The 72,089-nt window shown below is 38.2% G+C and overlaps 1 protein-coding gene across 1 annotated transcript; it reads left to right on the top strand.

The window, feature by feature from the left end:
* The first annotated feature begins 21,283 nt into the window (after positions 1–21,283).
* On the top strand, positions 21,284–49,026 carry LYPLAL1 (lysophospholipase like 1). The gene is made up of 5 exons (XM_030946426.1): positions 21,284–21,562; positions 25,770–25,869; positions 36,721–36,890; positions 47,117–47,232; positions 47,854–49,026. The coding sequence occupies exons 1-5, from the start codon at positions 21,478–21,480 to the stop codon at positions 48,091–48,093; spliced, it is 711 nt and encodes a 236-aa protein (XP_030802286.1). The 5' UTR covers positions 21,284–21,477; the 3' UTR covers positions 48,094–49,026.
* Positions 49,027–72,089: the final 23,063 nt, after the last annotated feature.

The following is a 72,089-nucleotide window of genomic DNA, read 5'->3' as shown; positions in this document are numbered from 1 at the left end:
GCATCAGAAACACCGAATACAAACAGAATGGAAAAATACATCTAATGGTGTTAGAAGCAATCATTTTCTCGAGTGCCACAATCCCTATGCTTTAACATTCAGCACTTTTCTAGCTTGCTTCTCTGCTGAAACACTGAAATACTTCACAAACATAAAATGTAATTGTGTATGAGCAACACTTGTCTGTGTTCACAATAGAATTTGCATTGATGTGGCAACTGGGAGTGCCCATCAAAGCCAGGCCCCATACAAGGCACTATTCAAAGGAGAGAGAAAAATCTAAGACAAGTTGCCATAATAGCATGAAGAGAATGGTGCAGCAAAGATTAGAGAAGCATTATGAGAATCTGATTTTAAGAAATCACTGAGTGTCTACAGTTAAAGAGGGACAATCTATACCATCCTCTCTTACTCCAGCTTCATACTGGAGCCTGATGTCCAGATAGGGAGATAGACCTTTTCTTGAGGCAACTGCCTTTCTTTAGGGGAAAAGCAGTGACTTGTATATTCCATTATATCAATTCTTTGTCTCTGAAAAAATAAGGTATATTGATGATGCAAACATTATGTGAGCATTTATACTGTGAACCAGAATGGTAAAGTACGCTCCGACAAAGTCTAAGGAGAGAATATCGCCCTGCAGTCCATTAAGAAATAAATATTGAACCTAAGACCCTGATTATCTCTTGCATAACTTATCTCTTCCAAAGAATTTGAATTATCCCATAACCTACACCTTGCAACCGCCATGAGAAGTCATGCAAATTTTATTCAAGTACTTCCAAAGTTACAAGAGTTCTTTAGCTTCTGTTGGACTCTTCAGCCTTCTTTAATGTGAAAGCATTACGGTCTATTATCTTTCTAATATCTTAATATCACTAATGGCTACTCCATCACTGAAATGGTTATTTTATGTAATTGAGCATAACTGACCTGGATCATATTATTCAGAGTTCATGCAAACTTCCTCTTTGAGGTCACTTCCCAGTTCATATCTGGTCTAGATAGATCCTGACTGATATATGAAAGCATAATGACAAGAGGGTCTGACAAAGGATGGCCAAAGGACTGATCATAGCAATACTGCTCACAAATGTAACATTGACTACAAGGCAGTTCTGTTACTTCAGGATCTCTGTTTCCATGGATCATCTCCAACTTACTCAAATACAAGACACACTATTTACCAGTCATGCTAAAATGTCCATCCCTCCTATGTTCCCCTGCATCCAGTGGGGATATCTAGAGTGGCTTGAGAGCATCATCTGAATATCCCATTGTACGAAACACAGAGGGATTTTGTAAGTATCATAACACAAAATAAATATCGTTTTGGTAATTATGCACCTGGCATTCTTGAGGGTGCATTTGGAGTACTCTTTTTGTCCCTTACTCCATTCAAGAAAGACATCAACAAACCGGAGTGAATGCCATGGAGAGACACCATAGCCTGGAGCATGAAAGTAAGAGAAGAAATCAAGAGGGTCAGGAGAAAGGAGTCTAAAATTGGAATTTAACTCCTGTCTGCCACTCCTTACGAAAGGCTGATCATAGAAAATACAGACCCAGACTCTTCTCAAGCCACACAGCCAAAAGAAAAAGCAGCAATACAGATCATAGGGAAAAAAAATTGTACTTGAATATTAGTAAAATAAAAATCACAGAGAAGGTAGTGCAGCACTGGAAGAGCCCACAGGTATAAAATTAGACATCTTCACTATTGTGAGAGGAGCCCAGTCACAGTTCACCAGCAGATTCTGGTCTGCAGGGTCTGATTTTCTCAGAGGGAATAAACATCAGCTGTTTCCACTGAAGTCTGTAATATATGTCAACCATTATTACTTTGAGGAAATTAAAGGTAGATCACCCAAAATTCAAGGACTAAATATTTAAAACTCCTATATGGAGCATACGGGACATTGAGCACAATTGCAGACACATCCCTGAGTTTAGGTACTCTAAAACTGTTGCTAAAAGCACCACGGAAAATCAGCCCCTCATTGTTTGATGTATCTCTTTTGTTAGTTAGGTCAGATTTCTTTTGCTATCCCACAGTGCTATATGTAGTGCTGTGTTTATTTTCCAGGTCAAGGAGTTTCATGTGCTGGAAACTTAACTTTGAAGAAATAATATGACGGGGAAAAAAGATAATCTTAAATCTACCAAGTTTAAAGGGAAGAGAAAAAAAGTTCAGTTCACATGATTAACTGTCATAAGCACAGTACATACCATCAGAGGTGCCAAAGCCTGACTTGAAAGGTTTTAAATGTTTCAAGCTGTGCAAGCATGCGTTTCTTCAAACAGGCAGAACTGATTATGATGATCACAGGCAAAACCTTAGTTAAACAGAGGATGTGCAATTTTTGTAAATCGTTATACAGCAATTACTAACTATTGAAATAAATGGCTTGCGTGTTTATTAGCATTACAGACTTTCTTTCTTCCCTCTGTATCCCTAGAATAGGGAATGCTGCAGGTGATGAATACAATTTTCGTCATCAATACAGGACAAGGCAACAAGTCTGGAGAAAATCAAACTTCACCAAGTAGTGGTATTTAGATTTCAAAAAGCTTAGTAAACTTTGGGATAGTTTCAAATAACTCTTTTCTAACAGTTAAGGTCAAATTTTCTTTTCATCCCTTTATTACCAAAAATATATATACATTCTGGTCATACCAAAAAGCTAAATGAACATCTGTTCATTAATGTGTCAGGAGCTGTACACACTCCAGTACACACAACATTTTAGAAGAATGAATGGAAAGAAGCACAAAAATTATGAAAGTAGGCATAAGGTCATGCAATCCTTATTATATTTTACTATTTGTGTTCCCAACTCTGAACAAAATCTTACTCAGCTGAGCTTTATATACTTTTAAAAAGCTTATTTAACCTGGCACGGACAGTTGTTTGGACACTCCTAAATTTTATTTAACTTGCACAAGAGACTGATTCGACAAAAAGGCATGAAGCAAGATATGAGTTGAAACAGAGCTTTGTAAGGGGTCAATTTTGTCAATTTAAAGCTTAAGTTAAACTGGCATTGCTTTAAAACTGTAGAGGCACATTATTCTAGACATGTTGTACCTTTAGAACAGATAAACACTCCAAAACACCATCCAAAACACCTACCATTACCAAAACACCATATTCCCCAATCACCAGCAGATAAGAGAGATGGAAGCATCTGGAGGCAGAAAAGGAAAACACTTGAAGATGGAACATCTCTTTTCCTAGAAGATGACGGGAGTTTACATCTTCAGTTTAGGTGAAGGCTTGTTCTCCTCTTTGCTGGCAGTCTCCATCCTATTACATGGCCAAACAAATCAGTAGTTCCCAGGAACAGAATGTCTGCCTGGGCAGATCAGGTTGCAAACTGAGTCTTAAAACATGTGCTTTGTGTGTTGTGCATGTCAGAGACAGAAAATTTGGGAAGAATATTCTTAACTTGAACCTATGAAAACAAAAAAGAATCAAACTTGCTTTCCATGGAAAGACAAGGCTTTTTTCTCCAAAGAATCTTGCTTAATTGTCTTATGATTTACCCTCCCAGCTGGAGACAACTGAAAGAGGACTGATTTTTAATAAATTATAAGTTTCCTTTCCATCTGCCCTGGCTATAGCCAGATTACAACGCAGGCCTCAGGTTGTGGTTCACAGAGCTGTGCCTTGTTAGGCTGGTCCATGGTTAAATCCACAGAAATAAGGAGGTGTTCAAATACTATACTCATTAAGACATGATTAATGCTTTCCTGGGGGAAATCCTGACCAGTTAGTGTCAGAGCACCTTAAATAAGCTGAGATATTTGCTCCACTTTTTTTGGAAAATGAGCAAATTTTATTTGTTCAGGGTGACAAAACAACCTGGCTCAAATGCCTGGCTCTTCATCACAGTTTCTCCTTTCTTCTATTCCATTATTTACTTCATGAAGTAGGATCTGTAACTGTCCACAAAAAGTGGTCTGGATTTGTTTTTTTCTTCCTGTAGGCAGAGCATCTCATAATGAACTAATCCATCAGTTCGCCAGTATCTGATCTACTCTCTACGCACAGTATTTGACCTACTCTTTAAATATAGACATACACTCTCATCTATCTATACTCAGCTCTTTACCCATATGTATCAACCTCTGCATGTGTTATTAGAAGAATAATATGCAAGCTATGGTATATTGAAGTTGTCATTCCACAGTATCCTTAGATTTGTAATGGAAAAAGCCAGATCCGAAGGGAAATCTAAGAGGTTGATTAATACCAGAAAAGGAATAAATAAGATTGGAAACAGAGTGGATGCTTGAAAACCTTACTTGCTTCTACCTAGGGTCACTAATTTAATTTTCTCCTACCATCCATGTGGTTTTTGTTTTTTAATTTCCAGGAATTCCTGACTGTTTATTCTATAGTGAACCAATGGGATTTTGAGGCCATGCTATGTTGTGGGAAATGTCTCAGTAGTATGTGTTCTTTGTTAGAGTTGCAGAGGAGCTGCGTTGGTGTAATTGAACAAACACTAACTATCTCACTTTTAAAAGGGAGCATAATCTGCGCATCAATTAAAGCCAAATGTCTACTTAATGGTTAAGACACTGCTATGTGTTATCCTCCCAGTATTCATCAAAGAAGTGTTCTGTAAATACTTTGAAACCTAATTGCCAGAAAAAAAAAATCTTCAAATAGATTTGTGAAGGCAGATGGCTTGTTTATATACAATATTAATATGAACAGCATTTTTCTAATAAAATGGTGTATGATTTATCCAACATGTACAGCACAACAAAGGCAAACAAGCAGTGGGCTATGCACACACACATCACTGGGTTCTGGTTACACAAAATGCTGCACTGCCCACTTGGAACCTGACCAGGGCTGTGCTCCCTCCTTCCCATCCCAACACCTCCACTGGATGAGGAGGGAAGCTGAGGCTTCAGCCTTGCACCTGGTAAGATGATGGCCACCCTGTTCCGTTTTGCCCTTGCCACATCCCTCCCCGCTTCTAACAAAATCAGAACATTACACGTAGATGAAGTCATGCAAGAAGTAACAGAGGCGCTGCCAGTTGGTAAATGTCTGTCCCTGATCTAGGTCCAATCTCACTTGTCCTTCCTTGCCTCCTCCCATTGCTAATATTCCTCCCAGTGCTTCACAGATGTTTTCTTATCATGCTACTGAGTGGTTATTTTTCAAGTGGCTTCTCAGAGCAGATGTTCTACAGACACGTGCTGTTTAGCTTTCTGTTGATATTATTTCTCTTATAAAAGAAGTATTACTGCCACATTGCCTTTAAGAAAAAAAAAAATAAAAGAAAAATAAACCCCAGAACGCCAAATAAAGAAACAAATCATTGGGATTTTTAAACACCTGCTGATAATATTCTGAGAGAACCCTGGATGCCACAGTTATTACTGTACATTTCACAACGCAGCTCTTTCAAAATGTCTCTTGCTCAGAAACATCTAGTCCTTATCCAGTTGCAGGACAACATATTCAATACTTAGCAATAAAGGTTGCATAAGAAACAAAATGTAGTACAGGTATGCTTAGAGATACCCTATTTCACAACTATATTTTGTTTATTTGTTTTAACACATCCACACACCCACACACCACAAAAAAAGGGTCCCAAAATAAACTATGCATCATTTGGTTTTATGACAGCTGGTGAACCCATCCACATTCTGTGAATCTTATCTCTACCCCTTCCATCAAGTTCTTACACTGGGGCATGTTCTTCTGTTTACTTGGTCCTAGCATCTTTCTATTCCCCTTTTTATAATGTGTTTCCTTCCCTTTACTATTACAGATATATTTACTTGCTGCAGTTCTGCTCAGGTTTTCAAAGGGTATTTCGAAGTGCTGCACTTGCAACCCACTAGTTCTCAGGTCACCACCTGCAAATTAGCAAGGAACAACTCATTGCAGAGAAATATTGTTGGAGGCTGATTTTCAAACAGAAATGTGCAGCACAGCAGTCATGTGGAAAAAAGCTACATTGGAGACACTATCTGGGTGGAGAAAATAAACAATTATATGAGTTTGGGAACTACAACCAGTGGCCAGATTTCCTCCAACAAGTATAAAACTGGAATTGCTCCATGAATTAAAACTTGGTTTCATGGGAACTGTGCCAGTTCAAACCAGCTGAAGAGCTAGCCCACGGCCCACAGCCCACAGCTTTTGGCTTTGACCAAACTGCACATCCTGTCCACTACACACCCTTGATGTGGAAGCACAGCCTTGAAGAATGAGCACAAGAGCAGAAAATCTTTACTCAGGCCACCTTGTGCTCCTGCTCCAGTTGGCCTTTCTATGAACAATCAGTTCATTAAACAATACTGCAAGTGCCTGATTCATCCTCATTTTGTAGGTGAAACTGCTGGATCCAAGCCAGCATAAAACTGGAGCCACACAGAGCTCAATTAAGCCCCAGGATTTTGAAAGGGTTGATCAGCTAAAGCTTTTACAGTTCCTGTTAATACTAAGTACCAAATGTGTTTATCTTGCAGAGACTTTGACTTCCAGAAATTTGGGACATGAAGCTGTGGGATAGTGGCAGTGTGACAGTGACAGGTAAATCAGTGAACGGGTTTTGAGACAGTCTATCCAGCAGGCAGCCTTCTGTAACTCTCTGACTTATGCTTTTAAAAGGCAGCTTCAGTTCTGCACTCATCTGCTTAGGAAAAACAAATCCAATGTTTTCTGTTTATAGTCTCTCCCTCCTTAGCTCAACATCACTCCTTTCTCACTGTCCTACATACCACCAAAACATCTGGGGTGGTGGCCTGTGCCAGAACTCACACCAAGTTGTCCAATTAGTCAGATATCCCCAGGGATTGGACAAATGCTTTGTATCAGATATCTCTCCTTCCCACTAATAGTTCTTGCTATACAAAAAAATAGCGCAGTGGTTATAAAAAAAAAACCCACCCCAAAACACAACAGTGGGATATGAGAAGTTTGGAAGCTGAGGTGAGGAAAGAAAGAAAAAAAAAGGTTAAATATAGTTGCCAGTGTGCATACATGCGCATATTTACTCACACATATACACACAATATAACATTTTTTTCAAACATTTACGATGACCAAGAAATGTCAAGGGTGGGCACAAAATATTACCAGAAAGCATAAGAGAAATAAAGTAGCTGACTTCAAAAAGAATGGAAAGTACTTTTCATTTGGGTTCTACGACCTGTGGGAAAGCTACTACAGGAAAAGTGGGAACAGTGGGAACTGTTGGAAAGAGTGCAGTTGAAATTCTTCCCACTTCAACTTAAACAGGGAAAGGTGCAACATAGGCCACTGTGGTTAGGTAAGGAATGAAATGCAAAGAGTTTTACAAGCAGAAAGTTGAAAGCTTTTAAAAAATATAAACAAATCTGGTGCAGAGGATTTGGAGGAACTGTATGTAAAAACAAGCAGAAGTAAGTTAAAGGATCAAATTAAAGGAGCAAATGGAATTACTGAATGCTAAACTACATAAATATTTCAACAACAATGAGCTCTTTAGACATACATTAAAGAAAAAAGAAAATATTACAGTGGTCTCCTAAAAAAGCACAAAAATGAGAGAGAGGCACAAAGGAAATGGTTTAATAATCATAAAGAGGAGGAAGGGGGAAAACAAGAATTATATTACTGTTCCTGATTCAGAGCCCAGTCCTACAGGAATTGAAATGCAACTCTTTATTCTTTTATGGGCAGACATTCATCTGCATCAGGCAGACAACAAGACACAAAAGGCAGGACAAAGCACATCAATTTCTCCACCTTTTCTCCCAATTGTGATTATGGGGCAGGCTCAGGCTCCTATGATTGTAAAAGAAAGATGAGAAACTCCTACAAATTTCACCTGGCCACTGTGATCCTAAAGATGCCTTTCTGGTATCTGTGAATCACTCAGACTCACTCTTTTCTGATCACTTACAAGATTCAGCCCACTTGATGCCAAATAGCAGGGTACTCTCTATAAAGCCATTACAACATTATTTAACACCCCATACTCTAGAGAAAACCCAAGGCAGCTCAGGAACACTTAGGTAAGTCCCTACTTACCTTGTTTATACCTTTTGTCTGTGAAAGGAAAAAAATAAACCAAAGCATTAAGAAAATATTAAATATCAGTATGACATAACAGGCTGTGAAGAGTGATAATTGGCAGATAGACAGTCAGTGATTAGAATTTTTGGAGCTGGAAGACTTCCTTATTTTACACTACTCTCTTCTGTCATATGGACATTCAAAGCAAAGCATTTCTGCAGAGGATTTACAGAGGTAGTGGGCTCTGAAGGTGTTGCCCTCCGTTTGCATCAATATATGCTTGTGCTGTTTGATGGAGACAGAGCCTGCACTGAAGTGGATAAACCAGTATTTTTCCTTCACACTTCTCTCCTCATCTGGCTCCACACCTGTTGTGTGTTAAGTATATTTTCCTTGAAGACAAAAAACATTTAGGATGACCTAATAGATATATACAAAACAATGAAGGAAGTGATAATGATGTATATGGTAAAATATCCTCCCATCCAAGAAGCCCAACCACCATGAAATGTGGCAGAAGCATTCTAAACATAAACACAAATAAAATCCAGTAAAAACCTAGTTCACTAAGATAATGAAACACCTGGAATAAATGGTGGCACAGGACAATAAAAAATTGCAACTGTGTTCCTAGTATTTTTGTATTGAAAACAAAAATATAAACCACTGAAAAGCAGAAATCTGATAAATATAACCAGAAAATGAAAACACTTGAGCACATCCATGAGCAGGCTGCATATGTATTAAAAGCAACTGTGAAAAAGCAACTGTTCACTATTATTAATTATTGTTACTTTATTCATTCTTCTGATACAAAAAGTATATGAAATCAAAGCCAGATACTTACAGTGGAATTAAGCACATCCATGCTTACAAGGTCTGCAGGAGCAAGTCCTGATGTCTCACTATGAGCTACCACTGTGGAAGATGTTGGCACATATTATGCCTGACCACTCAGGAAGGAGGATAACCTTTCAGAAATAAGACCACTGTTGTCAAGAATATTTCCTGGTTTGAAAAACCTGCCTGACCTCTCAAAACAGATTTGCTCTACTTAAAGTTAGCTGTGAACCCCAAATCCAAAACCTGAAAGGAATGGTTCTGTCCCTAGTTTTGAAACTTAGCACCTTCTCTGAGCCTGGTTCTCAGTTGCTTTACTGAAGCCACATTGATTTACACTTGCTGAGTGTGTGGTTCTCTAAAGACAAGCTGAAAAAGCCCATGTACCCCATACCCAATACACATACATTTTGACACAGACTTTGAAAAGAGTATTAAATCCTTAATATCATTTAATATGGAAGTTTATTACATTTTTTCCTTCAACAGCTCTAGGCTTCCTCAGTTCTCCTAATTTCTGCCCTGAAGCACAGTGCTCACACGTTCAGATACTGCCCAAGCATGCTGGATGACAGCCCTCTGTTTACACAGAGGACAATCCTCAGCCCAAGCTTTCTTCCCAGTCTTCAGAAGATGTTTTCTCAACAGACTGTGTCTCGGAGCAAGAAGCAACAGAGTTTCATTAGTGCTTTGCTTGGAAGAGTGCTGATTACCGCCCACTGTGGATGTGGGGGTTTGGGCCATGTTTTGGCCCGAGGGTGCTCCAGCTCTGGTCCCATGTCCAGCAGCCAAACCAGTAGAAGATGGTGATGGCTGTCACTCCCCACTGCCCTCTGCCAGCTTGGAAACCATCCACTGAGAAGCTGCCTCTCATTACTGCTGCTGGACAGTGCTGGGCTGCGTTCGCCCACAGTGATTAATTCAGTGAATTTGGCATGCAGAAATGAAATCTCTCAAAATTGCATTATTCCAGTGAAAACACCTGGATACCCTTAGGAAACAAATATAACAACACTAGTATTGAGAAAAAATAATCACTAGGAATTTTAAAAGGGCGAAATGATTTGCAGTCAGAGATTTCATGGATCAGAACCAGCTTGGTAAAACAGATTCCTTTGTAGTGTTATCAAATGTTCTGGTACATGGTGACATGCAAACTGTAGTATTCCTGTTTTGCTAAAATATTAGGGTGTGACTTCATTAATCAAGAGCTTTGCTTTAATATTAAAAATATCAATAGGTGCTTTCTATGCCACTATGAAACAAAACCATATTAAAAATTTATACTTTTATGCCCCATAAAGTAGATCAAAACCTACGGTTTTGACTCACAGCCCATTATGTTTCTTTCCCCCTTCTTCCCCCATCTTTTTAACAGGAGAAGGCAGTAGAGAATTTGAGCATTACTCAACATTGAGCATTACTAAAATTTTCTTGCTTTTCCTCTAATAAAACATAGTAAAAGTGAAAGCTTTAGTAAATCTAAATGCCTGTCTTCATATAGGTGGAAAGATGCTGGCAAAACTTGGAAATCGGGGTGTCTAAAACAGCAATTCTCCCACATTTTTATCAAAAAAGTTCTAATACTGAACACCTCAGCTGATAATAATTTAATTGTGGCCCAGATTTTTGAAGCCTTTTCTAAACTTGAAGTTCAGAACTACAAAGAATCATACAATGTAAGAACCAGCAAAAAACCTTTGCCAAACAGTCCCATTTCGTATTTTGAATATTTCCCATATGGAATGGCAGTGACCAGAACAGAGAGGCGTAGAAGAGAATTTCACTCCAAAATCTATCCAACAGGACTTTATTGTTTCAAATAAAAAGAAAAACACACAATGATTGTGTGTACTCGACATCCCTACTCTGCATCTCTCCGTTACCCATTTGAGGACAATACAATCTAATTTCAGCGTTCTGAGCTAACTGAATCAGGGTCTGAGAGACAAGTGTTTGCAGTATTCTTCTGCAAAAATGTCTCACAGCCCATTCTCTTGAAAAAGAAAGATTACATTTAAATCTTTAATTTCTTTATTCAATTGGTAGAATTAAGTTCACACATGATCTCATGGAACAAAAGTAAGCAAAAGTGATGATGTGAGGAAGGTATTTTTTTCCATGTTCCATTGCTGTGAAATCCTATCTTCTCAAGCTCACTGCCTATAATATCAATTTAAAAGAGACATAACAGGACATTTCATTCTCATCTGCAGCTTTTACCTGGTTTGTAAAATCCTTCCAGTACTTCAAGCTCCTTATTTACTTCTCTGAGATATTTTCTAATTCATCTGTTCAATGAGAAGAGCACTGTCTTCACACCAAAGTTCTCTGGACCACTTCTCTACCCACCAACCAATTACCAACAACCACCTATGATAAGATTACAAAGAGTTCAAAACCTAGTGTTTCTTTAAGTTAAGCACAAGGAAAATTTGCACTAACAGTCACTGTGTTATGTGTACATAATATGTGTACAAAGTACACCAGAATCTGAGTTGCAACAGTCTTGCCTACACAAGGTAAATGCTTGCACCATCTTATGGGCCTCAGGACTTTTTCATTCTTTGTATTTGAATAGCAAAACATGTAATATAAAAGCCACATGATGATTAGTAACCAAAACTAAATTGAAATCCTTACAAATTCAAACCAACATTTGAGTAATTGTAAATTGGGATTTGCTTGTGCAAGATGTTACTGCAATATTTTGGGCAAGACTCTTCACCATAAAATGCTGATTTTGTTCATTATAATACAAGACCATGACAAAAATCTCTTACTTGATCCTGTACTGAACTTTTGCTTAGCTTAAAATATTATAGCAGCAACATCTGCTTCCACAGTATCTCTAATAAATAGATACACTCATGAAAAAATTTCACCCCAAGTTCATCTTGGTCCTCTTTAAAAAAAAAGGGCTTATTTTTCATCCTGACCTTCTTCCTAGAAAAGACACATAGATTGTGTGCAGAGTTTATTACAAGATCGATCAAGATAATTGAGGTATAATTTTCTTAGCTATTTCTGTCATCATTTTTAAAGGCAGAGATGATCATGTTTCTCTCTCACCCATCTGGGAAAGCACACTGTGTTCTCATGTAATTTGAACATTTCAGCAAGGATGTGAGACCATCTTTTTGGATGTAGCTAATAGCTCTGCCATTAGGCCATCCTCTCTTGAGACTTAATTTTTCCTATTAATAATTGTCAACACTATCTCTTTTTCAGAAAAAAAACAGCCACACCTAAGTCTTTGCTTCCTGTCTGGCACAACACCAGCCGATTTGAAGTTCAAAATGTTGTTACAGTTCTGAGGCTCCTTAAAGATTCACTTGCTCCTCAAAGATTTACTTGCTCCTCATGAGAATCTTCACAGATAAAACCTTTCCTACAGCACACTTTTTTCATGAATGATAGCTGAGCATTTATGGGATAAGAAGCATGTTCTTTTTGTAAGGTTACCTAAAAATTAAACTCCAAGTCTCATATTTTTGCAGGAGTGACCATGCATAAATCCTCCTTTCATTTATGTCAATCTTCCAGTGCCATAATTTAAGTGAATTACTTTTAATTGCATCTAACCTTTCAGAGAACAAGATCCTGTCTCTCTGCTATGTTAGTTTTCACTCAATCTTTTTTTCCCCTGTTTGCCATTCCATTACTCCATTTCTGTTAATAGTGATATCAGTTACCACAAGAAACGTTCCTGTTGTGAAATACATTTTTTTGTATCCAATATTACATAATTTTTCCAGTCTGTGATGATAACACAGTTTCACTGTGATCTCTTATATATCACTGTGATCTCTTCTATCTCCTTCAACCACCTGTATTCTACCCTATATTTCTACAGGTATTTTCCAGCAGTCACCTGCAGTCATTAATGCTTGAATAGTTAAGACTTCCAGTCAAAGTTTTTGCTTCTGTTTACCATTAAGGCAAAACCAAGACACTAAATAGGTTAAGGCATGCATGAGTATGCATGTAGTTTGTAGTAGTGGCTTGAACCCTGACTTTGTAAATTTTCTGGAACTGGCAGAGGCAAACTGTTCTTACTGGATCTAAATCCAGTGATTTTTCAAATTTGTTGGTGACATAAAAATATCTATGTCTCAGTGTCCACACCATATCTAAGCATCTGTTCCTACATTAAACATTCTTGTTTATATATATATATATATATATATATATATATGTATACAGAATCTTTGATGTGCCTTTTATACCAAATCTAGTCACTGTATAAACAGAGCTGCCTGCTCTGCATTTGACTTACAGTAATAATATTAATCAATTTATACTGTTCCATCTTACTCTTTCACAAGTTTTTTTCCTCTACCATCAAAAAAGGCACCTTAGTTGAATATTTTTTGTTAAAATAGTTATGAAACTGAAGAATCAAATCAAACTAAATAGTAAGCTTTGAAAATTTGCATCTTAATGGTGGATTTAGTCTAGCAGGACTTTTTCAGGACTATCAAAATCTCTTTGAATAGGAATCATAAATTCATCACTATCTATCTGGGAAGTTCAAAGCATTTTAACATTTTACCCAAGAGTTTGCCTTGCTCTGACTGGCAGCAAAGTAAATATGATGGGTGGTCTGTTTAAGGCACCTGTCCAAGCCCAATCACATTGCATTTTCATAGTATCAACATTTGAAAACATTATAGCTGTTGCATCTACAAAAACGCATGGGAATATCTCCAAAGCAGATGGCAACTAGCACATCACAAAAACATGCAGATTCCTGAGCCAATTTGTATAGCAAAACAGCATCTACCACAGAGCAAAGGGAAGAATAATTAGCATATTCAAATACGCAGAACTTCCCAACATCCCACGGTTTAGGCAAAGGACAATGAAAAGTAATTGCTCTCACATAATACTGGCTTTCACTTGGACAGGACCTACTTACAGCAGGATTTATTCAACTGAGTAATTCCCTTGAATCTGAAAGAGTACACAATTAATTTTAAAATATTGTCTAAATTTTGCATAATGGAAAACACAGGAATCCAAACAAGGAACTTCTTAATGAGAACATTTCATTATTTCTGAGTCAGTTCTTATAAACCAATGTGGTTCTAATGTCATGAATATATCAAATTTTATTGTAACTCACAGGTATCTAATACAGTCCACATTTCAAGACAACATTTAGCAATCTGCACTCATATAACACAGAACACTTTGTGCCAGATTTGTTCATATAATGCATGCCTAGGTCTCTTTGCAATTGTTTCTAAAAACACTGATAATGTTATGCAAACATAACCCACAACATTTCTCATTGTCTGAATATAGAATTCTTTAATTTTCTACATAATCCTCTCTGTTAATCAGCTCAGAATGGAATTATCCAGAGGTGGCTGATTTTGCAGATTTCATGTGTGAGAATTCATTCAGATATGTAACGGAAAATCTGCCCTACAGCTACGTGTGCTTAGTGCAGATCCAACACCCCATGGATAACCTTTCTACAGTGACCCGTTCATATTTTTCATACTCCAATTCCGTAGTTCTCTGCTGCAGGAAACAAAACAAAACCTTGTTATTGCTAGCTTGACGGTGCTGATTTAAAAAATGTAGGTACATTTCAGATATGACATAACTGGCTCTTAACTATTTTATGGCCACTCAGCCACCACACTCCAACCAAGAGTGTTTGCAGATCCAAACTGGGACCCAATTGAATTTCCGAGAGACATAATTTTCAGTGGCCTGCTAATAATACTATGCCCATGACATGGAATCCAACAATACAAAACCAAAGCCGAAATTTAGGATGTGTTTAATCTCACCTAACTTAAGATGTCCATATTTCAGGTGGATATAGCTGAGCTCATGGCCATAGCTAAAACCAGGATTCTTTACAGACAACAGAAAAGATTCACTGCCTCTACTGACTACAGAAAAGGGACAATGTTACACATTCAGAAAAAGATATGTGAAGTCCAACTAAACAAAAGAGTAAGGACCAGCCACAGATTTTATCCTCAGCACACAGAAAAAAACTGTAGATACAGAACTTGTTAATAGAGGTTACAGAACTCCTCTTTTGGGACATTTAATTTTACAAAATTAAATACAATATATAAAAATCTATATATCATAGTCATTCTGCATCCTGCTTTATATTCAAGCATAAAACCATCTATAGGAAAAATGCACTGATGCATAGTGCATACCCTTCTGTAACCTCTGGTCTGTGACAAAACAGATTCACCAGAGTGTTTTACTCCAAAGCACCATAAACATTACCTCAAAAACCTGAAGAACAATATTGCACTTTTCATCCTACCTTAGTATTACATACATATTTTTGTATGAACAAGCTGCACACTGTTTTGGAAGAACTTGATGCAGCGACACAAAAGTAATTTAAAATTGAGCACATTCAACTTAAAGAAATGGGGGTTCCATTAATGCACTGTCTGAAAGTGGAACTGTATCTTTATCCTCTGATTTGCAGTCTTCCAAAGGTCTTGGCGGTTAAGCTTGTCAAATAGTCACAACACTGTACTGGAAATATGAACAAAATGTAAATTTTCCCAAATGAAATGGTACAAACTTAAGCCAACGTAAACCTGTCAGAATTATCCCCCTATAAGTTTGACCCCAGGGTGTGGTGCTGCACAGCTGAGGAGCTGAGCTAACAAGGGTTGAAAAAAAGGAAAACGCTGCTTTATGGCATCATGTAAATTGGCACAAAAAATTGGTCACACCTACGCCCCAATCTTTACAAATAACAGCCAAAATGTGGTAGCCATATAAAGTCCCACTGGTATGAAAGTAAGAAGAAAGCAACAAACAGTTCTGTCAGGGAGTTCTGTATAATATGTTTCCAGTGTTGATATAAATTTCTAGATTTCACCTGCTCAGGCTCAGAAAAGGTAAATTAACCAAAACCAATGTGAACACAATTACTTTCTACTCGCATATTAAAAAAGCACCTTCTGCCATTTCCATGTTCAGTGGCATCACAAGACTGTGAGTCGAAAAGACTCTTCTGTTGTATTCAACTTACCTTTGGATCAACTAGAGAGTTACTCTAGACTGACAGTAAGGTAACCAAAACCAGATTTTACCAGTAAGAAAGCAAATGTAGATTTTCTCGTGACTGTATTAAGCCTTGCCAATATATTTATATGAGCAAAGCTCTCTTTCAGACTTCCAATTTATATTGGCAAAAGCATTCCGCATTGGCACAAGAGGCTTCAGTTGGATAGACTGAATTTCTATGGAGAAATCGAGAGAGCTTTCTAGCATAGCTGTGTTATTTGAGAGTGTGGCATGTTCAATATGCTCGATTCATCTGCACATGAAAGCAAAATGGGGCAGCAGTGCTCTGGGCACATTCATTTATGAACTGCAGTGCAGAAACCTCACTAGAATATTCCTATTAATTTCAAGAATTTCTGTTTTGCAAATCCGAACTTAAAAAATAGAATCCAAATTTTAAGGGTTTTAAAATAGCAGTCTTGGGAGTATATTTTCATGCATGTCTGGATTTTAAGGTTCATGTTTTCACAGCTTCTTTCTCCACTTATAGTGCCTATGTCCTTTTAAGGCAACAAGAACCTGAGGTTTATCTTCAGTAACATATATGCAAGAACACTGGTCCTTGAGAGAAATACCAAAACACAACAAAATTATGAGGTGTAACCAACTTGCCACATAAACAGGTTAAACTGATGAAGGATCTTTCATTCCCCATGGAGCCAAATCCTCCCACAGCACTTCAATCTTCTGCAGAAGATATCCCACGTTCAGGTGTGTTCACAATCCAGGAGGAGAGTGTTTGAAATGCGGTCCGATACATACAGCAGCTCTGCTAGCAACTTTCAAATCCATGTAAAACCATTCACAACAATATATTAAATAAATGGCAGACACCACTAGTCCACATATTAATAGAAAGTAGCTTCACTATTTGCTGAGAACACTGTTAATATGATTTTGGTAAGCCTTGAGCATGTCAGTGAAATTCTTTGGAGAGGTTGGGTCAAGGAACATCCCTCCAGGCTCCAGCAGGCTCTGAGCTAAACGAGATGGGCCAAGGAGCTTGCCTGGATGGTGCCTGAAGATGCTGCAGCTGAGTGGACTTCCATATGAATCAGAAATAGCAAACCTGCTGCAAAAAGCAAGCAGAAGAAACACACAGGCACCACAAACATAGCCAAGCCTGGGTTTGTTTTGGCAGCCTGTTGGCTAGGTGCAGGTTCAGATTCCTGAAGAAGGGAACAGCCTCCTGCTGTCCCTACGACAGAGCCCTTGTTTGTTTTTAAATAAATTGGATGGCACACAGTAAATATCTGGATCCTGCTAGCAAAATTATCTCTCAAGACCCTAAATACTGATTGTATTGGGCCAAGAACATGATCTGTTTATTTATTACTTGTTTACCTTGTTCTGGTAACTAGAAACATTGGGTCAAGATCTCATGCTGTCAGACAGTATTCATACTTGCTTTTCTCTTGTGGACTGAAAACCCTTACCCAGCTCCACACTAAATCCTATCTATGATGCACAATATTATTGATGCAGCCCAGCCATGGGTCTTTTTTTTCTAACAAACAGGAGAATGCAGCCCCAAAACATACTCCTGACTGGACAGAAAACAACTTTTCAAAATCTATGTATTTTGAAAGTTGATAATTTGCTAAAGAGTCAACTATTTAAAAAGTATGAATGGAAATACATTTTTGTTTGTTTTGGTTTGAGTATGACCAGTTTTGCATGATAAATGGACCACTAGGTTGTGTGCCTGAATAGTAATTTATGTGGCATTTCCTACCTCTACTGTGGCAGTTGAGCAAAGAGCTCTTGACAAGAACTTTTCAGAATAAACTATGCCAAGATGTACAGAAAGCAGAAAAATAAAAATATAAATTCTATGTCAAAGCACTGCCATTGGGTTCCAATACATTAAACCACCTGCAAATTAGAGGACAGTTTCTTGTTTCTATCAGATCACAGTAAGTGGCATGAAGTTCTAAAAAATAGGGGACAGACCCTTAAGCCCTGGAAGAAGGGTAGGAGAGGGAAGAAATGTACAAAGGAGTCAAGTTCAACGTTTAATTTTAATGCTCAATAATGAAGAATACAAGTAGCTTCACTCAATTATGCCATCTCCTGATATGGTGATGATGACAATCCCACACTACTGAGAAAGAAAATAAAGAGGGGATTTGAAAAGCTTCAAACATTTGATACTTTTATTTCCACACCACAATCCCTGCTTCTGTCAAAATCACCTAGATATATAATTATAAAATATTAATATAATCATAAGTATTATATAATAATACAACCAATTAGGAATCAGATATAATTCTTTGTAACAGTGGAGCATCTATGGATTAACTCACCTACTAAAAAGACCCAACAGTAACTGTACAATACCTGAAAACTATTTTTCAATATTGAGTGCAGGAACCTTAGCTCTGCATATACAGCTGTAGCAGTTTTTCTGGATGTTATATATGTACACATGCTGAACATAAAAATTACTCTGCAACATACTGCTTTCAGCGAAAGTAAATTCTAAAGTGCAAAGCCATTTTAAATGAGAAAAAGTATCAAAATGGTTTCAAGTAAATTAAAGTCTTCTGTTTTTTTCTGAGCAGAGTCAGTGAGAGAGAACAGAACCTAATCAGTGAGCAGTTAGAGCAAGGGCCTATCCTAAGGAACAAAACAAAGCTCACACTTAACATTTACTTTCTTGGAAAACTTAAATAAGGCCACATATTTACATTTCCATATTTATTTCACATTTAAGTCACAATGTAACCCATTTATTTCATAAAGACCAGAAAAAAATAAAAAGAGAAGCAATTGCAACAGAATATGTTTTTTAAGGGTGTGGAATCACATTTTATTAACGCTGTGAAATGTAATAAATTCCTTTTGGAGATGTTTCATGTCAGCAGTGAAAGACTTGTAAAACACCACAAGCATTAGAACTTAAGCATATGTTAGTTTAACAAAATTTGCAAGGTATTTCCATATTGCCTACAATCTTCTACAGTTATTAACATACTATTAATTCATTCAGGAGAGTCCTTTCAGTTAGTAAGGCTAGTTTTTAGGAGCCATGATTTCTATGGGCTACATCTTTCTGCTTCATTAGCTTTACAGCTCTGGTCCAGGAAAAGAGTTATAAGCCTTTTCTACTTCTTACTCCAGGCATGTTTCCTCCTTCCTGCTCCTTTACGTGGAAGGCAAAACGGGCAGGGAAAGGGGCTCTTATTCCTCTAACAACAGAAAACTCCCAGAAACAATAGAATCATCTACTGGCCAAGTCTGAGAACTTGATTTAGACCCATTACTGTATGAAGGGTGGGTTTGGGAGCTTTTTAAAAATTTAATTAAATTTCATAAATCATTAAATGTCATCTAAAATTTTTAATATTCAATATAATTTATACACTTCAAGAGAAACCCAAGAAAACATTTTCCTCAGGTATAAATAAGAAGTTATTACAATATATTTGTTGTCATTCAAATTGTAACACACCACTTTTCCATTTATGTTTGTTCAGACGTCTTACTCTCTCACAAGTTTCTATGAAGATCTCTGCTTTGTCCTTTAAAAAAAAAAAAATTAGTCTTTTCCCTGGAGCCTGCCCTGTAGCCCCCTCTATTCAGGGAAAAATTAAGTTAGCTTTTTCTTTGTTTTCTGACAGGAAAAAAAAGGATAAATCTTATGTCTGGATTGTTTCTCTTTAAAAACAAACAAACAAACAAACAAAAACAACAAACAAAAACCAATACACAAAATCCTCCAAACCTTGAGTACTCTTTTTGCATAGTGTGATATTTTATTCTTTATTTTGTTCCTGGCATCAAGCCTTATTTGTTGGCACAAAGAAATCTTGTACCTCCAAGCTTGTAACTCAGAGGCAGGGAATGAATTTATAAGCTTTAAAAAAACTTGATCACAGTTTGTTCCCATAACTGTGCAGAAGAGTGTTTCCAAAGCCACACATCACTGATGTACCTTTGTTTAGTAACTCTTCACAAATAATAGTCTTCAAAAAATTACATTGCTCATGGAAGATGGTAAGACAAATTAATTAAAAAATTGCAAATAAGCATAATTAAATGAGTGACTCTGTCCTATAATAATAACAGCTAAATTTCCTTCTAAGCTAATAAAATAAATGAGCCTTAATGTCTCAAATACCAAAATCAGTTTAGGGTACTGGAAGTCAAAGGAAAAGAAAGGTGTGCCTTAGCTACTAAACACCATCAATACTGACTTGTTCATTTTGGCACAACACTGCTGAGATTTTGTATTCATCAACTGGACAACTGACACTATAGAAAATTTTAGATATACCTTTCATTTCTTCCCACCGTGCAATTTATTCATTTCCCCAACTATCAGATTTTTTTCCTTCTCTTTATTTCTTGGCCTCACTGCAGAACACTTTCAATATATTAAAAATACAGCTGCATAGTTGTATTTTGCTAGAGGGGCAAAATAACCAGTGCCCCAAGATTTCATGGCCTAAATAAACAGGAATAGAGTAGTCAGGACAGTAATTTGAACTTAGAAATACAAGCACAGCATGCTCCTCTTACTACACACAGACACACACTGATGTTTCATCTACTTAACCCACAGGCCATTCTATAGGTAATAACGTGCTACCTCAAGAGGCTAGGGTTTCATTACATTTTTAAGAACTAGCAGGTGTGCCCCTATGCCTTGCCAAAACGCGTTGTGATGAACTGCAAAACTAATCCGTGCACTTGCCGCTCACCCCGGGTCGCGCTGCACCTGGGCAGTGAAGTGGCAGCAGTGCAGTTTATGGCCGTCCATCCTGGTCCCACTGTCGCAGACCTCAAAGCGCCAAAGCAAGTGGCTAATCTGCACAGCACTAGTGGGGGAAAAAAAAAACCCTATGACCTTGAACGTGTATAGGTTACCTAAAGTGCAAAAGTAAGCTCCTACTCCTTATACTCTTATGGCATTTCAGTAGAGACTAGCGAGAGCACCAGGATACTTGTGCTTAGACGTGGATTAAGGCCGGACAAGCTGTCAAATGTCGGCGGGACCTTTTTCATGGCGCTCCTTGCAGGTCCTTCAGTCTCCGCAGCAGCTCGAAGCAGCCCCCAGTGCCACCCGCCTCCCCTCGGCTCTCCTGCAGCCAGGCCTTGCCCTCGAAGGGCTGCTCCTGGTGAGCTGCAGCCCGACACCTCCCCGCACACGTGTGCCAGGAAAACCCACAAACACCAGAGGTTCATGTCCAAAAAGGAGAGAGAGGAGTCCTGCAACTCAATTCGTATAAAGGCAAAGAGTCCACTGGGGCACACGCCCGCAGGGCTTTCTCTCTCTCACGTGTGACACCAAAGGGGTGGATCGGTCCCTGTCACAGAGCACTGCTAAATACGGCGTCCGGAGCCAGGCCGCGCTGCCTGTAAACAAGCTTTGCTAACCAAGCGCAGCGCCTGGAGTGACAAATCTCCTAGCCCGGCGCCAGGAGAGCCCGGGGTACCTCAGCAGAGGAGCGGGGGGCGGAGACAGGGCGACAGCAGGCCCGGAACCGGCAGGGCTGGCCCGGAGGAGGAGGAGGAGAGCGCTGGGCATGGCGGCGCCCGCAGCGGTGCAGCGGAGCGTGGTGTCCCCCGCGGGCAGGCACACCGCCTCCCTCATCTTCCTGCACGGCTCAGGTGCCTGCTTTCCCTCCCTTCTCTCCCGCTGCCCGTGGGGACGGGGCGCTCCCGGGAGCGGGTGAAGCGGGCAGGGTCGGCCTCTCCGGTGCTGCGGGAGGGGAGCGGCGGGGCGGGGTGGCCGCGGCGGCCGCTGGGACTGGGAAGGGCTTTGAGGTGACCCGGGCCCGCGGCTCTGCCTCGTCGGGCCCGCGGTGGGCGGCAAAGCCGTGTGCGGGCGCCCGGAGCTCTGTGAGAACACACGCGTTCCGGGACATCACAGAACGTGCTCAGTGGGAAGAGGCACATCAGGATCATCACAGGCCAACTCCTGGCCCCGCACAGGACACCCCGAGAGTCACACCGTGTGCCTCAGAGCACTGTCCAAAGGCTTCTTCAGCTCTGTCGGGCTGCCTGGTGCTGTGACCACTGCCCTGGAGAGCGGGTTCCCGTGCCCAACCACCCTCTGGGTGAAGAACCTTTTCCGGACACCCGACCTTACACTTCGTACCGTTTCCTCGAGTCCTGTTGCTCCCTAAATTTCCCTTCTCAGAGAGTAGTGGCATTCGGAGGATCACTTTCACAGTTAAAGTGTTTCTTGCTGGTTTAGAATCGGCATGAGGCACCCTTTTAAAGCCAGTGTTCATTTATCAACTTCTGATTGTTCAGAAGGGCCCTGTCCATGTCCAGATGGGCTTCGTGGCCATGCTCTGCAGAGAGGAGTTACCTACATCAGTGACTGGTCTGAGAGCAGGAGGGGAACATGTGTTTTGTTGGGTTTAATTCCTTAAAAGTTGTTTCTAATGAGCTAAATAACAACAAGGTACACATGACGTGGAGAAAAAAAAAAAGAAAATAAGAAAACCAGCAATCTTGGGTTTACTAGATCAAGGCCTTGAGAATTGATACTACTGAGCTGGCCATGTGCATATGGTAACATGCTCAACACTTTCTCTGTCTTTTGCTTACTTTTGCTTTTAGCTGGTGCTTCTGTTTAGTTTAACAAAGATGTGTGTCCTTACTAAATTAGTTTCTTTTTTATAATCTAGTTTAATTTAGTTTTTTTAAAAATTCTGTGAGTAAAAGAATGAAAGTGAAAGAGTTTATGTGTCCAGCTCTCTTGTTAATGCTAATGCTTTAATGCTTGAGGAAATAATTTTCTGTAATGTTGGAGGAGTAAGGGAAGATTATGGTTAGAGGTTGATTCCACATGTGGTTAAAGTACTCTACAATTTTCTTTTTTTTTAATATATATTATTTTGTTCATAATGTTTGTAATGGGGTGGTTTTATTTGGTTTCTAGCAGTTCCATAATAGAATTTAAAACAGAAGTCGCCACAGTGCTGTTGCTGTGGGCTGGCCTGTAAACCTGAGTTGTAAACCTTTGTACAGCACTTGTGATGGAAAGTGGTGGTCAAATGGCATGAATCCATTTTGTACATAATGCTTGCTCTAGACAAACTATAGCAAGTGCAGAATACAAATGCAAAATGGTATAGAAAACTATTAGAACAACCCTGGTACTATACATCACATTGAGGTAGAGGTTCCGTTTGTAGCTTGGCAGGGAAGGCAACTGGACATAGCAAGTATGTAATAGCTTTTTAGTCTGAGGATTACAACTTTGCAAGTTGTAACAAGCACAGAATCATAGGCCGGAAAAGACCTTTTAGAACATCGAGTCCAACCATTAACCAAACGCTGCCAAGTCCACCACTAAACCATGTCCTTAAGTGCCACATCTGCACATCTTTTAAATACCCCCAGGGATGGTGACTCAGTGACTTTCCTGGGCAGCCTGTTCCAGTGCTTGAAAGCCCTTTTGGTGCATAAGTTTTTCCTAATGTCCAGTCTACATGTTACACGTTAAATTTAAAGTTTGCATAGAAAGAAACTTGGAAGTACAGCCTATATTTGAAAGGAAAGAAAGTAATATTTTACTTAAGGAGGGAGAAGAAGATAATAGAGCTGCCATCAGTCTTTTTCACTTTGTGAACTGTCTCAAAGCAGAATCACCCATCATTTGCTTTTTTTGTTAGTGTTCAGAACATATAATGCTAAAATTTCAAAAGAGCCTGAAAGTCTAGCATTTCAGGAGATTTGTTGGCTTTTGTTTGATGTCACAGTCTCCTCTTCTCCTCCCTCTCCTCCAAGTTCTGTTCCTAGCAAATCAAAATACATTATCTGAGCATAAAAGTGCTCACAGTTGAGTAGCATTTGGACCATGACAGCTCTTGACACAGAAGGTCATAGTTAAGTTTTCTCTGAGTTTTCTGTGACCTTTTCATGGACAAATTGTATTCAATAACAGTAGAGGTTTCTGAAGATCTTTGTGAAGTTTAAGAGGTGGGAATAAATACTAGAATAATGATTTATCCTACATCATTAAGGAATTTGTGAAGATCTGAGTCCCAATTCTGTAATCATTTAGTTTGGTTGAGTTTATAATTTAGATTGTTGGTTGAGTTACCTGAGGGTTCATTCTGTGCAAGTATTTGCAAGGCCTAGACCTTGGCTTTCTAACTGAAAAAAAACCGAAAACAAAAGCAGTGTATAGGGGGGAAGAAAAGTGTTAGTTCAAGCCTCCCTAAGATACATTGTTTATAAGTGAGGGGACAAGAGCCTTGAGGAAACCCTTGTGTGTCAAGAGTGTCTGAGAAGAATCAGAGGTGCTTTTGGACTTAAGATCGCAGTACTTGCGTAAGCAAAGTGCTTGCAGGGGTGTGTTTGGAAGCATCTAGTTAAGGAAATAACTTTGATTTTACTGTTTAACTTAGCATAGGGTAAGATTTGTGTCAGTTTTGCAACCCTGTTTTTTATTTGTCACGTGGAGTATTTAGGTCAGAGAACAGTTAGTTCTAGTTATGCTAATTGTGCTTAACAGGAAGAAAATTGCTGGGTTTTAATCTTTCTTGCCTTCTGTTTTAATTTTGAAGATACATTAATTATATTTGTAAATAAAAATCATCTGAATTTTGTTAGAATGCTTAAGAGCAGGTTTTCTCCATTGGGGAATTATAATAATTTTAACAATGCATTGGTATATTCATGTGGCATTGTTCAGATGAGCCCATGTAATGGGCTCACTGTCCTTAGCCCAATAAGCCTGGCTAAGGACAGTGGTATTTTTTTTCTTTTGGTTTGGCCATTTTATTGAAAAGAGTGGGGCAAGTTCTAAAGTCAAACCAAACAACTTGTGCTAAAATAACAGAGAATTTTAGCATTTTGAGTTGATAATATGTGGAAACCTTAACTTCAAGCAAGACTGAAGTCCTATGTCATGAGTGGCACTAGTGAAATTCCAGTTTGCTGAGCCACCACTCAATTTTTTAGGTTAAACATCCTTGCTACTGTAAAATATATTCCTTGATGGACCGATTGGCTTAAGCTTGAAGTATTGTATACACTGAGGACTTACTAGTGCCTGCTCTTGAGAGGCATGGCAGTGAAATTATGGCTGAAGATACAGTGCAGTGGTACAAAGACAAGCTGTAGACACTGCCTGGTGTATATATGTATATTTATTTAAAAGGGGCAAGTGCTATCTACAGAAGAATTCATCCTGTTTGTAGTACTTCAGTCTTCGGGGGGTTTGGCCATAGGCTGTGTTGGCGAGACTAGGAAAAAAACAGATTGGGAGTGGATCTCAACTAGTTTTCAAACAGAACTGTGTGGTTAAAGTTTCTTTAAGAGTCTGCTAGGTATTTTAGCTGAACCTGTCTCTTTACAAATTGTCTTTTCCCATAAAGCCTAAGTGCAATGTTATCATAATTAAATGTGAAGATCTTTTTTACTGGGTTCTGAAGTGGGTTACATAAAATTCTCTAGTAAGAGTAATTAACTTTTTTAAGGGGAGCAACAGTTACTTTACCTCACTTTTTAAGATGTTCATCAAGATTTTTGTTTATCACTTAAGAGCAAATATGGTCAACTGTAAGTAAGAGAGTAAGACGCAAGTAACCTTGTGTCTGCTTGGGAGATGCTTAAGTCATGGAATGTAGTAAAGTATTGATTAAACTTATGTTGTGGCATCTCTTAAGTAGTCTTTTTCTAGGAAGTTTTGAATCCATTGGATCGGGAACTGAAGTTGTTCTAGAAAGTCCTGTTTTAGCATTTTAGTGTATTAACTTCATAATTTGAAATTCAGTCAATCTGAAGTATATTTGATATTGTATCATTATCTTGCTAAATGCACTGAATAATTCTTGTACTTTTCTGTGTGATACAGGTGATACTGGCCAAGGAGCAAGAGCATGGATAAAACAAATTTTGAATGAAGAAATGGCATTCCAACATATAAAAGTAATTTACCCAACGGCTCCTGCCAGGTACCATTTAATATATTGTAACTGTTGGATTAAGTTCCTCTGTTCCAGTGCTATAAAATACAGTTCTGGATATTAGTACAAATTGTCTTAACAATTCTTTCTTCTTTCTCATGTATATGCTTTCTGACAAAACTGAGACTCAACATGCATTGTTGTCCAGGAACTGTGATTTTAAGTGGTTAAGACTCTAAAGGATTCCCAGAAGTCACAGCCTCTATTTGAAATTTGGATATTGTCCTCATAGTAGCTTTCCATTTCCTTCATATAAGTAGAGGATGATCCTGCAATGTGTGTTGTAGTGGCATTAGAGAGTCATGATCCAGATCACAATCCTACCCATAATAACTCCCACATATTAACTATTAAAATATTGTTTTATATTTAATTCCAGGTTTCAGTACTGAAGGTGGTCAGTCTTTTTGGCAAGTAGGATGTCAAAGATCCTCAGCTCCTTGAGAAAGGACTGGGAATTCGAAAGTGCACATTACTTCTTGTTTGAATCCTGGCCCAACTATTTCAAAGAGAATTGAGTTCAACATTTACTGTGAGCTCAAGTCTTGTTATTAAATGACACTGTGTATTCAGTGGTAGATGGATATATAGATAAATTTTTTTCCTGCAGGAATTTGAAAGTTTATGCGGTCAAACCTAGAGGGTAAAAGTTGGACACTTACCCCCATAGCTATCCAAAGGTAATATTAAATATGGAATCTATAATTAATTACACATATTATGTATGTAACATACATTAAATATATAATACTAAATTTCAAAAGTGTTTAATTTTTCTTAATACAATTTTTTTAAGGTGTCTGTGAGTCTAAATTAAGAAAATGTTTCCTTGAAAGGTAATGGGGTTGAGTTTCTTTCTGAATTTGTGCATAAGTGTGGATGAATGCTGAACAGAAAAGGAAATTGTGACATAGGCTTTTGAGGTACAGAGGTTTCAAAGTCAGGAAAAATTCTTGGAGGGTATAAACAAATAAAATCGCCGATTTTGTCTGGCACTACTATAACATGAAAAAAGACCTTTTTCCTTGACCGTGTATTTTTTATGGTCTACTTGGGCAGGAAAAGCAACTGAGAGATTGCAGTGAATGTACTCGCTGTGTTACAGAAAAATCAAGCCCATGAGTGGAAGCTTTTGAAGCTCTGTGTTCTGGGTTAGCAGGGAGTGAATCCCATTTTCTGTAAAAAATGTGCTTGTTACTTCAGCCTGATGACAGGCTGAAGTGATACTAGAGTTATCAGCGGCACATCGCACACACTGAGTGGCTCTACTGCTTCCCTCCCAGCACAGCAGGTACTGGGGAAATGCAGGAGGAGCTGCTCTCCTGGAAAATTATTTTTTTTCCCTTCTGCTATATGCAGCCAGAGCACCTCAGACCACATCTGGTGGGCCAGTGCTTGACTTTTCCATCCCATGGCACTTCTGAGATCCAGTCCTTTTCTTATTTATTCTTGTTTCTTTGGGTAACTACAGGTGTAAATGATGTATGAATGATTAAGCAGCAACATCTCCTGACTCAAATGAAGGAATTTGTTTTTATCTTATGAGTTCAAATTTCAGTACTTTGCTAAACAGATGGGAAGATACTGTTGTTATTAAAACATGTGAATAAACAGTTTATTTCACTCTCTTTTTTTCTTTTTTAAGTTGAGGTTATTCTTGTTGTTTTCTAGAGCAGGTAGAGTCATGCATGAGCTGACTAAGTGGCTTTTAGCAAAACAGAAAAGTTGTATATTCAAAGAATATAAAGTACCCACACTGTTTGTCTTTAACTGGCAAGGCACTCTTGTGTATAGCCCTTTGTTGCTGATGAACAGCCCTAGCTGACACAGTAAAATAAAACAGATGCTCCTAAGCAGCTTGCCACTGTTTGCAACAGTGCTGAAGTTTGTGATGATACATGTCATTGGTTGAAACCAAAATAGCAAAGCATTTACAGACCTATTTCATATTGTTTTGGTATTCAAGAACAAACCACATTATGCCTTTTTGAAATGGTTTTGTAACAGTTGTCTTCCTTTCTTTCACAGAAAATAAAAGAAAGGCCTAGACTTTCCAAACTTGAATGGCTGACGTTAATTAAACTTGAGTATATATATGTTGGTTTTAATTATGTGTATATTTATATGCATATATATTTTGATAAGAATTCAAAATGTTTCTGGCAGTAGGGGGGAAATTCAGCATCCTTGTTAATAAGACCTATAGCTGGGTGGTTGTGGACATACAGATCTGCTGAGAAGATTCTGAAACCAGGTTCTTTGCCCACCCAGAGGCTGAGGAATGTGCTGGCTGCAAGTCAGGCTGCTGAGAGAGAGCCTCTGTGGGTCTCTAACCTGCCGCTGCACTGTCAGTGCAAAACTTTCCTGCAGGTTCTTGTGCTGATGATGAAATCAAAGAAAAGCTGGAAGCTTGGCAACACCCTCCTAGGATCGGCTGATGTGCTCTTCTGGCAAAATACTGTTAATGTGGATGTGCTTCATACTCTGAGCTCCTGTCTTTTCCGGGATAACTTTGCACATGCACAGTGAAGTTCTCTGTGAAAGTAGCTATGCCAGTAAAAGCATGATGATATAACTGCAAAGCTGGGGGCTTTTGCAGGATAAAGTGCAGGTTGGGAATACCTCTTCACATTTTTGATGGAAATTTATAGATCCATAGATATACATTCTTCACGTCTGTTCAACAGAGTTTTGAAAAGCAGTGGAATTCACATTTTTCAACACAACATTGATTTTTTTTTTTTTTTTTTTTTGAGGATGGATTTGGGTTATACTTATATTTTGTTTAGATTTTATCCCAGGTGCTGAAACATGCATATTTTTCATTTGTACAGCATCAGAGGTTTAGACATGTTTTGATTCAAGAGTCAATGTATTTGAAAATGATTTTGGAAAACCAGTCCAGCATATAATCGGGAAGAATTCTGAAATATGTTCTTTGGCTTCACTAGCATTGATTTCGGCAAACGCTGAAGAAGATTATGGGTAAAAGCAGTGGAATGTTACTGAACTACATTTTATAAAACTGGTTTTTACTCTTCTCTATAGGTATCTGTAAAAAATCACACTTCTTTTTTTAGAGATTTACTTTAATAATTTTTGTGATATTCAAGGTTTGTGCAGAGAACAATCACTTGATGCCCCCTGGACAGGCAGTGTTTACAGCATTTTGTCTCACTTATTCCCCATCCCATTGGAAAGTGCAGTGAGTCTCATATTTGGTTGTTTCTTGAGCAAAAATAACAAAATGTGGATAGTGAAATTTACAGTTAAAAAAGAAAAACTTGCAAAAATACTAAATAAATCGCATATGGTAAAAAGCATGCTTCGATAAAAATGGAAAAAAATATGTGGACTCCAAGACTTGATGTGATGTAGTGAGAGTACTGACACCTGAATTTGAAATATGTTTGGAAATTAGGTGCATTTACCTGGGGTATACAAATTTTGCTTTACAAATTAAAAGTTTTACACATTGCTTGGAGGTTTGGGGTTTTTTTTCTGTAATATACTGAGATACTTAAAAATTAGTAGAGAACTTGTTTTAACTGTGTCTAGCTTTCTGTCAAGATTAGTGCTTCTGTACATAGATTAAACTTGTTAAACACAACAGAATTCTATTTTCTCTCCATTGTAATGCTAATATATATCTTAAAAAAAAAAAAAAACCAAGCTCAAATTGGAGCCCTAGTAGCTGATGCAATCCCTAAAGCCACGTCTACACTAATAGTTTTAAAGGAAAGGGTTTCCTTTCTCCCTTTTTATTTGGGTCAGGATACCTACAACTTTAAATACTGTTTCAGCTGCTACAATTGTGACTTAAACATTAGGTTTCTATTGAGTTTCTAAATCAGAACTGAATACCACCCAATTTAAACTTTTTTTTTTTTAATAGAAAGTGATAGTTTAAATTGGCATTGCAGGAGCTAACGTGGTAAATCTAAAACCATTTAGGCTCTGCTTGTTTTAATACATATACCTTGCCTTCTATAATTCCCTGAAAAAATCTAGGCCAAAGATTCTTTGCATTGTCTTACATTCCATTCTGACAGTCCTTCTCTTTTGCAAGTCAGAAAATCAACTATAAATACTACTTTGGCTATTTTATGGATCTTTTTGACATTCGCTCAACAAACCTTTCTGTGGGATGTAAGTCTCTGTGCAGAACTTGTTGTCTGGAGTGCGGGGGCCCCAATTTATTCTAATTTCCATTATCATTATGTGGCTGGTAAGGACTAAAAGGCCCACTGCTCCATCTTTTCTCCTAAATTCACGTCTTTGCTCAGCTCATGGGTGGAAATGAGCTTCATCTCACCATAGTCCCCATCTGGCTCCATCACAAAACCACCAGACAGTTTGGCACCACTCAGCTCCTCTGGCAGCCTCTGCCTGTGAGAGGCCTTGGATTGGAAAAGCAGCAGGAGTATTGCAGCTCGGACTTGAGATGGATTGGAGGGGAGCGTGCACAGTGCCTATCATACTGTTTTTGGCTCAAGCAAATGTTATTAATCCTTGACTTTTTTAAGCCCTAACCTCATTCATAAATTTAACACAAAGGAGTCTTTTTTTAAAGGTGGAAGCTTGAGGGAGAAATGGGAAAGGTTTGGGTTGGTATCATGGGGTGGTTCTTTCATCTCCTTTAAGTAGAAATTCAACGTGTTCTGCATAATAATGCTTGAAGTATGCTTGGATAAACTTTGTATTTTCCTTTTATTTCTGGTCTGGAATTAGGTGAGGAAAACTGCATATATCTAATACTCGCATCAGATGCTAAATAGCACATGGGACGCACTAAACACTTGTAAGAGATAACTGTAGTCATACTTGGGGAAAACAAGTTAGAACACGATAGAAATAATCTTGGATTTGTAATCCCTTTTACTGCATTGTGCTCTTAGGCATCCTTCAGCTTGTTTTTCTTCTCTCAACCCTTTTCCAGTACAGAAGAATTGGAGACAGTCATTTTTATATCACCCTTCCTGCAAGCAGTTGTGGATTTCTGCGTTATGTGCCATTCTGTGCTCTTGCTTTACAGTCTTTTCAAAGATTTCTGTGCTTAGCTAGTGTCATTCATCCATCCTCAGTGTTGTTTGCCACCAGCTTGTGAAAGATGCCACTTTGAATCCCAGATTGCCTTTCAGACCCTGTAATGGAGAACTGATGCAGATTGGACCCTGGTTTGCCCCTTGCCACTTTGTTTAAGTGAATTTGTAAGGCAGCCACTCTTGGTTGCTGAGGAACTGGCAATGTGTATAAAAGGTCTTTTATGGTCTTTTCAACCATAAAATTATTGCTGTTCTCTGATTAGTGCCGATCCCCAGAATTTACACCATTCTCTCCAAAAAAAAAAAAAAATCCTCCAAACAACAAAACCAACCCAGCAAACCCACAAAAACAAAGAAACAGAAACAAACTTAATTTCTCCCACTGAGTTTTATGCCAGACTCTATTGCAGCTCCCTTTGTCTTGAATGAATAAGATTTGTCTCAAGTAACAAGAGCTGTCAGCATAGTATTTCTTCAGGTGACCGTTCTGTACTGGCTCAGTCAGCTCTCATTTCAGACGATGTGCATCCAGAACAACTCTATCAAAAGCATTTGCATGTGGTTGTGTGAACAGGCACAGCCTTTTCTGGAGAACAGCCAAAATTGCTCCTCGTGGAGATGACTCTTGCCTTCCTTTTGGTAATTTTTTTTTTTAAAGTATAGTTCTAAGTTAAAGCTGCTTGAATTTTGGACACATCATGTGCTCTGTTACCATACCACAAAGCTTCATTTTTAAGATATGCTGACCCTCAGTTTTAACACAAGATGTACCTTGGACTAGAGTTTCTGATTTATACTTCTTATTTGACTCGCTGGATTCTCTGCTTTCCTCCCTGTTTCTTTTAAAATTTGCTTTCTGCTTCAAGCAGACAGTGGGAATTAAAAATCATGTTTTGGACCTAAATTTTCTATTGAAATGTAGTACTGAAATTCAGCAGTGACATTATGCTATGAGAGAAATTGGGATTAGGGAGTAATATGCTTTCATTCAAAAAACCTGCCATCAGCTTTAAGAGAGTCAAGACTTGCTTCTAGAACCACTCAATATTTTGGATTGGAAGGGACCTTTCAAGGTCATCTAGTTTAACCCCCCCCCAACAATGAGCAGGGACATCTTCAACTAGATCATGTGGCTTGAAATCCCATCCAGACTGTCCTAAAATGTTTCCAGGGGTGGGACATCTGCCACCTCTATTTAACCTGTGTTGGTGTTTCAGCATCCTTCTTGTAAAAACCAGTCTTCCTTATATCTTGTCTAAATACAACCAATTTAAATTGAAAGTCATTCCCCCTTTGCCTATTGCAGCAGGTCCCACTAAAAGGTGTGTCCCCATCTTCTTATAGGTCCCTTTAAGTACTGGAAGGCTTCAGTAAGGTCTCCCTGGAGCTTTGTCTCCTTCAGGCTGAACAAACCCACCTCTCTCAGCCTTTCTTTGTGGGAAAAGGTGATCTGATCATTTCTGTGGCCCTCCTCTGGACCTGCTCCAACAGGTCCATGTCTTTTCGTTCTGAGGATTCCAGGACTGGATTTAGTTCTCCAGCTGGAGTCTCAGCACAGCAATGTGGAACTACTGTGGTAGTGTGCCCTGTAGATTTTTTCAGAGGGGTGCACAGTCTTCCAAAAGACAACAGTGTAATTTGAGAGGCCTTACCTCCTAACTGAGAGGAGATGGGTTTGGGAAGCAGGAAAAATTGAGGATTTCAGTAATTTTTTATCTTTCTTTGTCTTTATTTCAGTCTTGAAGCCCAACTTCACTATAAATTTCCAGTTCTGTCTGGCATTTTGGGAAGTTCTGTCTGGAAGCCTGTAAGCCAGCACCAGAGGTCTGGGTTTATGTGTCTGCTAAAGCAGAGTGATCATAGTGCTGAGCATGAAGGCAGTGATACAATCATGCATCAGGAGAAAGAGTTGGGGGAAGAATACTTGCCATTTATCAATATCCTGTCTCATTTAAAGCAGCTAGAGCTGCTGGCTTGTCTTCTAACTTAAAATGTTGGATAGGGACAGTGATTTATTGGGTAATGAACGAAACCACCTGTAGTTTTATGTGAATCACTATGCTAATAGCATCATTTTGGAGATGGAATTTGCTGTGGTTTGAGATCTGAATTTTAACCTTGTGTAGCATCATTGGGTTGCTCTCCACTTCTGTTAAGATAATTTTGGACTAGCTGGCACAATTCTAAATATGAGTAAGAAGGTCGAGAGGATATATTTGTGCTTTGGAAAGGTGGAGATAGATGGTGTTGCTACTACCTACTTTTCGTCATGGTTTTTTTTTATTACTACAGAACTCAGGTTAGCAGAAGCTAATCTATCTTGAGTTCGTAAAATCTGTAATGATATGTATTGCTTTGAAACTTTGCAGTGAGGTCAACAGTGAAAACTACTTCTGTCTGAGATGGAAAGGATGATAAATACTTACAAAGATATTACAGGATATATTTTCCTTTTAAGACATTGAAGTGTTGGGTAGGATCTTCTTGAGACTGCACTCTCATGCAAGAGGTATATTAATCTACAACAAGACCCTTACAAATAGGAGCTATAAAGTAATCAGAAAACATGATTTAGAGTGATTGGGGGTATTGGGAAGCATTTTAAAGATTCTAATGCTCCTAATACTCTAATCCTTCTAATCCTGCAGTTTCTTAAACAATGTTTGACACTAGCCGTGTCTCATTTGCTGTCCATTCTCCTAATGTTTAAATGTTAAGAAAGAAATTCATACAAATTGAACTTTCTTTCAAGTGTCTCTTAAAAATGGATACAAGTTTGGAAGCTTGATCTACACAGAGAGAGGATTCTTGATTCTTATTTTCTTATATGGATTTGAATCTTGTATGTGCTCCAGAAAAAGCAAAACATACACACACTCCTTAAAACCAAATAAGAAAAAATGTCCACGCAGCTTGGGGGACTCTATATTTTCATTTCCACTTTCAACAGCACACAGTTTTAGGGACAGAGCTTTATTTCTAGTATCATTTTTAAAAGAGAATAAAGAAAGTGAGGCACAGATGGACTGATGGTATGAGTTTTCATTAAACTTAAGAGAGCAAAAGCAATTCCAAACTTAAAGCTTATTTGGTCTGACATTGTCCTTAACTGACCATGTTGATCTTGTTGGATGGAGTTTCCACTTCACTCTGTATTTTTTTTTGTTTTTGTATATTTCAATCCAGCTTCTCATGTCACTGTAACACAGGGAATTTTTTTTTGTGGTTTAATTGTATGAAAAAAATTGGTGCTGTATTCTTGGAGCTGTACAGATGGTTCCATGCCAAACATATTTGTTTACCGTGGTAATGTCTGAGTTGTAGTGTGCCAGCTAATAAAGGGATTATTTAAAGAAAAAGGTGAATGACTAAAACAGATGTGCCAGTTGGGTGAACCACTAAAAGAATCTTACTTCTCAGCTTTATGTAAAGGTTATTTTTAATGCATTTCTGAAAAATCAAGAGTGCTTCCAAGGATGTTTTTGGGGCAGCTGAAAGCCACTTGTCTGTTTGCTTGGGGGTCTTTCCTGTGGGCTTGAAAGATGTTGGTATTTCATCTGTCTTATGAAGAATTAGCAGAAACATCAGGTAGAAGTCCTGAGTTTCAACATCTGATCAAGTATTATAATCTCATGATGAATTTTGATCTGTTTTAAATGTCATAAGCTTGTAATTTAGTTGTGGGGAAACATGTTTTAATATTTATGGAATGTAAAAGTAAATTGCTGTAATGCAGTATATGTGTGTATCTATGTTCCATATAAATCCTGGAGGTTAACCTGCTGTAATAATAAATCCAGGTCAACATGCTGTAGTAATGCTAAAACCTTACATCTTTTCTTACACAGATATTAGGAACCCTGACTTTACTAGAAAATGAAGCAATCTGCTACTAAACATTTTAACCAGGATGGATGTAAAAGTGTTTGAGAGAAGCTAAAATAATGGATTAAATGCTGTTTACCCAGGCATTTCGTCTGTTGTATGTCACATTGTCCAAGTGACTTCCAGAAACTCCATTGATTCTGCTCTTGATAGATTTGACTGGAATGTCTGCTCTTAGAAACTGACTTTTGTGAATTAGATATTTGTAATCTTATTTCTTAAGTGTTGATCAATTTATTTCTGGAGACAGAATTCCAAAGAAAAGACAATCAAGAAAGCAAATAATTTTAGTACTATTTTTTAAACACAGCTTTAAGTTGCTGGGTATACAAGATTTTTCCACTGAATTTCCTTTAATTTGGGAGTTAGCTTTCTAATAGACAGATAAGGGCTGCCTTGAAAACAAATAGCTCAATTTTTAAAATTCTGTGCTTGAATTAAAGAAATGAATTTTAATTCAAAATTCTGTTTTGAATTAAAGAAATGAGGGATTATTAAGGCACTTGACCACATAATGTATGGCACTTTCAATAACAGTACATTTTAGGTACCTTGAAGCTCTGCTGAAAAAGATGAACCTGTAGTGTTTCTGTTTGTACCTATCTGTTGCTGTTTGTTGCCTCTTTCAGTACATTTTTCTTACCAATTTTTAAGTCATGGCTTTTTTTTTGTGTTCAGGACAACAGGCAGAAGAAAACCTATGTTCTCTCATTTTTTACTTTTATGACCGAATAGTCCAAATAGTATTATCTTGAACACTCATCCTAGTTGCAGTACTGGTTTAGAAATAGCTGTTTGCATATGTGAGGCCTCTCTGGTGTTAATAAAGGCAGAATTTGTTCCTTCATTAAGAATAACTGAATTAGTGGCTTTCTCGTTTTAGGTTAGTTGTGGCTTTGTTTAATCCTAGCATTGAAAAAATTCCAGAGACAGCACAGAAGTCAACTTTAGCATTTTCAGTCTGTTCCCATCCAGAAATGTATCAAAAACTGTCTGTTTTGTGGATAGAGATTGTAATCTGATCTAAGCTTAAGTAAAAGTGAAGAATTTGCCCTGGTTGAACATAGCAAATAAGGGTTTCAAGGGGCTTTGTTTGAGATGATCGATCTCATAACAGTATGTTTTGTAATATATTGTAGAGCCATTGCAAGGCAATTAGATCACCTTTCTTGGGATTTCAGGGCTCTATTAATCATCTTTATTTAAAACCAAAGAAAAGCTTCTTTGAATTGAAGGTTTCTTGATTATCTAGGATTTGGGCAGCCTGTTGAAGCACTTAAAATAACATTCTGACAATAAAGTATTATGGTGAGGAGTATCATAGCTCTTGCTTGTGCACCAGTCCAGTAAGCACATGGCATTTCTTTCAGTTATGTTTATGAGATACCTGCCCCATTAAGATGCGTATGGCTGTATTTATTTGACAGAAAGAAAAATTGGCAGGTTTTTTTTAATACCTAGAGGGTCATAATACCCATCCCCTGTCAGTTTTGTCAAGAATTAGGCAATTGAATTACAAAAAGTTAGCTCCTGCAAAGCTGTCTTGTTTAGAAGTTACTTCAGTTTATCGTATTCCATCATGGATTTCAACCCTAACTTTTGTTTAGGATTAAGAACTTCTTGACAGGTTTAAGATTTAAAATGTTTAGCTGACCTAAACAACCTTAATATTGAACTGGCTGAAAATTGCATTTTACATAGTTTCCAAATGTTGGCTTCATTCTTGAAGGACCATGACTTCAATGTAAGGAAATGCAATGTGACTGGATGTAAATGGAGTTAGAACTCAAAGAGGTTTATTCTCTCCTTTGCTGGAGATACACTGTATTTTTTTGATTTAATACATATGATCAAGGCATTTGATCCTGTGCTTTGTTAATCTTTGTTTTCTTTTGTTCCACCACTCTAGGCCGTATACACCCATGAAAGGAGCCTTTTCCAATGTGTGGTTTGACAGGTATAAGATCTGTAATGACTGTCCTGAACACATTGAAAGCATTGATTCCATGTGCCGGGGCCTTACAGACCTGATCAATGATGAGGTGAAGAATGGCATTGCTAAGAGCAGGATACTCATAGGTAAGAGATATATTTATAATGTATTTATTCTAATGTTTTTTTAATGGTTAAGAGATTAACTTCTTTGAATTTGCTCTATCCTGAAGGGTCATGATCATGGCTTGAAACTGCTGAACAGCCTTGTCAGTAGCCTATCCTCAGCAATAGTGAATCCTTATTTAAACCCTATATTCCCCACCATATCAGGTGGAGAATGTGGCTAACTGTAAGCAGTATCCTCAAAATGTAAAACTGTTTTTATTTTCAACAGTCATTTGTAATCATTTAAAATAGAGTGGGCAGTGATTTACTTTGAGAAGTACATAGTTTTACTATTTCCTTTAAGCCCTTTTTAAGGATGGAAAAGTACACTTTCCAAAAATGACGTGCATTTTGGAGAATGGAGATGTAGCATATAAATAATCATGAACTTTTCCTTACTGCTCTAATAATTTTGGGTTAAACTAATTCATGCAGGAAAAATGTGCATGTTACATAGCACTAAAGGTTGACACTTGATAACAAATGAAGTATTAGCTGTAATAGTTCATATGTGTCTATCTTTATTTCTCTTTCCACAAATTTCCAGTAACTTTCACAGTACTTCAGTGAAATAGATGGTGAGATATTGAGGCACAGGAGTTGAGGGTGATGAAATAGTCTAGGGCAGAGAGGGAATGAGAATTCACAAGTCTATGGCTCCTTGTCCCATCTCTAGACCACAAACTATTTCAAGTCGGGGAAAAAACTCTTAAAGTGGGATCTTATAAATGTATGTCCAGCTAAGTCATGCCATCAAAATCTTGTGTGGCCAAGCCACTACTATTCAGCCTGGTGTGTTTTCCTGATCTAGCCCCATGTCGCTCTGTGAAGGCCTGTGCTTCCTTTCCCTTCCTGGCTCATTGTGCTGGCTGCAGAGTGCATTGTTTTGGATGGCTGTCAACAGAGTCCCTTTGATCTGTCTTTCCTGTGTTGTTATACCTGCTGGCTTGGAAGCAGCTGGAGAAGTGCAGGTGCTTTGCTGTTGAGTGAGCTGAGAGATGCTCTATGTACAGATCCAGTGTGCTACTAGGCTGTTTTCCTTTCCTCTGTAGCCTTCAAAATTAGAAATAGCCAGACTGCAAAGTATGAAGGTTGTTTTCCAAGTCATAAGCAGAGTAAGGAAGTTGGCATGCACTGAGTGTTTCATCCCGTAGATTCTTTGGAAGTCCCCATCTCTGTGTGTTTGCATTCCTCACATATAAATCAGAAATAACTGTACTTGTTTTGTCACTCTTGACAGCTCTGCTTCCCCACCTGACAGAGACTACAAGCCTACATCCTCGTGGTTCAGTCCAATATTATGCAAGAAGCAAAATAAAGAAGCCCTGAGTTACTTTGTCCAAAGTACAGAAGGGGACTCATGCAGATGCATAAGGAACTTGGTAGTGGAAAGTTGTATCACTTGTGGCTGTACAAGATTAAGTGTTCTTCCACAAGAACTTTGTGCCTTTTCTGTGCTATTTTTGATGATTAACCAGTGTGTGATGCAGTGAAGAATGAAACTTAAGAGATCCTCTAAGGTCTTTATGCATAAAGGTGACATTAAATGTCCTAGGACTTTGTGCAAATAATTACCCATCTTCTGGCATTCTTTCTTACAGGAAATTAGGACTTTTGTAAAGGTACTCTGCAGATTTATAGTATTCAGCCTGAAGAACAGAAGGCTCTGGGGAGATTTTGCAGCACTTGCCAGTACCTAAAAGGGTCACACATGAAAACTGAGGAGGGACTTTTTACAAGGCCATGTAATGGTAGGACAAGGTGAAATGGCTTTAGACTGAAAGAGAGTAGGTTGAGATTAGATATTAAAAAGAAATTTGTTACTTTGAGGGTGGTGACACACTGGAACAGATTGCCCAGAGAAGCTGGGGATGTCCATCCCTGGAAGTGTTGAAAGCCAGGTTGGATGGGGCCCTGAAGAACCTGGTCTAATGGAGGGACTTCCTGCCCATGGCAGAGGGTTTGAACCAAATGATCTTTAGAATTTCTTTCAACCCAAACCATTCTGTGATTTCTTGATCAAAAGAAAATATGAGGCCAAGTCAGTATGTCTGCACCATAGTGTAATGTCCACTCAAAAAGGAGAAATATGTGGCCTGAAATTTTTCTGAGTTTAGAAGATGAGTGTATGGCAGATAATGGAAGGTTTGGTTACTTGCTTCGAATGTCAGATAACTAAGTTCTCTCAGATCTTTTTAGATTTCTCTTGGAAAATGTCAGGAATGTCCATCTGGTACTATAAGATGAGGCCTAAGGTAACAGATAGATTTGTCACTGCTGGTACCATGGAGTTGGAGGAGGCAGCCTTTGTGAGGTAAAGGGAAAAAATAAGGCATCTATAGCAGGGGAAGCCAGGGTGAAATTTTGCTATGAATTCATAGTGCATTCAGTGTTGTTGAGTCATACTGGAGATCCATAATGGTACATATCTTATTATGTAAAACAGAGACAAAATAGTTGAGAGAAACAACTGGAGAACTTGTGAGTCTGTGAAGAACAGTGGGGGCCTTTTTGGGTAGGGTCACAGAAACCAAAGAGCAGAGCAGTCATATGAAGGTATTTACAGGGAATTAAATGCTCCTTAAAGGGTTAAGGAGAATTGGGTTGAGTGACCATTTTGTAGTAAGTGGGAGTTTTAATGACTGGAAAGAAAACAAAATGAGTATGAGGAGCATAACAAGATTGAAGGTTATGGTTTTATATGGAATAGAGGACTAGAAATTACAGGCTGAGGGTGAGTGTCAGATATTGTTGGATGAGGGTGAGTGAGGTGTTAGGCAAGCAGGAAGGTGGGCAGCTGCTGACAGCTCAGAGGTGTGGGATAAGAAGGCAAGATCTGAGAGAGCACTGTGCAAAGGTGAACGAGTGGGAAGAGACGGGGAGCAGCAGTGGGCTCTCAAACATGGAAAATGAGAAGCCCAGCACCTGGTGTTCTGAGGGATGATTCCCCTTCTTGAGCCATTCAGACTTTCCACAAAGCTCAAGATAGTGGGACAGTAAGAGCATTTTCTCTGAAAGAAATTGTAGCCTGCATTGTTTGCTTCAATGCCTCTGAAATTCACAAGTGACTGCTTGCAGATCAGAACTCTAAAGCTGAGGATGGAGTCCAGGTTGTACAGTGCCACTCCTCTCTTCCTTATCAAGGAAAATGCTGGTGCAGCCTTGCTTTTAACAGCTGCTCTATGAATCTACTTCTAAAGAAATAAATTACTTAGTTTGCTGGATCTGAAGGAAGTCTTATTTTTAAAACATCCGTATTAATTTTGTGACATGGCTTATCTACCCATTCTTATCTCCTAACAGTTTCATTAGTTGCTTTCCTTTTAACACAAGTCTTTTGAAAAAAGTAGACTTCTGATTAAGTTTTATTTCCCCTGACCTTGGAGGAGGAAGGAAGTGAGACTAGCAGCTAAACATAATTATTCAAAAAAATAATTATATCATCCCCAGAATTTGATAATGGCACTTCGTTTTTAGCCAGACATTCTTATTGAGTTACTCTTACTGGTCTTCCTGGCTAAAGGACTTTTTGTAAATAGTCCTGTAAGTAGGTTTGTATTGACTTTGGAGATAAAAGTGTGATATAAATTTAGTCAAATTTTGACACTTAGAGCTTTGATAATATCCTTTCTTTAAAAACAGGATGCATTTCTTCTTTATAAATGCCTGAATTCATTCCTAAATTGGCCAAACAAGCCACAGTTTAAAATGTGGGACAATAATTTCTTTTTCTATCTAAAGCTAAGTTGGTTTTTCAGGTGGTGGTGCTTTTGTTTTTTGTTTTCTTCTGCTGGTTGTTCATGTGTTTTGGGGTTTTTAACTGCTTCCATAGCGACAGTGCCCTGTAAAATAAGTCCACTTCAGTGAAAATTGTTTAAAATTTCAACAATATTATTCAAGAATATGTTAGAAGCTCTTGAAAGAAATGGTCCTCTTGTTTTTTGATCATTTTGATAGGGCTTACTGTAGTCAACTACACTTTTGTGAAAGGCAGTATTTTTGTTCTTTTTTTGTTCTTAATTTTTTTGTTCTTAGCACTGCTTTCCTGCTTTCAGAGGTCACTTTTTGTGTAGTGCATAAGTGCTGATCCAAGCGTGTTGGTCTCTGCCACCTGTAGTCACTCGTGTAAGCAGCCAGTGAAAATAAACGTTCCATAACAGTCCTGTAGATTTGACTAAATGCCAAAAAACACATGCATGATTCCTGACCCCTTGTGCTGTAACAATAACACAAGACACACAACCACTTTTTGTTTATTGCTAGACTTCTTACATAGCTACTGAACCACAGTGGAAGTAACATGAAAGCTCTGTGCTTCTTGTAAATATTAGCATTTCCTTCTCTCTCAGTGTGTGTGAGAATGGGATGGGGGGGAAATATCTTGGCTTTGATGCCCCGGAGAACAGATTTTATAAATATGTGGAGATAAAAACTTCCAACAATAAATTGTTGAAGTGTTTAGCCATCTATTTCACCCACAGTCTTAGCACTTTATGCTTTTGGCTTCTGAGCCTTTTGCTGTCACTCATCCTATCTTGTATCTTCTGTCTTTATTAGGAGGACATTGTCTTCCATTCAGAGGTACTTACTGCCTTGTTCTTACAGAGGAAATTTATGGGTTTATTTTGCTTTTTCTCTCTGCAATTCAACTGAGATTTCTCTTTCTGTACCTCCCATTACATGGCTTTGTGGTTTCTCTAAATTGTGCCTGAGATGCTGGGCTGAAAGCAGTACTGTTAGTCCATCTGCCCTATAATACCTGCAACATTTTATTAATTTTCAGTGCATCAGTGTAAATTTGCCTTGCATTTATACTTTGGGGTAGATGTTTGGTCCTCTTGGTTTTGGGGGTTTTTTTTGTATCTGAACTGACCTGTGTCTCTTTTGGATCTCTTGCTAGTCTAGCTCACACATCAGGAAGTAAAAAGAGGCGTTAACAAATTAATCTTTGTTTCCATTGTGAGTCTTTTGGTAGGAGGTACAATGCTAATTTTAACCAAGACTAGACTATTACTTGTTACTTTGTTTCCCAACATGTCATGGTGCCAATATTAATGTATCTAAAGACTCTGAAAAATGACACATTCTCAGTGTGGGGAATGGCAGGTTTAGCAAATGATAGTGAAGATTAGGAGTAAATAAGACTCACAGAAGTAAACGAATAAAATCATTCAAAAATAATTCAAAAATAATTCAATCATGATATTGCATATAAGATAATGACTTTGGTAAGAAAATAGTTATATATAATCAAGTTCTGATCTTTTCAGCCTTACTAAGAACTCTGTTGAAGACCTGTCTTTACTCCTCTTTAATAAATACCTGAATTCAGTGCAAAATTAAATGGATGGATGGATGGGCTTTTAGAATGCTTGAGAGTTGTGCAGACATGCCTCAGGGTACAAATTAACCTGTACTTTTTTCACAGTTGTGCCAACAGAGTCATAGAAAAGTGAGACTTCACAACATTTGCTATTCCATTGTCATGTGCCAGTGCAGGCTCAGCTCTATTTAGGCAAATCCTTACCATTGCTTTTCTGAATTCTAAAAGACCTCTGCTAACAGAAGGTTCGCAGCTCTGCAGAACAGCAGCTTGTTTCTGTGCATTGCTACTCTTTGCTTTAGAGAACTATTTTCCCCTTTCCTTCCTGTGATTCAGTTTAGAGTCACAAATACTGTGAGCATAAAGGATAGGTTTTTCTCTTCCTTTTTCCCATGTTGTGCAGTTATGCTGACTGTAAAAATGACTGGTAAGTGTTGCAGCAGAACACTGCTGTCGTCTAGAAACAACCAAGCCAACACACACTGGATAAATGAGGCAAGCCATAGATTGGTGGAGTAACATCTAAATAAAAATTGATTCAAGACTTTTAATGGATTTTATTTTCCTTTCAGTGCTAAAAATTACGATCCCTTAGGTACACATGTTGGGTTCCCCTCTATTACCTGTAATAGTTGAAAATAAAATGTAACTGGTTCTGGCTTTACTGCGAGTTGATATGCTAGAAACAATAGTACACTTGTTTTTACAAGAAAGTGGTAAAAGTCATACCACTTAAATATGCATTTCAAAATGTGTTTTGACTGGTGAGAAAGCTGGGGAGCAAGTTAATTCACGTTCCTAACAAGAGCAAGTGGCTGAGCCACTCAAGGGAAGTTGCCTTTGTTCTTGTAAAGACTCTCAAGTTTGTTGCTCTTGTAAAGACTTAAGTAACAACCAGAATAACAAGGCTATCAAAGGTGGAAATCGTTCATTGCAGTTCCGCTGCTGTGCAAGGTTTGGGTTTGATGAAGTTTCATGAAGAGATTAAAAGGAGAAAATCACTGCTGTGAGGAAATTCACTTGAGACAAAGCAAGTGTTTGAGTACTTAACACAGGAGCAGTGTTCAGGGAGTTCTGTGGAGAAGGGAGTTTGCTGTTCCACTGGCATTTGTACTCTTTGCTGATATTCATTTGTGAACACTGTTAAATGTATATAATACTTCCATTCATTGATGAAAATGGAAGGTCAAAACAGAAAGTCAGCTTCTTTGCAGATGATGTGTAGAACAAGGTTGTGCTGTTACTGTTAATATAAGGTAAATCACTTAGTCCCTAGGGAGAGGGAAAGTAAACTGGAATGTAACTTAAGGGAGAAATTCTTGATAACAAACTGATTAAAGCAACTCTAAGCTGAAATACTAAAAAAGGAGAAATTGAGAATGAAAAATGCTGTGAGAATGGAATGAAAAGGAGGCAAGAGTATATAATGTATTGTAATAATATCAGAACAGGCCAAGACAATTTCTGACTGTGCTGGTGTAGCCTTATACAACAGAAGAGTGTTTGTCTTGTGCTGTGCTGGCACAGGCACTGTGTGCTGGAGGATTCATTTCTTGCCACTTTGTTACCAAAGCTGTACTGACAAATTGGAAGAAATACAGGAAAGATGAAGAACAACTAATACAGAGAAACTAGTGAAGAAATATTGCTTAAAACAAACACCTCGAACTGCACCTCTACACCCAAGTCCAAATCCTAATCTCATCAAAATCTGGGGTTTAGCTTCTCCTGTTCTTTTTTCTCTTCAAAATTTGTGCACTAGATATGATTCATAACTGGTTTTTTTCCCCATGGCTGTGATTTCTAGTATGGCAAGTAGCTTTGAGCACATGTTAAAGTTTTACTGAAAAGCATGAAAAAGTGGTATTTCCATAATAATTATAACAAATGGACTAAGGCGTTTTACAATCAGGTTTGTATGATTAAGGATGCACTTGGCAATGTCAAACCTGTGTGTGCTAGAGAGCTGTTTTTTTCTGTGAAGAAGACTGAACACCTAAAGAACTTTCTGAATTCAGGAATAGCTCATTGCAGCCACTAAAGTGATGCATAGGGGAGAAGGCAGTTTTTAGCATTCTCTTATGTATCCAGGACAGGAGATACAAAATAAAGGTTTGTCTTTTCTGAGATGCAAACACAGACATTGTTAGACAAAGTATAAAGAAACAAATAAAGCTAAAGTTTGACAGTAGATAAATACTTGGTTTCCTGAACCCTGTATAACGTTCAAGTGTCATCATGGACCAGATTATCATTTCAGGGAAATACAAATGGGAAGCAAATTAATACAAATCAAGATCTTTTACAAAAATGAACTGGAGTTTTGTTAAAAGGCTCCTAAGGCCATTTACAAGGAATATTTTTATCACTGAAAAATGGCAACTGTGGTGAAGATTTCTGTCTCATTCAATCAGGAATAAATTCCATTTGAGAAATTCTGTTTCTGTTCACATTGTGTTACATCATCCTGTGCTTGAGATCACCTGAATTTAGTTACAGATTATATTCCAGAAAAGAATGTTTTAGTTTTAGTAAAGTATTGCATGGGAGTTTCCTTCTGATTCAAATTCTTTAACTTGGAAGTGTGATGATTGTCTGATTTCAGCAGATCTTTCTCAGCTGTCAGGGTGAGTCACAAGCAGCTTTCTTCTTATTGTAGAGGGGTTGCCACCTAAAAATCAGCACTACACTGAAGCAGATCTGAGGTCATAAATGCATCCTTGAGTGAACTTTCTCTGCAACCGGAAGTGTTTTACATAATGGAATCTTTTGTGTGTGCTCCCCTATTAGTTCACACATAAACCTCCTTTGTGAGTCAGGGAAGTTAACACAAAGAGTTAGGTGCTTTCCTGGACTGGCATGCTGAGCATTGTTGAGCTAACCCTGTTTAACTGTTGTGAAGCATTAATCACAGTTCTCGTTTAAATAGGCATGAGGGGAAAACGGAAAGTGAACGTACTTCTAAATTTAAAATCTTCTGGCAAATTCTGAACTTCTGTGCACAGTCTTTGTGTTTCTTGAAGGTAGATTGGTCTCAAGTGGAGAAGTAGATTGGTGAAGACCTTGCAGTGTTGTGCCCATCTAAGGATGAAATGTTGCTGTGTCATTTTGATTTTATCTAACACTCCTGACACGATCTGCTTAACAATGCTGTACAGTTTATGTATTCTTCATGGTGAGATCATCTGTATACATGTACTTTTGTGATTTGTTTACAATCTGTCGTTTCATACATTGGCTTTGTGTAATATCTATACCTACCTTTTATTTTTCCTTCATCCAAAATTTGAATTCATTTAGAAGTTCTTGACTAAGAGTGTCTTTTATGTGTTATGTCAAACATGCACATATACTGAAATGGTTCTTTTAATTGAAAAAATAGTCTGCATCTATAAATGCTTATTCAAATTGTCATTTTTGAAGCATTTAGCATATGGCATTTACTCAGAGATTGTTGTGGTATCGGGTGATAAACTTCAGGTATTCCCATGCAAATCAAATTCAAAGAGCTAGTCCTTTGTATTGCACTTTCTTGTAGTAGTATGAGCCACATAAAAGAACCATTACCTAATATTCTTCTAAACAGAAGGTGACTGCATTGTCAAAGACTGCTGGTGAGTAATTGCAGACAGTGTGCCAGATTGTGACTAACTGGGTACAAAATTTTAAGATTAAATCATTTACAAACTAGTAATGACTTTTCAATGCAGCTTTTCTTCCTGTAATCTGAAATACTTAAAATGGACTTAATTTTATTTGTTGATAAAGCATTGTCTGTATTTATTTGTAAGCAAATGCAAAATAGTCTCTTAGAGTACAAGTACTTCTTTTGGGGTTTGGAGATGACAGCATTCTTCAGAATGATCAAAAGGAAATGAAATAAGTGACCATATTGTGCATAAAAAAATAAAGGAAGCTTCACTCTATTAATTATCTGGATACAGTCAATATAATGGCCTATGTACTGTGTCCTTGTGAAGTAATGTAGTAGTCTGGATTTCTTTCCTACTGGATAAGCATTTGTCTTATAAAAATCATCCCTGAAGAATTATCTTTGGTAAGGAATTAGTGTAGTTGAAGAGACATATGGAGCACAGAGGGCTATTAATTCAGAGATCCTGTTGGAGCTCAGGAGTCGTACATTGCATTTGTTCCCTATTTATTATATATCCCAAGGTATAACAGCAAAAATATCCTCAATGCTAATTGAATGTGAATGCTCATTGATTATGTAAAATAGAGATCTTTCATGTGTGAATGCTGCTAGCCTAGGGGAGAAATAACTTGAATACAAAAAGCAGTGAGAATTACCTGTTCACAGAGTTTTACTTTGTTTATGTCAGAGTATGCATGGCCACAGTATTCAGCTACCTGATAGGGACCATACACAAATGGCTTCTGAAGTAATGACATGATGGCATTTTTTGTCCTCTCTCAGTAATGAATCTTCAGCACTGCTTTAGGTATCCATTATCTTAATTGCATCATGCTTTGATTTAAACCTCAAGCTATGCCACATCAGGTTCAGGTTGGATGTCAGAAGGAATTTCTTCACAAAAAGGTTGTTAAACTTTGGGATGGGCTGCCCAGGGAGGTGCTGGAGGCACTGTCCCTGGAGGTGCTCAAGAAATGACTGAATGTGGAACTTGGTGCAATGGTCTACTTGACAAGGTGGTGTTGAGTCATAGGTTGGGATTTATGATCTTAGAGATCTTTTCCAACCTAAGTGACTCTGTAATTCTAAAATCTTTGTAACCTTTATGGTACTCAAGATGGCTTTTTGTTGTGTTATGTATAAAAGAAACAAGTCTGAAGATAATAAATTTTACATTGGGTTACAAAGACTTATAGAAAAATCTTTTTTTCTTTTGGTGCATCCTAGGAGGCTTTTCAATGGGAGGTGGAATGGCAATGCATTTGGCCTTTAGGTTTCATCAGGATCTGGCAGGAGTCTTTGCCTTGTCCAGTTTTCTGAATAAAGATTCTGCTGTTTACCAGGTGAGTGTGTAGTAGATATGATAGAAAATGTGTTTAGCTACATGGAAAACATGGTGATTAAAATTCAATATACATGTTTATACGTCTGAGGCAGTTGATTCACATTCTAAACTTATGCCATTTCTAGGAAATAGATAAGCAGAATATTAGAGAAGTGAGGCTTTAAAACTGTCTTTAAATAATGTTTTATTGCACTTTTTTGCACAGACAGTACAATATTAAAGTGTAGAAAGAGATTAACCAATGAAATGCTTTACTCGTTGTCCTTAATTGTTAAAGAGACTGTGTAAGCATAAGTATTCTTTTAAAATGTGTGATGCATTATAATGCGAGCTCTATTTGCTGTCATGAGTTTTTTCTGTTTCTCTTATTTGGAGAGGGGTATAGACCTTAAAGTAAACACTACCATTTGTCAAGAGTTATTGTATTGAAACTTGAGCCTATCAGGAGGCTCTCTTGAAGGGCAATTTTTTCCAGTATTTCCTTATTTACTTCTATAGAGATAGTACAGTATGACCCCTAAAATGTAGATCAGTAAGTGCAATAATTGTCACCATGTAATTGTAAATATTCATTTTAAATTTTTGGCAGTATGTCTGACAGTGTCTCCTTTCCATCTAGGCTTTGAAAAGAAATGAAAGTGCTCTTCCAGAATTATTTCAGTGCCATGGAACTGCTGATGATCTAGTTCTCTACTCATGGGGTGAAGAGACCAACAAGATGTTAAAGTCTCTGGGAGTATCAGCATCACTTCATACTTTCCCAAACCTCAATCATGAGCTGAACAGAACTGAAATAGAAAAATTAAAATCCTGGATTGTAAAGAAATTGCCTGTTGAAGCACCAAAGGCTAATGAATAAATGAAGATCCAGCCTCATACTTTGTGATTTTTCATAGTTTTAAAATCATGTGTGACATATATGTGGGTGTCCCATATCCTTATATAAGCACAGCTTCAGGCAAACACTTTTATATTCCATAAAGTTCACCTAAGAGGTGAAAAAAGGTGCTGACCGCTAAACCTCACTTTATTATATGGATTTCTTTTTCTGTTTTCTTGTCCAGTTTTGAAGCACATGCCAGTCTACAAAAAATACTGAGTGATAATATTAAAAGCATTCCAAAATAGTCAAAGCAATATTCAGAAAGCATTGCTGTGAATCTCCTAGATAATTTTTTTTTTTTGGGTGGGGAGGATTGGGCAGGAAAGTGTTCTAAGATGGAAAAAGATACAGTGGCATGGTAGTTTCTAATGGCATTGTAGCAACAAAAAGGCCAATTTAATACAGTTTTACTTGTACAAATGCATGCATCTATTCAAGTTAGTTTAGTGAGAGGGACTGTATTGGCTTCACCTGGATTCACCGCATGTGGGAATGAATTTGCCTCAAAGCAGAGCTGTATGTCCCCTGAAAAAAAATTAGGTTTGTGTTATATTTTAAAAAGTCCTAAGTAGCTGTGTCTAGCTATACCACAGGGTCTTGTTATTGTCCTTTCTCATTGTGTTGTTACAGAGCTCTAGGTTTGTGTGAGTTTATTGAGCCCTCTGTGGTTTGCAGTGTAGATTTGAAAAAAAAGAAGTACCATCATGATTGCTAAGATCTATCCTGTTTTTGAAAAAATCATTCTTTGGGCCCTGTTCCTGTAGAAACTTATTTTTGCCAAGAGTTTTCTTTTGGCCTGCATGGCCACATTTTAAATTAAAAGATGAGGATGCTTGACTCCTCCGTGAATATTTGAAAGTTGTAAATAATGATTGTGATATAAAGAAAACTTGTATTGCCTTATATTAATGGTGGATGATTCATCTCTCTGTCAGTTTGATAAATTAACTCAGAGTATAAATATCTATTCTTATGTAATTGTAATGCTTTCTTTATTTCTCCCCCCTCTGCCCCATTTTCTACTCCCCAATTTCAGTAATTTTTTTAGCATGACAAGCTATTCAACCTTTTGCCAAAGCCAATAGATCCAAGTCTCTTGCTTAATCCTCTCCTTTTCCCATTTTTGAGGAGTGGATCTGGGACACTGTTGTTTGCTCTGTCACAGCAGATTGCTGCCAGTACTGACTATGACTCCAGAAATATCAGCCAGCTCCCAGGGACTAAGTTTTATTCAAATCCTCATGCCCTGAGACCTCAGCCAGCTTTTACCTATCTTGAAGAGTAAGCAAGGGGAAAAAATGTCACTGTTCAAGTACAAGCCATGTAATTGGCAGTAGCAAGTAACAACTTCCTGCTGCTAAAAATATTTTGCTGTATTTCATTTTCCTAGCATTAGCAAGTCAGCAGTCTGTTCTGAAAAACAGCATTTTAAATGGCACATGAAAACTCAGCTATTTGAAAGAGTGAGTGAACAGCAGTTTTTCCTGGTGCCCTAGGCTTCCTAATTACTGCAAATTAAATTGAAACAGGTGTGTTCAGATGCAGCTGAGCTAACATTGCCTTGGCCCAACTCTAATTGCAATCCCTGACAAGTGAAGTAGCGGCATTTTAGGGATAATGCATCACTTTTGCCCCATTTTCTGTTCTTCCTGAGCTCCTATCAGGAGGCTCTTTGAACCACTAATGCAAGGTGGCAATTAATTTTGGTGACAAGTGCATTCACATGGGAAAGTGGCAGGTTTCTGGCAAGCTGGCTTTTAACAGGGTCAGAGAAGAGCATAAACCAGTTGAAGGAATACCATGGAGAAAATAGAAAATACTACGAAGCCAAACCCAGCTGTTTTTATTGCTTTTGCAATGTGAATAATTGCAAATACAGTGGATACAGGGTTTGGCTTAGTTCACTTATTATGGGTTGAGAAGGAATTCCAAATGTCATGACATCCTTAGAAAACAGTAAGTCCCCAGTTTGCATCTATTTTCTTCCATCTTCCTGGCTTGTGAGTGAAACACCAACCAATCAGGAGATGCATTGTGATATAACAGTGGAAATCCATCAGGTATATGCTGTAACTGAGCCCCAGATCTCAGAGGTTCTGAGGTCACTTTTGGGATGTTGGAGAACTCAATAGATTTCCTTCAGTCTGCGGAAAGTGAGCACAGTGGGACTCGCCTGTCCCTTTAGCTGAAGATGGTGTGGCTCTGTGTTCCAGATGGTGCCAAGCTCATACTGGACAAACAGATTGAAGTTTAGCCCAGAAAAATTTGGGTTACTGGTTGGTATTGAGAAGCATCCAGAGGCAATATTAGTCCTTGAAGACAGTGGGCCTGTTGTTAGATCTCTAGTCAAATGAAAACTTTAATAGTCAAAAATTAGCCCAGCTGTTTGACAGCATGTTTCAGAAGTAATTCAGACAGCTTTTTGACTGATTGGCCCCTTTTTTAACCTGGCCCTTTCTTACTACACTTCTAAAAATGATTTTTTAATTTAATACTGGAAATAGGGTGGGGGTTTATTTGCCAAAACAGCATCTCTGCAATGCTTATGGCACTGCAGCTCCAGCAGCTGCCTGTTAATTTTTGGATAGAGTTTAAAGTGCTTCTTAGAGACGGTAAGAATCAAAAAGACTTCTCTTTTGCCTAAATGGTTGCCTGTTGTTGGGACAGACTTCCTATACCAGGTGCCAGGGCATACAGAGCCCTGAACTGGTATGTCTTACTGGCTGAATTTAGATTCACATGAGGAGAATGATAAAGAATGCAACCTTTCTGGTTCATCCCTAATATTTCACTCCTGATCATACAAAAATCTTAAGGCAAAAGATGCCGTTCACTTTTGGGAGGAATCAATTTGAGGTGCTTTCCTTTTTTTTTTTTTCCCTTTTGTCCATGAGCTTTGTCCTGTTTTTGTACTGTTTAAAGATATAGCCCTGAACAGCATTTTGAGGAAGATACTGCAAAATTTAAGAGCCATGCCTGGATCTGTACCACTTGACCTACTGAAGGTATGAGCACATAAACTAGAAAGAGGGCGGCTCTGTCCTGCTCCAGGAAAAAGGCAGGAGCAATTAGCTGGCAATGCTGGTTTGTGTTCTTACTGTACGTCTTTTTGAGGTACTTTTTTCTTTCCTTTCAAAGTTAGATAAGAGTTTGGCTTTAAAGTAGAAACTTTTAAAACTATTTAAAAATGTAACTGGAATAACTGACTAAGTCCTTTCAGATTGATATTATTTTCTTGGAGCTTGGTTCTGTTTTGGTGAAATACATAATTCAGTAGGCAAAAGAAAGCTCATTTTAAAAGTCTTTAACTCTGGGACTCAGTTACTGTGTTCCATAGTGCTTCAGAAACAAAGCAGTAGTGTTTCAACCTTTTCTTTCTACTTTTCTGACACTACACATTTGTATTTCAGATGTTTAAAATTTGTGAGTAGATCATTGTTGTGAATGTGGGTGCCTTCTGAGTAATTAATGTGCTTGTATAGATATATAAAGTCAGAGAACAAATATGAATAAGGCAGAAATTGGCTGAACAATGTGGGAAGCCAGAAGTCATTGGTAACATAATTTTGTCATTAAAGCAAGAAATTCTCTACTTAAGTTAATCTCTTCTCATGTTAGATCTTTCGCTGCTTTTTTAGTAAATCACCTTTAAAGCCATTTGAAAAGGCTCTACATATGAAGTGAGCCAAGTGGGTGAAAGTAACTTGTATTTATAGCTATGACATCCAAATGGCAAAGCATGGAAATGGAAACCTAGTGGACAATGTTAGAACAAAATTTTTTAAGACATAGATGGAGGAAAGTGGATATGAGTTTACTTTGCAGTTTACACATGTTCTAGAGCAGCCGTGAAGATTCTTTGGGAGATCATAGAAGAGAAATCTGTTCCATAAGTTTTTCAGCTTGACTCAATCTTCATTTGAGATGCAACTGGTTAAGGGTGCTCTGGAGAAAGGAAATAATAATTACCAATTCAGTTTCCTACTTCTCTTTCTTTTCCAAATCCTCTTCCACTGTGTGAACCTGATATCACTACTCAGAAGAGAAACTAGCAGTTCTATTTTCAATATCACATCTGGTCAAATATTTCTCGGCACACTGCACTGGGACTTAGCACCCAGCTGTGCCTTGGGTGAGTTCTGTGTTTACTGAACAGTTAGATTAAAAAATCATAATTTAGAAGAGCCAGTGGCATCAATCCAGGAAGGCCTCTTATTCCCCATGGCACGGCATTGAGCCTGAGTACCATTCCAAATCTGCTGTCATCAAGGTAAGTTTTGTGAGCTTGAAGGACAGAAATCCTGCTCTTCTGTTAGGTATGTGAGGGCTGTAGTCACTGTTCTGGTGAGGAGGCACCTAAAATCTTCTGTAGGTTCAGTGTGTGAATATGTAGGATCCTTTAAGAATGCAAGGAGAAGTTGGTATCTCCTTATTAAGTGCTTAAAAAAAGTTGTGTAATGAGTGTTAAACATTACTCTTGAACCATTAATTGCTAATGACAAGGAGTTTGTCATTTGTCATGATTCCAGACAACAAAGCCAATAAGGCTTTGTAACCTGAGTCTTAATACACAGTGGAGATTGTCAAAATAGACCCAGAGAGCGTGCTTAGAACCTTCCACCGCTTCTAAGGGCCAGTATTTTGTGGTTGGTGAATGTTTTACCCTCCTTCTTAAAATCAGTTACTGTGTAAAATTAAATGCAACATGAAGCAGTAATAATCTAATAGTCTGCGACTCCTAATGAAAGCATAGAAGAATTAATTGCTTGCTTGTACTCTCTTGGTTGGTTGAAGGTGTTTGTCACCACAAACAATGTACAGTGATAGGCATCAAGTATGTCAGATCATAGTTTGAATCAAGCAAGCCATCAAGATCTTATGTCATGCATACAGTAGAAAATTTATAAAAATATTACTTCTGCTGCTTCTTGACTTTTAAAATATGCAGAAATGAATCAGACTGCAAGCATTACCTGCTGTCATAGTTGATCTTAGTAGAAAAAATGCTTTCTGGGGCACGTTCCAGCCAAATACTGATTTTCAAGCATGTGAATGTGAACTCTGCTGCCTTAGAGCCTATGGTTCCCACTGATGGATCTATGTAGAAAGCCTGGCTTCAAAGATGGAGTTTATTTTGTTTGAATTTGGACAATTCGGGGTGAATTTCTCAATGTAGCCAAGGTGTTGTGAGGAGCAGTCATAATAATATGCCAAAATTGCCAAGGAAGTGATTTAATGCTTCCAGACTAATTAGAATGGTCGAGTGCTAACCATGCTCCCCTTCCATAGTTTGCATTGCTAATCTCTAGTCCACATAAGGTATGTTTATGTATCAGAGGAGAGACTCTCTTTTGTGTTTGCCTTTTTATGAAGTGGAAGTTGGAATACCTTGCAGGTTAATGCAATGCATGATTTAGGCAACTAACTTCATCTACTCTTAAAACAGAGCTTCCCTTCATTGTCTTTGCACTCCAGAAATAGTAATGGTTGACTGATGTCCTTCTGGGCAAGAACTATGGCATTTTCATCACTAGGATTTTTCCAAATACATGGCAATTTAAGTCAGGTTTACCCATAGACCTATTTTGACTTAAGCCTTGAGCCTGCTTTTCTCAGAGAAATTAATCATTTTCACTGTTTCCACTGAACAGATTACGCTCTAACTTGGCTAAATAAATGGTCAGTGAGGGACTCAGGGTTTAGAAATGGGATTAAACTTTTCTTTGGTTTGCAGCAGAGTATTTTTCATTTAGGACTTTCAGTTTACTGTAAGACTTACAGGTCTGACTGCCCCCTTTCCTTCACCACTGGTTTGGGAAGAGAGAGGAAGCTTGTTTAGAAGTAGGTTCCCTCTCCTTTCAGGCAGTCAGCCTGTGGAGAAACATTTCATTTCATGACACATCACATCAGATTTACGCTTGGAACCATACAGATTTTTGTACTGTGACCACCTCCAGCATGTACAGAGGTGGTGTGGAGTGCTACATGATAATTTAACATAATTTCCTGAGAAATTAACTGGATGGCAAATAGTGCTGACAGTATTTATAATAATATATTAATATGTTTTTTTGGAAACAATGTGGCCTCTGCTTCTGTTTGTATTTATAATTTAGCATGAATCATAACCAGAAGTCAGAACTGTGCTGGTGAAAATAATGGATATTAATATTGGAAGTGCCAGGGCAGATTTTATGTATCAAAAGCTGACAAAAAGGGCAATTTGCAGAGGTTTCAGTAAGTGCATCATTAAATCATCCTTGGCTCCTTCTCAGTTGTTGTTTTTTTTTTTTTAATGATGCTTCTCTAAGCAAAAATATAAACATGTGAAGCACTGAAGGTGACTTTATTGGAAGAACTAGATTTTTTCCTCATTAAGGGAATATATTTTTTCTGAAGATGTCCAACTGATTAATGCCAGACCACATGGAATTGCTGAGTGAAATCCTCAAGATGTTTTAGTGTTTTTATAGCACAGCTCGGTTGTCAATGTTTTTGTGTATATGAAAATATTTGGCAGCTTTGTTGACCAGATAGATGATGGTATGTGAATTTCACATTTTATATAAAGGCCCTTGGTTTCATATTTGCAATTAGGGGTTTAACATTCAGTTGAAATAGCGGTTAAGTGATTGCCTTCATAATTTCTGTAATGTCATGAGAAGTGAGAATCTTGTGTCATGCTCTGCTCCACCAGCTCTGAATATTTGGTTTTCCAATATTTGGAAGTCATTTTTGGACCCAGCAAGCTGTCAAGCCTGGAATTGCCCGTAGTCCTGCTGGCCTCATGCTCCCCGCATGGCTCACAAAGGGACTTAGATCAGCTCTGCTGGTGACAAAAGCAAGTTCCATCTTCATAGTGGAACCCCCTTACTATGTTTGGCATGAGAAGCACTGAGAAATGTACATATTGTATAAATTCCCTTCTTGAAGTACTACCAGTACTTTGGTTAAGCCACTGTAAAACTACTGGTATGCATTTGTTCGTAGTTTGGAAAATACTGTTTTCATTACAGTAAACCAATATAAACATCAGCAATATTGCTATCAAACAAATTAGTTCTCATATGAAATGTATGGTAAGTAAATTTGTTGTGTAGCTGAACACAGTGTTATTTAATGGAACTTGGTTTGGTGCCAAGCAAACATATGGATCTTTAAATGCATTTCCCTTGGGGCTGTGTTGAAATCATCCACCAATAACATGGGCCGAATTCCCTTCCAGATTTGCAGGCTGGCTGCCCTTATTATATGAGGTTTGAAATGCAGCTAATGGTGCAACAATTTCTGTTTTGTCAGTTTGGGATGTTTTTTTAGAATTTGTTTCACTAAAGTTTTTCTTCTCTCACTCCCTCCCAAAAACCTTCCTTTCACTGTGGAAAAGTTTTATTTTTATCTTCAAAAGCCACAAAGGTTCTTGATTCCTTTGGGAATTCTTGTCTTCATTTCTCTTCTAGTTCTTCCCTTTTACCAGGGAAAATTGATATAACGGGAGATAAATGGAAGACAGAGTAATACAGGTAAATATTCTTGTCTTTGCATCTTTACAATAATTAAAATTATTACTTTAGGAATATATATATTTTGGAAAAGTTATTTTTTCAGAAAATATTGGCTCTTTTTTTTAGTTGTGATAGTCTGTGTTCTTTAACAGGAAGTGGTATTGACAAAGCTGCTTCAGACATCATATTTTTAACAACAGGACTTTAGTGGGCTTCCACAACAGGTTACATTACACTTACAGCAGAAGTTATAGCATAGATCCTCATCTATGATCTTGCTATTGTGTGTACTTGCTTTGCTTGTGGATGTAGTCTTATTTGAAATGTGTCCTTCCCTTCCTGTAGTGAAACTCATGTGTCAAAGCTTAGTACAGTGTTCCTCCATAGTAGTCACTATTAAAGTAGGTTTTAAATATTACTGTAATTACCTCAAGTAATTTAAATTTAACTCACTGCACTTTCTTTAAAACCTTCCCTTTATACTTAATCAAATGCTGAAGTGGTGCTAAGAAAGATGGGCTTCGTTTGACTTTGTCAAATTCCCTCCAGTGCTACAACCACAAGTGAGTGTGTTATAACAATTTACTTGGACATCTGCATGTGCCGATGTCTCTTGTGGTCAAAACTGTGTTTTGGCTAACTGAGAGAACTAAATGGCACAAACTGTGTTCCTAGATTTGTGCCCAACATAATCTCCAGAGCTTTGAAGACATTTAGCTTCTGGCTGGCCAGCCAGACCTGGTCAGGTTAGCTGATGATGGCACGCAGAACTTTGAGGCGTTCAAAAGCAGCTTAATATCCAGCGCCAGGCACTGGATGGAGACCACCTTGGAGGGACTTGGTTTTAGGACAGCAGCAGGAAAATAAAATGTTTTTTCAATAAATAATTGGGTGGACGTGTTAATACTACACAGAGCAGAGCAAAGTTGTCTGTGCCAGTTCCTTCTGTAAATTAGTAGAGCTCATTTAGGACCAGCTGAACTGTGCCAAAATACATCAGACAATGTCCTTACATGAGTGGACTTACTGGGGGCTTTACCCATGTCATCTGAGGATCTGCTTCTCCTGGATAGTACAGATGATGTCAAAAAGTTCAGTAGTATGCTTTTAATTATTATTTTCTTAGAAGCCTCAAAAAAATGTAGGTGAAATGGTGGCATAATACTGACAGCTGGAGAGGGGGCACTTGTGTTCAAATTCATATAACCACTACTGGCAAGCTGAAAGATATTCTTACTCCCTCAAAAACAGAATTAGGGGCTAATTATAGACCCACTGATGTAATGAGAACATTCTGACCCACCATTATAGTCCTAATCATAGTTGTAAGCCTGGTAAATTAGAAAGTCTGTTTTTCTTGCTTTCTGCATACAAATTCAATTTCAGAATAACATTTTGCGTTATTTCAGGGAAGTTGCAGGGCTCTGAAGGTGATTAAAGTTACTCAGTCATCAGCAGCATGACTTGTAACCCACCCAAAGGCTGCTTATAATAGTATTGCTTCATTTTGTTACTTGTCTTGAAAATTCCTTAGCTGGAGGCGAGATGTGGTCCAGGGAACCTCAAGTGTTGGACTTAAAAATCAGAGCTTTGTGCAGCTACTACAGCCTGCTGTCTATTTTGTTAAAATCGTGGTGGGAAGGGGAAAATGAGGAGTGGGGGCAGCCTGGGGGCATTGAGTCCTGCATGGAGCATGGAGCAGTGTCTGTACTGCAGCACTGTGCTCTCTGGGGCACTGTCCAGAGCAGGATCCACAACAGAGGAATCTGTGCAGCTCTGTGACTTCACTGTGTAAATCCAAGCTCAGTCACCATATGTTTGATGGCACATGGACTTTGTGCACTGTTTTTACCAGGTAAGTGCACCGAGTCTGGCACCTCATACTTAAACACATGTTTTTGCCGAAGAACTTTGGTCTCAGACCAGTTGACTGAACTGTTTCAAGGCAAACCCAAACTTTCAGTGTAGTCTGTACTGTCAAAAATCATTTAAGCTAAATTATTTAGCTGCTCACCCTGGGTTCCCTTTGGTCTTATCTGGGAAGAGTTATCTAGTCCCTTCCCAAAGTGTTTTTCTGCTTGGAGCCCAGGCTCTGCATGGCTGTTTTGTGTGAGCGGTGTTTTGGACTCAGGGTAGAATTGAGAGTGGAAGAGCAGGAGCCAAATGTTCAAGAAGTTTCTTCTGCCTCCAGGGGCAGGATTGGCGCATGGATGACCTGGGTATTACATGCGAGGTCAGCACCAGAGTAATGTTAGCCTGTTAGCATGCTTTGAGGTTGGGTGGCTGCAAGTAGGTGGAGATGTTGCCCATTCACTCAGAGATAAGCTGGGCTTTCCTTGCACAGCCCAGATGCAGAGACAAAACCTCTAGGTCTTGAGTGTGTTTGGATCTGGTGTTGCAACCTGAGACCTGAGGTACACCGAAAGGTGAGCTGTCATAACAATATGCACGGATGGAAAACAGGATCCCAGAGGATTTGACCTTCTTGGAAGACAAATGACATGTACTGCTGTTTTTTTTTGTTTTGTTTTGTGGGTTGGTTTGGGGATTGTTGTTGTTTTGCTTGTTCATTTGTTTGTTTTATAGGATCAAAAGCAATGAATAATGTGGGGAGCCAGAATAGTGTTTGAAGCTGGCAGTCAGTACTTGGGAATTAGAGATATCAGGCATGATGCAATGTAATGAGACATGCTTGGAGGGGTGAGGGAGGACAGCAGAGATGGTGAATAACCTTCAGAGGAAAGGCTCTGGGGGACATAACCACATTTCAGAGAAGATGTAATACTTAAGGAGCAAGAGGGGCAGTAGAAAATGTCAGAAGCTTTTGAGAGAGACGGAAGGTTACAATCTTTTCCCCAGTCACCACTTGGAAATAAGCTTCTCTTTAGGAAAGAATCAGAAATATTTAAAATTTATGTGATGTGCATTAAATAAATTGCATTTTCAGCTGATCCCTCAGCCAAATTTTAAACATGGTCAGAAGCTTTTCAAAGCTTTGTAATCTTTCAAATTATAAATCAGTGTTTATACACTGTATTAAACTCCCAGCCTTTGTGATAAGCCACCAGATAAAGGACTAGAAGCCAGCAAATATTTCTTGCTAATAATTTCAGAAGAAGTTCTTCATTCTTTCCCAAAAGATTGAAAAAATTGATTCCCAAATTTGGTTCAACTTGTGTGGATGACTGCTGCTTTGGATATATAGGGTATAATTCTTTGGGGAAAGGTTGGGAAGTTGTTGGTAAAACAACACTTGAAAGATATGTTAGTTTAGCAAAGGGAAACAAAAGATACACTGTAAAAAAACCAAAACTGCTCTGTTTAGTTGCTCTGTCCCAAATAAAATGTGGAAAGTAAACCAGCTGCAGAGCGGACTAAATGCAGAGCTAAAAGCTTGTGCCATTCCATTGCAAATGTCATGATTTTGTGATGTATTTCATAAAGCTGTAGCTCATTTAAAGTCATGACTTTCTGAGAATTTTTACTTATTAGCATTTCAAGTTTTTAATCTGAATTGCATGAACATTGAAAATATGCTCTAAAAAGTCTTGAAATCCAAAGCAAAGAAAAAGCAAAACACTAATTATCTTTAGTAAAAAAGATAATTTGGGGATTTTTTAAGCTGGTCATAAAACCTTGGGGTTATGTATCTTGAGTGCTATATGTGAGTAACCTGTATTTGAGTGCTACATTTCGTCACCAACTTCAAAGTGATTATCCAGCCTCAAGAGGAATATTTGCTAAGTAATACAACCAGGTCAATATGAGGGTGATTCCACTGCATGACTTCACTGCCATGTGAATTTACCAACATGTAATTTAAAACTTCATTCTTGCAGATAAACCTTTTTTTAAACTATACTTTTTGAGGTGAACCTGGAAAGCATCTGATCACCATCCTCCTCTCAATTTTTTTTCTGTTTTTCATATTAGGGAAATGGTTGTCACTTATTCCTTGATATTCAGTTCTTTGGTGAAATCTAAGTTCTTCAGCCTTGCCTTATGTCATGTTTTGTAGGTCTATATAATTTTTATTGCTCAATGTTTAACTGGGTTAGAGGCCTCTGGATGAGATCTTGCAATAGCAAAGTTGCACAGAATAACTACTGCCCACCTCTTAGGAATGTTGTTCACATTTTTAATGCAAACCAAAAAGAGTTTTGCCCTCTTGCAGCATATTGATTGTGAATTGTATGTGGTTTGTCATATGGTGTAACTCCAAATCCCCCAAGATCATCTATAGTTTGTGATAGTACAAAAAGTAACAAAAAAATTTACCTTTTTTAAAATGAATTGGCTTAAGAATAACAAAATCCAATTTAACTCTCTGCTTAAAAAAAGGGGTTGGGAGGCAGGCAGGAGAATTATTTTTTTGGGTGGAGAGCTTTTATTTCTAGCTTCATACCAAAGCAAATTTTTATGGCTGAGTTATAAACCCCTGAAAATTGCAGTTCATAATGGAAACATTGGCAGACACTGAACGGCACTGCTGTAAAGTAGTATGAAGCTTTAAGTTTTTCCACTTTTAGACCTGGAATAAAACTAAATTACAACACTTTCCATACAGGCATTTGATTTTCCCCCCAGTAATTTCTGGTGGATCTGTCCAGTGTTTCCTGACTTCCTATATTGCCGTTGCACTTTTTCATATTGACTGCGCAATTGGTTTCATTCAATCGGTAGATTTACCAATGGCGATGCTCAAAGTGTTGTTTTCTACGGCAGAGGGTGTTGGGGAATGTAATACTGGCTTGAGGACAGTTACACTGAAGATTTATGGAGGAAGTTTACAGCAAATGGGGTTGGAATGAGTGTTATGGGACTCACAAAACATGTGAAGTGATAAGGGTTCTTACAATATTGTTCTGCAGAATAGAAACATTGTGTCAGACTCCATCCAAACCCATTGACCAAGTGGATGAAAAAGCACTTCAAGATGGTAATATCAGGATTGTTTTTCTTTCCCAAGGCAGAAGAAACAGAGCAGCAATGTGATTTTTCACAGCATTGCAATATGCTAGAGTATTCCAACAGGAGCAATTTTATCTGAAAGTAGATGTGAAAGCAAAAGGCAGAATGGAAGTCAGCAAGTGGACAGGGCTTTTTTTTGGAATTATTCCTGGAGCCATTTCTCATACTGGCGCAGGCTGCAGGAAGCTGAAGATCAACATGTGGGTTATTTATAGCCATTTGCAAATGATCTGTTTAGCTACTTCAGTCCTTAGGGCAAGACTTGCAACACCATTCATTTGGCCCCATGGTATTCCTGTTACAAATTATGGGGCCAGGGCACAGGCAAATAACGTAGCCTTGCTTCTCTGGTTTGGGTCCCTCCTTGAAGATGAAATGTTTTGTTTATTATTATTGCTTTTACTGCATTCCAATGGATTTGTGGTGCTCTCTGGCATGAAAAACTCAGGGACATGGTATATTCCTAGCTGGTTTGTATTTAGCTATTTTATATGGGCAGTTTTGCCTTCAGCCCTGTAACAACTCCCCAGACTCTTGGGGCAGTTGGGACTTCTGGAGTTCTCCTTGAGCAGCTGGTAAACTTCCTTGGACTGTAATGGGAATGATTTTAAATCAAGGGACCTCATGATTTTAAAAATGAGGGACAGGTGCCTGAAAATTAGCCTTAACATCATAGATAAAGACCCTTTTAAAAGGAACCAGATCAGGAGATAAACACTCCTGTCCAGACGTAGCTGAAAGTTGTACCTACCTTTTGCCAGAAGTTACAGTACCTGTAGGTCTTCACTGAATGGAAGTGTAGGAGAGATGCATAATCTGCTGCAGGAAAAGTTCTTTAGCCCTCACTGAGGAGCTGAGCTATTCCAGCCGACTTTGTAGGTGAATTCCAGTAGCTGCATCTGAAAAGCTGTGTAGTGTTGAGACCTCAGGAAAGTGATGAACTGGAGCAAGTCCAGAGAAGAGCTGCTACAATGGTTAGAAGGCTAGAGAATGAGAGGTTCTAGGAATTCCTGATGGAACCTGGTTTGCTTAGTTATGGGTGTAGAGGGGTGCAGTTGCCATCTTTCATTATCTAAGGGAATTTCTGAAGATTTTTTCAGACTCTTTGAAAGACACCATAGCAGACAGACAAGAGGCAATGATCATGATTTCTAGCAAAGGAAATCGTGTTTGGACGCAAGGAATGTATGCTTCATCATGAGAGTGGCAAAGCACCATGAAAAATCTATCCCTCCTTGGGGCTTTTCGAACCTCAACCAGACCAGACCCCACATTGAAGAAGGTGTTGCTCTGAGGAAGTTGGAGCAGGTGACCTCCTTAGGTCACTTCCAACCTATTTTTTCCTATGAACCTGAATTCATTTTACCAAAGGAAGCATCAGTATGGAAGAAAAAGAAGTAGCAGAATTGAGGATTTGAGAAACAGGCATGTATGTATATGACCAAATGAGAAAAACAGGCTTCCAACTATTTACTTTTAGTGGTTTAGTTTTCCTTTGGAAAATAAAATTAGAAATAGTCTGAAAGAGAGAAATACAGTTAAATCAGAAGAGCTTAATATTTTTAGCCCCTGTTTTTCAGAAGTAAACCATTATTTTAGAAGAGTATATTTTCATTGCAAAGCAGAGAATGATTGTATGTTCTTTAATATGCAGTGAAAACTACAAAGGCAACACTCTGCAAGCTTTTGTGTAAATGTGTGTGTATTAAATATAAATAAACTGATGTATGCATTTTCAGTCAATGTACATAATTTTACATCTTAAAAATTGTGAGCATGGAGATGTCAAATAGGATGTTTTGGTAAATAGAACTCTCAGAAGATTATATAGCATTATGAAAAGCTAAGGTCGGGTTTTTTGTTTGCTTCAGCTAAAGGACAGTTGTGGAGGGTAAGAAACGTGGAGAACTGGGCTTTTGCTAATACCTCCTCATTACAGCAATCAGCCTTGTCACTTTGCATTGGTTTTACTCTAAAGCTTGCCAAAGAGATCACCTGTCCTATAAAACAGTCAGGCTTGACCAGATTAATAAATAACTGGGGACAGTAATGGTTGCTCAGTTGTGCTCATGGTAGAGCCTATCTTGTACAGGAAGCCAGGAAGCATATTTGGGAGCAGAAGCCAGGTCTTCTCTGTGCTGGTCCCACTCACTTTCCTCTGGCCTACTCTGTGTATTTGTTGTTAATACAAGAACCAAAATCAACTGAAAGCAGATAACCTTGTGTTATAGGATCCTGATTGTTTTTAAACACTGATAAGGGCACTTTGTAAGATTAGCTTTTGATTTGTAGCTGTTTACATTTGGAAGAGACTGAGAGATGCTAATGTCCCTTCTGGCATTTGTAGATATTTTGTTTTCTAAGATTTGTGGATTTTACATAGCATAAGATCAAGCAATAACAGAGCTGTGACAGGCAGGATTGCTGTTGAGGTACAGAACTCAGGCTCCAAGCAAGTTGCTTACTTTGCAGGTCAGTGTCTGCTCTCTCCAGTGACTCCTTTTGCATAAAGGGTCATGACTTTAGATGGAAGAGTCTGTAAAAAAAGACACAGCAGGGTTGCATCTGTGGGTGGATGAAAGAAGACTTTGAGCTGAGATTTCTTTTCTGCTCAGGTAAGGTTTCTTCCTGCACCATAGATGTCCTCAGAAGACAAGCAAACATAGGTTCTGTTACTGAGCCAAAAGGAGCAGATAAATCTGACAAATTTTGCTCTTCTGCTATTTTTCTCTTCTTGGTTTATGAAAGGTCACAGTGTGAACCACTTCAGTGCCTTCCACTGTTTTCTTTTACATTTTACAGTGCTTGCATGATCTCAGTGAGGGAGCACATTTATTGTGCATGCCATTCAGTTTAGATTCAACTGCAGCACATGATTACAGCAACTTAGAGGAAAAAAACTGGAAAATAATTCCCTGATGTAAAACTGGTAACTGAGCCAAAACAGTAGTGCCAGTTATTTCAATGCCTCACATAGTGATTTACGAATTCACTGCAAACACACTCAATGATTTATTGGGACAACTGTGCATATTAACCAGCTCTGTCAAAACCTTGCATGCAAACTTCTTTTGATGATAATTTTTCCTTTAATATTTTACAGAGAGGCATTAGAAGGTGACAGTAGTGAAAGCTTATGTTTGCATCATATTTTTAGTGCCACCCATGAGTTTATCCCGTCAGTCTCCACTGTATTATTTTATTTGGGAAAATATATGCAATGTCTCATGCAAGAACGAATACCTACAGGACTGATCTGAACCCTATAAATATTTAGTAGGCTGATTCATAACCCATTTTTTTCACACACACGTATTGAGCATGCATGCACCTACTGCCTACATGGCTCTCAGGCTGCTGAGGACCATGAGAAATAGTTTGTAGCTGGCATCACTGATTGTCTTTCAGCCTTTGCCTACTCTTTCCTAATTTGCACAGATTAAATTCATAGGATTTACAAAACAGGCCATGGCTGAATGGAGGAGGATGGAGGGTTGCAAGTAAGGAAAAAGAAATTTATAGGAAATGTCTGTTAACCTCTTCACTTTATGGCAGCTCACACGCAGGTAAGTTCATTTTATTTTAGGCAGGCATTCACTTAGACTTATAATAGTTTCTATCACAAGCCACTTGTCCAGAAAAAGTACTTTCAAAGAGTGCTTGCTGTGATGGTAAATACAGAAGCCCTGTCAACCTTTCAAACTGTGTATGAGGCACCAAATACCTTTCCACAGGAGAACATTACAGATGTTGCCTTCCTACTGAACCTGCAACAAGGAATGACTAAATGTCACCTGCAGAAAGTTTTAAAGGTAAATTGAATTAATGAAAGCCCCAGGTTATTTATTTATGTTTTGTTTAGAGCCTGAGAGAGGCAATAGGTTAGATTTTCTTTTGATACAATGAAGGCCCATCCCACGACCTTATCTATGTGCTGGCAAGGTGAAGCAGAACAAAGTGCCAGCACAAAGCAGACAGTGAGAGCTGTCTAAGGGCTGTAGAAGGAAGTTGGAAGTAAAGACTTGTTTCTCAGTGCAAAAGCTTGGTCTTTTTCCTCCCTCCTGGTTGGTTATCTGCAAATAAACCAGATACCATTATAAACATTTTGGGAGATATTCTCATGTTTTTGTAAGTGTTCAGTGTGGTTTGATTGGTACCAACCCTAGAAAAGTTCCTTTTATTCGCACTACTGAGTGTGTCTAGGGCTCAAGTATCTCAGTCCTGTTGCATATCTGTTTTTAAAAGCCATATTTTTTATAGCTTACATACAGAGTCTCCAATGCACATTTATGTGCTACAATGAGGTCATTTTTTCTGGATAATTGGGAAAGTCAAGTAATTGCTAGCAAAAGTAAACATTTCTTTTCACGTCCATGAAGCAAGTCTTAGAGCTGTTAGATACCTACACTTTTGAAATTAAACAGTGCTTTACATCAATGTGAAATCCATCTTGAGCTATGCTATGATGTCATCTGGCAATACCAGGGCACGTGTAGGCCACTTCAATGCCCTTCATTCATGATGGGGATCCTCATTGTGATTTCACTTTTCCCTCAGACAGCAAAAGGTGTTCTATAAAAGGTGGTATTCATATAATTTGTGGGTATTTGTAGCATGCCTGTTGTCAGCTTAAGACACCAGTGGGACAGGCCAACAGAGTTTTCTCTCTATTTTTTTATTGCCTTTATGTTCTCCAAAGAATGATCTTGTGGCTTGAAAGCATTTACCTGGTAGCAGTAAGATACTTTGGAATGATCTCTTTTGTTTATTCCAGACCAAACAGAGCAAGCTTGGTCTGTGTCTAGGCTTCCTTATTTTATGTGGTGTCAGGTCACCATTTCCCATTTCAGCTCTGGTGGCCATTGCAGCTTCTCTGCTGATACACCCAGCTTAGTCTGGGACCCTTTAGTACCTTCCTCCACAGAATTTCCCACAAATTTTTTCTTGGTTCATCAGTCTTGACATAGGATGTGACTATAAGAGCAAGATTTGTCCTTCTATGTCAGAAATGTTAATTCTGAGATTACTGCTTCTAATGCAGCATCACAATCTTAGTCACTTTTCTGCTTCCACCTACTGTCTGCAGTTTTTGCTACCTTATGTCATTCACTAAACTCTTTGACTCAGCTCCAGCAGACAAGACTTGTCTTTTGTTATCTCACAGTCTGGTGACCCAAACTCTGACTGGAATGTCAGTTAATTATTGTAGCTGTGATTATTCCCAGTAATTAGTGGTATGTATTCCAGTCACTGAGAAAGGAATGAATTTAGGTAGCATACAGCCAAATGCCTTTTTGATGAGGGAAGGACAAAGCTTATGATCTAGAAAAAGGATCAGATTTCAAATTTTGTTGCAATGAAGGTGGGTGCACTACATAGGAGAAAGGGAAACAATACGGTTGTAGAGGCTGAGAAGTTTCATACAGGGGAGCCCTCAGTTGCAGCATGAAGGCTGAGAACAAATAAATATGGGGGGGGTTGACAGAATGGAAGAATAAGAAATACAGGATGACTTACTGCAAAGGCCAGTGAAGAAGAACCATGGCACCTCAGCTTGAGTTCATTCTTGACAACAGGGAGCAAAAATCAAAATAAACAGAAAAAAAGTTCTGGAAGTGGATCCTCAGCAATAGGCACTGATAAACTCTGCCCTCTGATGTGTGCTTTGATGCCCTGAAATGTTTCAGAAAATGCTTAATTTGTGCATTGGCTCCTTAATCTCTTTCACTAGTTCTGAGTATTTCTTAGGTTAATATTCAGTGGATTTTACTTCATCCTGGATGTGATAGACAGTTGTTGATTTGTGTACTTGATGCAGCTTCAATAACTTTCTCCAAAGAAAGAAAATTCTGGAAACCTCACAGAATTTTCAGTCTCTGTGGATCTCTCTACTGGTAATCAGTCACCTTCATTTTGTATTTCTGAAATATCAGCAATACCTTCTCTAAACTAAATAAGCTTGTGTTGCCCTGGGAACCAGCTGGTTGCCCTCATTGCTTTCTGACTCCTTTGAAATCCACATGTTCCCTCAAAATCATTAATTAGATTTGCCACTGTACCTTATCATAATTCTGTAACTGCTTGGTACAATGCAGAAAAAACTTTCTAGAACATTGCTTCTGCATATTTTTGAAACAGACTTACACACAAGTGGCGCAAATGAAGGATAAGTTGAGCAAAAAATATTTCTAATAAGAATTAGAAAACATCACTGTAAACACATCACATTTTTTTTGAAAGTTGTTGAAAAGCAGGGATTATAAATGCCTCTATTTTCCATATCAGTTCCCTTTCTCCCATGCACCCATCTGTACTGAATATTTTGTGTGCTCTCTCTAGCTGCATCATTTGCTTACTGGTGGAATCTCACTTTTTAAATTGCTTTGAGTCAGCATGAAGCAATTGTTTGTTCTCTTTGTCATTGGTTTTACAAATATAAGCCAAAGTCATGGTTTAAGCATAGGATTTCTCCAGCAAATAAAGAAATTAGAATAAAATCTAATTAATAGCAATAGCCATGTTACCAAACAGATGTACATAAGTGAAATCTTTTCCCAGCATTAAGCACGAGTGGGGTAACTCTAAGACTTGGGTGTTTTCTTTCATCTCTGCAAGTGCTCAAGGCCAGGTTGGTGGTTTGAAGCAACCTGGTCTAGTGGAAGGCAGTCCCTGCCCATGGCAGGAGGGTTGGAACTAGATGATGTTTAAGGTCCCTTCAATACCAAACCATTCTATGATTAATTTCTGGGCCAAAACCAATTTTCATCTATTGATTACTGTGGAACAGTGTTTTAAAAAAAACCACACACTCATCCACTTACAACAACCCTTCAAAACATGAAGGTTTGTGGAACAGGATCTTTCCTGGTTAGGTTAAAGTAGTCACACTCCCTTCAATCATTAAGCTCTGATGCCACATAGACATTTACAAGAAAGTATTGGCAACCACAGAAGCATCACCATAGACTATACAACAGTGATGGTCCTCAGGCTGAATTTGCATCCCATTGCTTTCCCATCATTCCAGGAGTGATCAGGACCTGTGTTTTAAAAATGGTGAGGGAGGACATAACTTTAATTTGTCATGTGTCCTTTTACCTCATTTCACCAAGTGGCAAGCTTAGACATGCGTTTAGCCATGGTTGATTTTGGCTTTCATTTCTCTTCCATTTTTAAACTGTGATAGCCTACTTTGTGTTAGAGTTTATGGCTGAAAGTCTGTGTTTTGGGTTTTCCTCAAGGACCACAAAGGAATATTTAGCAGGTATTTCAACACCTTGGTTGAAGATGTGAAGTTTTGAAACTTATAAAAAGTTTTCTGTATTGAAATGCCTCTCTCCAGGAAAATAATGGAAGTATAAACAGAGTAGAATTCCATGGCTCCTGTGGCTTTTTTTGCAGTAAATTCAGAAAGATGGGGGCAAAGGGCAAGATGCTTTAAAAATTACAAATTATGAAGAAATATAATTCTGTCTATTTTTAAGCCTCATCTGAGATGGAGATTAATAAAGATGAAGATAAACCAAACCAAATGAGGATGATTTAAACCTCTTTTTCTTAGTCATAACTGCAACTACAAGTCTTGCCAGTGAGTATTTTTGATTTCTACATGTGTAAAATTGTGTTCATTTTTCCATTTGTTCATTGACACCTAATCAAACCTGACTTATATACTGACCAAGCAGTTTTCATAAAACCTGTGTTCATGAACACCAGAGAGCCAAATAGAAAACTTGGGGGGGAGGGTGTTTGGGGTTTTTTTTTGTTTTTTTTTTTTCTTGTTACAGGTTAGGGGTGTTTTTTATCATACATCTATTAGAAGAGTGTTAACAAAGGATTGCAGGACTTAAGGGTGCATATTTAACTGAGGAACATCATGCAATTTTTTACCCAAAAGAAATGAAAGAACAAATTGTCTTCCAGATGGGGTTCTACCTAATTTCAGACCCCTCCAAATATTTTTAAATCCCCTGAATGAACTAAAAATTGAAATCTTTCTAGCTCTCTCATCATAGGCTAGAATTGGCTCTCTCAATTACAGGCTTTGAAGAAAAGCCATATCCTGCCTCAGCAAGCAGTTCACTGATCAGAACGTGAGTGGTTTTCCCATGTTCTCTGGGTAACCCCCAGCTGTACAGGCTGCCTGCAGAAGCAGCTGCCCGGGGGCTTTGTAACCACATTTGCAAACTTCTCCAGCTGCAGAGGTCTTCAAATGGCAGCAAAGTCAGTCCTGGAGTCAGGTAGTGTATTCCATGACCTTGAAGCTGGGTGGCATTTTCCTGCCCTCTTGGTAGGTGAGCAGCTATATTTTTTACACACTATTTAGACACCAAGGAGGACAGGAAGGATTTAGCAAACATCCAAGTACTTCACAATGAGAAATTTTCAAATGCAGGCAAATGCAAGATTTCCTTTGAGAAATGACCATTTCTGTCACTTTTTTGAAATACTATGTATTTTTACATTCCATTTTACATTGCTAGCCACATTTCATGACTAACTCATCAGTAAGGTTCAATTAAAATTTTATCTCAGCTTTTAGAGGAAAATAATGTCTTAAAAACTTAGCTAAAGAATGAAGCAATATGCATTGCTTCTTATGCAGAGAAAAGGTTTTCAGTGGAGCTTGGATTATTTTTATGAATCTTATTTTTTATTTAATAACTTTTTTGATTGTTTTAATATTTTCTTGGAATATATTTACCTTTTAACTAATTTTTTGTCCCTAATTTTACCTGCTAACCTAAGAGGAGAGCTGATGCAGAAGAGAATTTTGAGTATTGCTGTGCAACTACGTTCAGATGAATCCCTGAACTTGTTCCAAACAATGCTGCTGTTGGAGCATTGCAGAATCAGGAAGCAAATCTTGCCTTCCAGCTCCTGGCCCCCTAGCTAAATGACAGATAAGACTGAAAAAAGGTGTTAAATTGCCTATGATGGGAGTAGTAATTTAGTTAAATACAGGTTGGTTAGGACTATGTCCCTTTCCTATGCAAAGTATTTTCAAGAAAGTAGGGATTCACAATTCTAAAATTTCCTAGATTGTAAGGAGCTGGATGCTATTGATACCCTTGTTGATAAACTTTTTCTGGGAAGCTTTCAACCTTATTTGCTTCACAGGATTTCAAAAATAAGAGAAGCACCACCGCCACCGTGAAGATTTCTGGTGAGTTGACATCAATATTGCACTCCAGAGCTCTGGAAGGATTAATTAAATTACAGCTTGCATGTTGTGGGAGGGAGGGTAAACCCTGGTTTATCCAGCACAGAAAAATGAGAATGATGACTGATCTGGGTGAGCCAGTCATGGGGATTAAGGGGAAAGGAAAGAATTACTTAGAGGATATTCTTAGCCCATGAACAAATGAGCTTGAACAATTCATGAATCAACGAAGCTTTTGGAAGAAGCTTAAATACAGGGTCTGGAACAGTCTTTTGGTCAGGAGAAATGGGTGAAACACTGACCTACTTTCAGTGGGAACATGGTTAGTTACGAAAGGAGCTCATATAATGTATTTATTGAGTGGCCCAAGAGCCCAGGAGGTCCCTCCCCAGTCTGTGGTCTGTATTAAAGAGAGCAGAATAACAACAGCAATGTCATAACAGGGGTGGTGATGCCTACTGCATTCTTCAATGTTCTCATTGCTTTTCATATGTATCTTTATCTTTTATTAAATAAAAAAAACCAAATTAATAAAATCACTGTACTTCATTATTTTACAGTCAAAACTTTTGAATAAGGATACAATGAACAAAAGTATTTGTTGAAAGAAGGAAGAAAAAAGATAGGAATGCTGTCTTTCTTTTCCCTCAAGTTTTTCTTCTCCTTGTGCATATTTGTTAACTTGCCAAGAGCCTGTGTTGTTGGCCAAGTGCTCTCAATTTTTAGTAAGGTGAAATTAAAAAAAAAATAGTCAAAGACATTTACATGACCTATGTTTTTTTGCAGAGTGTGAAATGAAAACTTTCTACACTATGATTACTAAAATTGTATTTGCATTGTGAATGATGATCGTTTCCATCTAGTATGGCAGATGCGTTCTGTCTGATGATCCTAATCCTCTTTCTCATTGGCTAAATAGCAGGATCACAAACTCGGTTATCTGCAAAATGCTAATTTTTACCCTTCAAAGCAGTTTTAGCCAAAACCAAGCATGATTTGGGCATAGGCAAGGATTAATAGGCAGAGAGTTTTGTCTGTAGCAGTAAGGTCATTCAGGGGAGATCAGAGGTACAGTAGATTAGCATCCCCATTGTGTGCCTGCCTCCTTCCTGGGAAAACCTCTGCTCAGGGCAATAAAGCTGCTTCAGTCCCATGGCTGTTCTGCTGAAGCCTGTGTCAGGGCACATATATCAGCTTTCCAAAGCAGCAACAACACATTAGCTCATTAGTAGCTTCACACAAAACAGATCTGCAGCCTCTCAGTCAATAGCACATAGCTGCCTTTGTGCAGGCAGGATTTTGACAAAGCACTGCAGAGTGTTGCTTAAGCTCCAAGGAGGAGTGAGACAGTGACAAAGAAGAGACAATAAAACATGTCATAGATCCAGTTAGATTATTGCCACAAACCTTTTTCCCTGATTAAATATTTCTAAAACATCCATAATGTCTCAAGACAGGCACCCATAGGTTTAATTTAATGAATTAAAGACAAAAATTTGAAAACACCACATCTCACTTCTCTGATTCTCTTAGGTCTTAGAGGCTGAAATCACATAAGATTTATGTGAGACTGAGGCTTTTAAATGCCACTGTCTTTTTTTTTCATAAAAACAGAATTTTTACCCAGTCAACATAAAATAAATACGAAAATCTTTTTCAGCCCAAAATTTCACTCTGCTGTTCACAGAAGCTAAGAAATTTTGGTGGAGGAAGAGAACAGGATATTTTGTATCTTACAAAATATTTTCAGATATTTTATGTGGAGAGCCAGTTGATCCAGATTTTATGGATTAAATTTTATGTTCAATCACTAATAGAGACAGAGATAGTGAAAACTAGCTGATGAAACTTTCTGTCAGAGAAATGATCCTATATGCTTAGACACTTTTGAAAAACCTGCTCCAACATGCCTCCTTAAAAAATGATTAAAAATAATAAAATTTAATTCTAATATGTTCTTCTAATATGTTCAAAATCTATTTCCCACAGACACTATATATTTCCATGAAAATGTAGCATTGATTTTCTCTAGGATCAGAAAATTGCCACCTTTCAAACAGAACATGTTTTGTTTCAATGGGAGTATATTTGCTGCAAGCATGTATTTAATGCCTCAAATAAATGTTGGAGCTGTTACAAAGTCTGATAAAAAAGCAGCATAACTTTCATGCAAATCTGACAGCCTTGGCAGGAGTTTAACTCTATAATGCTTGTGGTAAACGAAAAATCCATTTAGGTGATACAGATTCTAAAATACCCACCCCATGGAGTACTCTCAAGAACTCTCAAAATTAAGGCTGAAACTGTTTGGGTAATGCAGAGCTATGAATTTTCTT

Source organism: Camarhynchus parvulus, chromosome 3 (assembly GCF_901933205.1).
Source record: "Camarhynchus parvulus chromosome 3, STF_HiC, whole genome shotgun sequence".
NCBI lineage: Eukaryota > Metazoa > Chordata > Aves > Passeriformes > Thraupidae > Camarhynchus > Camarhynchus parvulus.
The sequence above is the reverse complement of the archived record's forward strand: the minus strand, read 5'-3'. Positions and strand labels throughout refer to the sequence as shown.

Bases quoted from the DNA above. Each gene is read 5' to 3' on its own strand.
- LYPLAL1 (XM_030946426.1), top strand. From the start codon at position 21,478: ATGGCGGCGCCCGCAGCGGTGCAGCGGAGCGTGGTGTCCCCCGCGGGC. The intron at 21,563-25,769 runs GTGCCTGCTTTC...TGTGTGATACAG, and splicing joins CATCTTCCTGCACGGCTCAG to GTGATACTGGCCAAGGAGCA. The intron at 25,870-36,720 runs GTACCATTTAAT...CCACCACTCTAG, and splicing joins TACCCAACGGCTCCTGCCAG to GCCGTATACACCCATGAAAG.